The sequence below is a fragment of the Juglans microcarpa x Juglans regia genome, chromosome 4S, assembly GCF_004785595.1.
Source record: "Juglans microcarpa x Juglans regia isolate MS1-56 chromosome 4S, Jm3101_v1.0, whole genome shotgun sequence".
Lineage (NCBI taxonomy): Eukaryota > Viridiplantae > Streptophyta > Magnoliopsida > Fagales > Juglandaceae > Juglans > Juglans microcarpa x Juglans regia.
The window spans coordinates 22,359,688-22,423,397 of NC_054601.1; the positions used below are offsets into that span (position 1 = coordinate 22,359,688).

The 63,710-nt window shown below is 36.3% G+C and overlaps 2 protein-coding genes across 2 annotated transcripts; one reads left to right on the forward strand and one right to left on the reverse strand.

Moving 5' to 3' along the window:
- Positions 1 to 41,435: 41,435 nt before the first annotated feature.
- On the forward strand, positions 41,436 to 47,275 carry LOC121262141 (metal transporter Nramp5-like). The gene is made up of 12 exons (XM_041164553.1): positions 41,436 to 41,538; positions 41,677 to 41,717; positions 41,833 to 41,911; positions 42,335 to 42,439; positions 43,643 to 43,752; positions 43,862 to 44,043; positions 45,420 to 45,489; positions 45,604 to 45,777; positions 46,099 to 46,203; positions 46,317 to 46,448; positions 46,743 to 46,838; positions 46,946 to 47,275. The coding sequence occupies exons 1-12, from the start codon at positions 41,436 to 41,438 to the stop codon at positions 47,273 to 47,275; spliced, it is 1,527 nt and encodes a 508-aa protein (XP_041020487.1).
- Positions 47,276 to 48,340: 1,065 nt separating this feature from the next.
- LOC121263271 (probable glycosyltransferase At5g03795) lies at positions 48,341 to 53,904 on the reverse strand. The gene is made up of 5 exons (XM_041166070.1): positions 53,344 to 53,904; positions 52,039 to 52,325; positions 50,082 to 50,314; positions 49,007 to 49,164; positions 48,341 to 48,601 (listed from the first exon to the last, which is right to left on the reverse strand). The coding sequence occupies exons 1-5, from the start codon at positions 53,824 to 53,826 to the stop codon at positions 48,500 to 48,502; spliced, it is 1,263 nt and encodes a 420-aa protein (XP_041022004.1). The 5' UTR covers positions 53,827 to 53,904; the 3' UTR covers positions 48,341 to 48,499.
- Between the last annotated feature and the right edge of the window lie 9,806 nt (positions 53,905 to 63,710).

A 63,710-nucleotide genomic window follows, 5' to 3' on the forward strand; every position in this document is an offset into this window, starting at 1 on the left:
GGGAAGTAACTCAATACAACAGTATGAAAAATACTTGGGACTGCCTCCTGTTGTGGGAAAATCAAAGATAGTAGCTTTTGCTAAAATTAGAGGGAGAGTTTGGAAGAAATTGCAGGGATGGAAAGAGAAGTTTCTATCTATAGGAGGAAGGGAAATTTTAATTAAAGAAGTTGCTCTATCAATTCCCTTTTATACTATGAGTTGCTTCAAATTACCAACCAGTTTGTGTAAAGAATTGGAGAGATTAATGGCTCAATTTTGGTGGGGCCAGAAGGCTGAGGAGAGGAAAGTTCACTGGTGCAAATGGAGCAAGCTTTGTGTACCAAAAGCTAGGTGGGATGGGGTTTCGAGATCTGAAATTGTTTAACTCTGCTCTACTAGCAAAATAGGCCTAGGGGTATTAAAGATTGAAGAGTCTCTTCTACACAAAGTATACAAAGCTAAGTACTTTCCTCACAGTTCATTGTTTGAAGCTAAACTGGGATTTAATCCATCTTTTGCATGGAAAGGGATATGGGAGGCTAGCAAGATTCTGTTGAAAGGTTGTCAAATGAGAATTGGAAATGGATCTACTGCTAGAATTTGGGAGGATATATGGGTCCCAGGACACCAAGCTTTAAAGTCTGAAATAGTACTTAATGAGGGGACTGATATGTCAGCAACTGTTGGAAGTCTTATTGATAGTCATTCGAGGTGGTGGGATGTTTAACAAGTAAGAGCCCTCTTCAATCCAAATATTGCTACTGATGTCCTTAAGATTGTGTTAAGCCCTAGGCATCATGAGGATACATGGATTTGGAGGCATGAGAAAAGTGGAAGTTTTAGTGTAAAAAGTGCCTATAGATTCCTGACAACTGTGGAAAACCAGGATTCACCAGAGAATTCTTCAGCTTATGATGATAAAAAGTTATGGAAAGCATTGTGGAAAATGAAAATTCCCCAAAAAATCAAGATTTTTGCATGGAGGGCTTGTAAAGATGGACTACCTACAAAATATAATCTGTTTAAAAGAAAGATTGTGGATTCCGTTCAGTGTGACTTCTGTGGATACACTAGGGAAGATCTCTCTCATACAATTATTAACTACCCTGATGTTACTACTGTGTGGAAATTGCATATGTCCAACATGGGATTCCCCACTCCAACTGCTTCTGTAAAAGATATAGCTAGACAAATTTTGGAAATAAGTGACTTATCACAGTTGAAAAGGTTCTTTCTCATTGCCTGGGCTTTATGGTACAGACAAAACAAGATGATGTATGAGCAATTAAGGCTGGCGCCTGAAGCTGTAATCAAACATGCATTGAGCTTGCAGGTCTCATTTTCATCCATTCCTAAAGCAACTGGTTTAAGACCAACTTCTTGCTGGCAGGCTCCTCCCATAGGTTTTTATAAATTAAATGTGGATGGGACAATGTTTTTTTATCACCAAAAGGCAGGTATATGAGTTGTGGTAAGGGATGAGCATGGTGAGGTTATCATGGCAGTATGTAAATCAGAACCTGAAGTTTTGGAAGCTGAATCAGTGGAGTTATTAGCAATGTTTAGAGGCTTGCAATTTAGCTCTCAACTGGGAATTTCGAAAATCATTTTAGATAGTGACAGTATGATTCTAGTTGAGGCATTACAAACTGCTGGGGAATCATTATCAATATTGGGAAGCCTTATATCTGAGATGAAGAGGATGTTGAACCAGTTTCAAGACTTCAGGGTATACCATGTCCCACGAATGGGGAATCAAGTTGCTCATTTCTTAGCAAGACATGCATGGAGAATACAGGAGGTGGAAATGTGGATGCATTATGTCCCTTCTTTTATTGCTCAATATGTTTGGTTGGACACCTCTAATGTGTAAGTTAAGGTTTATATGAATGAAAATATTTTATCAAAAAAAAAAAGTATTGTTAATATATTGAAAAAGTATAATTAACGACTAATATATTATAAAGTAATAATATAGCTATACTAATAACACTATGTACTAGTATTGTGCCCAGTGCTCCTCAACAGCACTGGATATTGCCAATAGGTTCACACCTCTTGGTAAAATTGCGCAACCGTCGACCTTCGCGTCTACGGTTTCTACCCCTTTTGATCCATATGCGAAAGTATAATTAACGACTAATATATTATAAAGTAATAATATAGCTATACTAATAACACTATGTACTATGTACTGAAGAAGAAAAGAAGGAAGGGAATGGAAGAACAGAGTATATTGCACAATAATTAAATTATGCAAGCACAAAATAAACAGGCGGTTAAACCGACCATATGCATGTATGCGTATGCAAAGATAATTGTAATAAACATATAAGCTTTATTAAAATTAACAAGCTTAAAGTAATTACAGGCAATTGGTAGTGCAGATTTGCACTTATAGAAATCAGGGTAAATAAGGAGAGTCAAGAACAGGGTAGAGAGGATTAGAGGTTTTCTCTCGAGTGAGTTCTGGAATGAGCTCTAGGATTTAAATTCGTTTTTAAAAGACGATAATAAATCCTGTAAATCAAAGTGAGAGGTTTACTCCCTTCAAGCATATCATAACCAGAAGTCAAAATATTTAAAGTTAAACATTTTGAAATATGATTGTCATCAATAGCAAGAGTTAAATCAGGATAACAATTAAAATGGACTGGTCCGTTCGTTAAAGACAAATCTGCACTACCAATTGCCTGTAATTACTTTAAGCTTGTTAATTTTAATAAAGCTTATATGTTTATTACAATTATCTTTGCATACGCATACATGCATATGGTCGGTTTAACCGCCTGTTTATTTTGTGCTTGCATAATTTAATTATTGTGCAATATACTCTGTTCTTCCATTCCCTTCCTTCTCTTCTTCTTCAGTCAGGCTCCGCCCTTTCCTTCTTCTCGCTGTCTTGGTATCAGAGCCAATCTGGTATCTAATTGTTGTGAATTACTTCTTTCCTGTTGAACTTATTTTGTTTTCAGACAACCCCCACCCAGAGTTTCTACTTTGGTTGGTTCAGGATCATCTTTCGTCATGTAGGTAAGGTACCTGGTAAGTCCCGTGTTAAGCCGAGGTTGGCGTTTAGGGCAGATATAGGTGCAAACCCGAGGGCCGAGAGTGGTAAGTTCGCAGACCCCTGAGATGCGACGGTCGGTGTTGTCCTAGGACAAAATGAGTTGGATAGGTAGATCCAATTCAACAATTAGTTCCAGGTCGGCTATGCTGCCTGACATAGTGAATGAGGAAGACTGTGCTTTTGAAGCAGTTGAGTCTTCTGCTTTGGAATCATGGAAGATTCCAAATCTAGATGTTAATAAGCTCTATCGGACCAACTGGTTTGAAAGAACTTTGCACACACGGAACTGCGTGCGTACTGTTGAACAAACTTATGCTATATCTAAATCCCAAGAAAAATGTTACCTGTTCCCAAAAGAACAGATGGCAAAGTTTTTCCAGGAATGATTCAGATATATACACATTGGATCTGTCCAAATTGCTGCCAAACCTTTAACAAGGAGAGGCATCGATGCATCCGTTCTTTTCTGCCTAAGGGATGCCAGATTCAATCAATTTGAAACAAGTATTCTCGGAATGATCCAATCGTCTTTAACGAACGGACCAGTCCATTTTAATTGTTATCCTGATTTAACTCTTGCTATTGATGACAATCATATTTCAAAATGTTTAACTTTAAATATTTTGACTTCTGGTTATGATATGCTTGAAGGGAGTAAACCTCTCACTTTGATTTACAGGATTTATTATCGTCTTTTAAAAACGAATTTAAATCCTAGAGCTATTGCAAAACCCATCCAGGGAAAAACTCTACTGATCCAGAGTTCAACTCCAGATGCGGAAGTTTCCACTCCAAGAATGATTTTTTGGAAAGATATATCTCTTCCCAAAGAATGGATCTTGGAAGAAGAAGTTCCTCCTCTTGCTATCCCTCGAAACCCTGTTGATAGTTATCCAAGTAACATTCAACAGTATTTGGATGGAACCATTAAAATTAGTTTTGATCAGAATAGATCTCCAGGGCTAAGAAGAAATTCTTATGCTGGATCTAGTTCTTCTTTTGAAGGGTCAGAAATTCCAGTAAGAAGAGACCAAAATCTCAAACAATTTCTGGAAGATTCTGTTAAAACTACCCAACCTGTTAATCCTGCTTTAAAACTGAAAGGACTCTCTACGTCCTCTCAAGTTACTTCTGCTTTTTACTCAGCACAGGGTGCTGGTTCTTCTAAAAACCAGCCTATTCATAATGAAGCTGATAAGGAAGAGGAATCTTCTGAATCACCCACAGCTTCAGAGATGGTAGCTCCAGTTGCTCCTCAGATTCATCACAGTCTAACTGTGTTGAATAAACCATTTGCGTTTGATCTTGTTTATCTTTTTGAAGAATACAAACTTTCAAAAAATAGTGCTAGGCGAAAAGCCTATCATGCAAAGTATTCTGAAAAAGAAAAACAACGTGTTAAACGGAAATGGAAAGAAGAAATGAATAAGCAACAACAGCATATTCTTTTCTTTGATTTTGTTGAAAATACTTATGTTTCTAACAGCACTTTAAACGTTGTTAAAACTGATTTTGTCCAGGAAGAAGGTAAGATGGTAGTTTAGTCAAGCCATCCACCTTTGGAGACTGTTCTCATCACCCACAAGGGAGTTGAGATTTATGCTTCACCTTTCAAAATCTCGGAAACTGTTTCCAGAGATCCTGAGAAGGACAAGATTCTCAAAGAAACAAAAAAGGTTATTTCTCAAAATAACTTTGTGAATCTTGCTCTTCATACGATCGGACAACAGTTAGATCGGATTGAAGAAAAGGTTGAAAAACCTGATCCTATTCCTTCGGTTTTAAATACAGATCAACCAAAGAAAATAATTGAAAAACCTTTGATTATCTTACCCGAAAGTCGAGCCAAAATTGATTTTAAAATACCTCAGGCACAGACTTTAGATAAGATTGATCAAATGCTTAAAGATCTGAAAAAAGAACAGCCTTCTACTAGTACTTTGTCTAACAAAGAAATAGAAGAAGAAGTTCTAATTGAAACTACAGAAGAGTCTTCTAACGATCACTCCTCTGAAGAAAAGGATCTTGATCTACTTGAAAACAATTTTCAAGATATTGTTTTAAAACCTGAAATCGCCACATTTTCTTCAAAAGGACCCAAACCAATGAGTCTGACGAAGAATTGGTATTCCAGGCCTACTCCTCCTGATTTACAGTTTGAAGAAAAAGTTTTTCAAAGCCAATCTTCTTACTCTGCTGACAAGGTTTACGAATGGAATATTGATGGTTTCTCTGAACAAGAGATCATGAATACCATGAGTAAAATGTCCCTTGTAGCAAATGCTTATGTGAATAATAATATCAGACAGCCTGATATTGTTAAGATTTTAACACAAGATTTTTCCGGTGTTTTAAGAAACTGGTGGGATAAACACCTAACCAGAGATGCCAAGGAAACCATTCAGAATGCTGTCAAGCGTAATGATGAAGGGTTCCCTATTTTTGATGAAACCATTGGATCTGCTCAATCTGATGGAGTTAATACTTTGATTTATACAATTTTAAAGCATTTTATTGGCACACCATCTGACATAACCAGTCGTATCAACGACCAGTTAAATAATCTTAAATGTCATCAGATGTCTGATTATAGATGGTACCAAGATGTTTTTATTTCCAAAGTAATGCTTCGTGATGATAGCCAGAAGCATTACTGGAAGGAGAAATTTATTGATGGTTTACCTCGCTTATTTGCTTATAAAGTGAAGGATGAACTTATTGTTGCTGGGTCTCTTAATTATGATACATACACCTATGGTGATATATGTGCTGTAATAAAGAAACTTGGTATTAGTATGTGTAATGATCAAAGAATGCTCCGAGAGCAGATGAGAAATAGCAAGAAAGCCAAATACGAAATGGGAACATTTTGTGAACAATTTGGACTTCCTGCTATAGCTCCCTCTAAAAGGAGACACAAGTTTTCTAAACCTCATGGTGGTATCAGGAGAAAACCCCATGATGAATTTTATAAGAAAACTTATAAAAAACCATTTTCTAAGCCATTTTCTAAGAAAAAGAAATCTAAAGATTCTTCTCAAGGAAAATGTTATATCTGTGGCAATCCAGGGCATTTCGCTAATAAATGTCCCCAGAAAGCCAAAAAAGATAAAAAATTTAAAAAGAAGCTTAATCAGTTGAATATTGATAACAATGATAAAGAAGAACTATTTCGACTCCTAGAAATAGCTTCGTCCTCATCATCTGATATCCTCGAGTTCAGTTCAAGTGATTCAGAATATCACTCAGAAACTGAATTTCCAGATTCTACTGGTTCTAAGCTAGGTTGCAATTGTAATGATACTTGTTGCCAGACTAAAGGAAAAACAATTCATGTTTTAACTAAGTCTGAAGAACAGGAGAATTTATTGCTAACCTTGATTTCCCAAATTACAAATCCTGAGCTCAAAGAAGAATATCTTCTTAAGCTAAAGAGACTTCTGGGTCGTCAGGAACCAGAACCCTCAAAACACAGGATTAGTTTTCAAGAAACCTTGGAAAGATTTCAAAAGAAAAAACCCAAGGATATTTCCACTAATGATTTGCAACACGAAATAAATCTTGTTAAAAAAGAAATCGTTGAACTCAGATCTGAGGTTAACAACCTTAAGTCTGAAAATGAGATTTTAAAACAAGAATTTTTAGTGTTCAAAATTGATAAACAACTTGATCAGGACATCCCTTCCCTTCTGATAATGAGCAAACAAACGACTCTGGTTCTAGCCAACATGAGTTAGCTGCTGATAATCAGATTTGTTTAATCCATCATACCATTCCTCCAAAATGGTTTTCAAGGGTTACCATTGTGGTTGCCCATGATTTTCAATTTTCTGTTGTTGCTATGATTGATTCCGGATCAGACCTGAATTGTATTCAGGAAGGACTCATTCCCAGCAAATATTTTGAAAAATCTTCTGAGAGATTGTTTTCTGCAAATGGATCTCAGATGAAAATTACTTTTGAGCTTAATAACGCTCATGTTTGCCAAAATAATGTTTGCTTTAAAATCCCTTCTGTTTTAGTCAAAAACATGTCTGACAAAGTGATTTTAGGCATTCCTTTTATCTCTGCTTTATATCCTTTTTTGACTGAAAAAGATGGTATTACTACCGACCCTTTTGGTCAAAAGGTCAAATTCAAATTTGCATCTCGTCAAGAGATTGATCAAGATAAAGGTTTGAAATCTTTACTTTTTGCAAAACAAAAGTACCTGAATTTCCTCAAACAGGAAATAAGATACAAAAAGATTTCTGAACATTTATCTTCTCCAATTTTAATTTCAAAAATTGATGATTTTAACAAGCGTCTTGTTTTTTATGTTTGTTCTGATTTACCAAATGCTTTTTGGCATAGGAAGAAACACATCGTTTCTCTACCCTATATCAAAAATTTTGATGAACGCACAATCTCCACTAAGGCCAGACCAATTCAAATGAATAGTCAGACTTTAGAATTTTGCAAACAGGAGATTATTGATCTAATGAAAAAAGGCATAATTAGAGAGAGTAAGTCCCCCTGGTCTTGCCCAGCTTTTTATGTCCGAAAAAAGGCCGAACTAGAGAGAGGTACCCCTCGTCTAGTCATTAATTACAAACCCCTGAACAAAGTCTTGCAGTGGATTAGGTATCCTATTCCCAACAAAAATGACTTAATTCATAGGTTGAATGATGCTGTAGTCTTTTCCAAATTTGACCTCAAGTCTGGGTTTTGGCAAATCCAGATAGCCGAGTCAGATAGGTATAAGACAGCCTTTGTTACACCCTTTGGTCATTACGAATGGAATGTGATGCCATTCGGTCTCAAAAATGCCCATAGTGAGTTCCAACATATCATGAACGACATTTTCAATTCGTTCACTGCTTTTACCATCGTCTACATAGATGATGTTCTTGTTTTTTCAAAATCTATTGATGAACACTGGAAACATTTAAATTCGTTTCTAGACATCATTAGACTCAATGGTCTTGTCGTTTCTGCGAAGAAGATCAAATTGTTCCAAACCAATATCAGATTCCTTGGTTATGATATTTCTGAAGGAAAAATCAGGCCCATCCAAAGAGCCATTGATTTTGCCGACAAATTCCCTGATGTCATCCTTGACAAAAACCAGTTACAGAGATTTCTAGGATCTCTTAACTATGTTGCTGATTTTTACAAGGATATGAGGAAACAATGTCGTCCTTTGTTCAAAAGACTTCTTTCCGATCCTTCTCCTTGGACAGAAATCCATACTAAAATAGTGAGGAAGATCAAAGCACATGTCAAAACTACACATGTCAAAACTATGCCGTGCCTTGGTATCCCCACTTCTGATTCATTCAAAATAGTTGAGACAGATGCCTCAAACATTGGTTATGGTGGCATTCTGAAACAATCTGTTTCACCAGGTTCTTCTGAACAAATCGTTCGATTCCATTCTGGAACCTGGAACCCTGCACAAGAAAAATATAGTACTATTAAACAAGAGATATTATCTACAGTACTATGTATTTCTAAATTTCAATCTGATTTGTTAAACAAGAAGTTTTTACTTCGCATTGATTGCATGAGTGCTAAATTTGTTTTAGAACAAGATGTTCAAAACATTGCATCAAAACATATTTTTGCACGATGGCAAAGTATTTTAAGTGTTTTTGATTTTGATATTGAATACATCAAAGGCACTGATAATTCTATCCCTGATTTTCTTACCAGAGAATTCTTGCAGACACCCAACCATGAGCGTCAGCAAAAAGAAAGGAAAAGAAAAACAGAGAGCAAATCCACCACCTCCAATACCCAGTATAAAACTCATCAAAGAATGAGTCTGGATCATCCATTGTGCCCAGTGCTCCCTCAACAGCACTGGATATTGCCAATAGGTTCACACCTCTTGGTAAAATTGCGCAACCGTCGACCTTCGCGTCTACGGTTTCTACCCCTTTTGATCCATATGCGAAAGCAATTGCATCAAAAGGACCTACTTTGATTACTCCACAGTTTTTCCTCCCAAAAGGAAATTCTATGTATATGAAGAAGCCATTTCTTACCCATCTGTTCCATATAGAACCTTGCCGTTCTAATTTTACAGATCCGTTCAAAATAGCCTCTTCCTATTTTCCCCCTAATTTCCACTGGATACCTGAAGATTCCTCCAAAAATCTCCAGTATTACTCCAGTATTTTGATTCTCACCAACTCTCTTGTCATAAAACCCATTTATGATAAGAATGATTCCACCAAATTAATTTATCACAGTGCTTATATCCTCCGAGTCATCACAGAAGATGAATGGGGTACCAACCCATCCACTCTTAAAAGGCTCCAAGACTCTGCACTGAGTTATAATTATTTTGATTACATAACTTCCTGGAGACGTTTTATGTTCTTTCAGGTACCTGATATGAGCCATTCATGGTTCATCAATTTTGATAAGAGATTCAAATGAACTTTCCCTTACTGGTTTCTCCAATGGTGGGACCTATTTGGTTTAATTCCCCAGAATCTCCCTGAGCAGCTCGCCAGAGCTTTTACATTTTATCAACAATTTGCTGGTACAAAATTAAACCGGCATTCCCAGATGTTTCCTTATGAGCTCCATTTTTGTAAGACCTACAAACTACCGTGGATCTTCAAATGGACTTATGAGAAAAATGCTAATATAATGGACCGAGCTTATTTCACAAAATGGTGGGATAGGTATGGTTATACTGAAAAAGTGATCAGCCAGATGATTAAGGATTTTCCTCAAGTCGCTCCTGATTTAGAAGACAAGAAGGAATTCCCTGCAATTAAATCTGGTTCAGCAATACCTGAATACCCTTTGGTAATTCAGGCCCCTGATTCCCCAACAGTTTCATCTAGAGGAAAAGCCACCAGCTCATCCTCGAAGAAATCTTCCAAGTCTGCCAAAGATAACATCCTCCGCAAACTTGGTAAAAAAGATCTGATAAAATTGTTGGAACAACAACTATCTAAGTCTACGAGTGATAATTCTGAAGAAGATTTGGAAGCATCCTCTGAGGCTTCATACAGCAATATGTTCGGTCATGATTCAGAAGGCATTCCAAAGCTGGAAGATGATTGACTACTACTTGAGTTCAAAGAAGACCGACCATAGTCCTCTTTGAGTTAATTGACACTCTGAGCCTAAAACAGCTGCCCACAGAGACAGCTGGAAGACACAGAGTGGACCGAATCCTAATTTGTCGTCTTGCGCCAAAGTAACCGTTCAAAAGACAGCTAGAAGACACAATGATGACACCATGTGCTCCGTGCTTAAACAGTTCCTCTACTGTTCACTCACGGATTGATTTACTATTTCACTTTAATGATTGTAAACAGGAACTCCTTATTCTATAAAAGGAGAACCTCGTTCTTGTGCTAAGGCAGAGCTCATTCCAGAACTCACTCGAGAGAAAACCTCTAATTCTCTCTACCCTGTTCTTGACTCTCCTTATTTACCCTGATTTCTATAAGTGCAAATCTGCACTACCAATTGCCTGTAATTACTTTAAGCTTGTTAATTTTAATAAAGCTTATATGTTTATTACAATTATCTTTGCATACGCATACATGCATATGGTCGGTTTAACCGCCTGTTTATTTTGTGCTTGCATAATTTAATTATTGTGCAATATACTCTGTTCTTCCATTCCCTTCCTTCTCTTCTTCTTCATTCAGGCTCCGCCCTTTCCTTCTTCTCGCTGTCTTGGTATCAGATTGGTACCTCTCTCTAGTTCGGCCTTTTTTCGGACATAAAAAGCTGGGCAAGATCAGGGGGACTTACTCTCTCTAATTATGCCTTTTTTCATTAGATCAATAATCTCCTGTTTGCAAAATTCTAAAGTCTGACTATTCATTTGAATTGGTCTGGCCTTAGTGGAGATTGTGCGTTCATCAAAATTTTTGATATAGGGTAGAGAAACGATGTGTTTCTTCCTATGCCAAAAAGCATTTGGTAAATCAGAACAAACATAAAAAACAAGACGCTTGTTAAAATCATCAATTTTTGAAATTAAAATTGGAGAAGATAAATGTTCAGAAATCTTTTTGTATCTTATTTCCTGTTTGAGGAAATTCAGATGCTTTTGTTTTGCAAAAAGTAAAGATTTCAAACCTTTATCTTGATCAATCTCTTGACGAGATGCAAATTTGAATTTGACCTTTTGACCAAAAGGGTCGGTAGTAATACCATCTTTTTCAGTCAAAAAAAGATATAAAGCAGAGATAAAAGGAATGCCTAAAATCACTTTGTCAGACATGTTTTTTACTAAATCAGAAGGGATTTTAAAGCAAACATTATTTTGGCAAACATGAGCGTTATTAAGCTCAAAAGTAATTTTCATCTGAGATCCATTTGCAGAAAACAATCTCTCAGAAGATTTTTCAAAATATTTGCTGGGAATGAGTCCTTCCTGAATACAATTCAGGTCTGATCCCGAATCAATCATAGCAACAACAGAAAATTGAAAATCATGGGCAACCACAATGGTAACCTTTGAAAACCATTTTGGAGGAATGGTATGATGAATTAAACAAATCTGGTTATCAGCAGCTAACTCATGTTGGCTAGAACCAGAGTCGTTTGTTTGCTCATTATCAGAAGGGATGTCCTAATCAAGTTGTTTATCAATTTTGAACACTAAAAATTCTTGTTTTAAAATCTCATTTTCAGACTTAAGGTTGTTAACCTCAGATCTGAGTTCAACGATTTCTTTTTTAACAAGATTTATTTCGTGTTGCAAATCATTAGTAGAAATATCCTTGGGTTTTTTCTTTTGAAATCTTTCCAAGGTTTCTTGAAAACTAATCCTGTGTTTTGAGGGTTCTGGTTCCTGACAACCCAGAAGTCTCTTTAGCTTAAGAAGATATTCTTCTTTGAGCTCAGGATTTGTAATTTGGGAAATCAAGGTTAGCAATAAATTCTCCTGTTCTTCAGACTTAGTTAAAACATGAATTGTTTTTCCTTTAGTCTGGCAACAAGTATCATTACAATTGCAACCTAGCTTAGGACCAGTAGAATCTGGAAATTCAGTTTCTGAGTGATATTCTGAATCACTTGAACTGAACTCGAGGATATCAGATGATGAGGACGAAGCTATTTCTAGGAGTCGAAATAGTTCTTCTTTATCATTGTTATCAATATTCAACTGATTAAGCTTCTTTTTAAATTTTTTATCTTTTTTGGCTTTCTGGGGACATTTATTAGCGAAATGCCCTGGATTGCCACAGATATAACATTTTCCTTGAGAAGAATATTTAGATTTCTTTTTCTTAGAAAATGGCTTAGAAAATGGTTTTTTATAAGTTTTCTTATAAAATTCATCATGGGGTTTTCTCCTGATACCACCATGAGGTTTAGAAAACTTGTGTCTCCTTTTAGAGGGAGCTATAGCAGGAAGTCCAAATTGTTCACAAAATGTTCCCATTTCGTATTTGGCTTTCTTGCTATTTCTCATCTGCTCTCGGAGCATTCTTTGATCATTACACATACTAATACCAAGTTTCTTTATTACAGCACATATATCACCATAGGTGTATGTATCATAATTAAGAGACCCAGCAACAGTAAGTTCATCCTTCACTTTATAAGCAAATAAGCAAGGTAAACCATCAATAAATTTCTCCTTCCAGTAAGGCTTCTGGCTATCATCACGAAAGTCGAGCCAACCCCCACAATTTGCTTCAGAAATATCATAACCAAGGAATCTGATCTTGGTTTGGAACAATTTGATCTTCTTCGCAGAAACGACAAGACCATTGAGTCTAATGATGTCTAGAAACGAATTTAAATGTTTCCAGTGTTCATCAATAGATTTTGAAAAAATTTATTGTACTAGTATATAGTACATAGTGTACTAGTATACTAATATTATACTAGTGTTATTATTATATTGTTGGGGTATATATAATAAACTACTATTATATGTACTAATATATTATGAGCTACTAACTTATAATATACCATACATTACTACATTATATACTATACATTACTATATATGCTAGTAAATAATATATATTACATACCCTATACTATAGAATATATACAATAATATTTTAGATAATTATGTTACATATTGTGTGTAATTAGAATATTATATAAACCACTATTGTTTAAAAAATATATAAATATGTTATTCAAATTCGAACAATACAAATGTACTTCCGCATGTGTTGAAGTGACGTGCGAACGTGAAAATTCCCATTCGAACGTGTTTAAAATTTGGCAGGACATTTTCCGATTTAATTGTTAGACAATATATGTGGAACCTAATTCCATTCACATTAGAACGTGTACAACTTCACGTTCTAACATCACACCTTAATGTTCAAACGTTAAATTGTATGTGCAAACGTGAATGAAAAAATTGGCGGGATCTTTCCCAAGTGAATTATAGGAAACCAGGCTTGGCAACGTCATCAACATAACGTCAAAAGTTTTTAGTGGATGTTCAAACTTAATCCGCGTGATCTGGGCTTGTTGTGGGGATTATTAATGTTCACACGTCAACATTTGTACGTGCGAACGTTCACAATTGTTAAAAATTATACGGTTATTTCAGTGGAATCCCAAAATTTCACGTATAGTGTGACATTCGAACGGACCACTTTTTTGATGCAGCGACTTTTCATTTAAAATGTTGTTGCATTAACTTGTATGATGACTTAATACACTATCGTTCTTGTTAAGTAGACATATTGCAGTGACCAAAGTTGCTGCAATAAGACAAAAAAATTATAAATAAAAAAATGCCCTAGAGAAGTCTAGGGTGAGGACACATGAGTTGAAGGTAATTCATCCCATTTGCCTTCAACCCGTGCCGTATAGAGAGAGAGAGAGTTAGAGTGAGAGAGAGCTTGTATGATTTTTCTTTGTTCTTGAAGAGACGTTAGCATTGAGTTTTTTTTGTTTATTTAGATTTATTTTGTTGTAACTATGTATTATTTAGTTTGAACTAACTAATATTGTGTTTTTGTTTTAAGGATTATTTATTGGGGCTTGTTGAAACTTGTCATTTGTAAAAGGATATTGTTGGGTTAGGTAAATTTTTAAACTTTATTGGGAATATGTTGTGATTTTTTGTGAATTGAATGTGAATATGATGTCATTGTTTTGTGAATTGATTGTGAATATGTCGTGATTTTTTGTGAATTGATTGTGTTCTTATTCATCCTTTAATAAGAATTGATTGTGAATATGCTGTGAATATATTAGTAATTTATTGTGAATATATTGGTAATTAATTGTGAATATGTTGTGAATTTTAAAAAAGATAAATAAGAATATGTTATGATTAAACATAATAGTGGAATGATTTGTGCAGATTTTGTGTGATTTGTGATAATATTGTGATTTGGGCATATATTATGAATAAAAAAATATTGTGAATGTAGGAGATACAATTAGGAGATAGAAAATATAGGAAAAGTAAGGAATTCATAATTTACTAATAAGTAATTAAACACTATTAAACAACAATTAATATATATTAAAAAAAGTAATTAAACACTATTAATAAGATATACTATTGAACACTATTAAACAATTAATATATATTAAACACTATTAAAAAAACAATTCATATATATTAAACAATTTAACACTATTAAAATATATTAAACAATATTAAAAACTATTAAATCTTAATAAGTAATTAAACACTATTAAAAAAATATTAATATATATTTATAACATATACTAGGTTTGAAACAAATAGCTAATTAATAAGATATTATACAAAAAGCTAATTAAACAAATACCATATATTAATAAGATGCTAGATTATACTATAAAACTAATAAACTAATATGATATTAAACATAGAAAGTAATTCATGATAACATAGTAAATAAAATAAATAAGATAAAAAAATACTAATTAATTCATAACATACCTAGTAAATAACTAAGTATAAACAAATAACTAATAAATAAAAAATAATTTTAACTTTAATTTATTATACTAATATAATTAATTTCTAAGTAATTCAAACAACATACTCCACATACGTTACTTAGAACAAAGCCTCCAAACTCTCGACATAGCTTATGTGTAGTATATATCTATATGTTATTTGTGTTATTTGTTAGATTTTGTGTGATATTGTATGAATAACCTTAGACCCGTTTGAAAATTAGTGTACACTCAGGTGTTCACTAATTTTTGAATTGTCTAGTGTGGATAGTTTGGAATTATATTATCTATATTGCACATTTTCGTTACTCCTACTGTACACGTTTAGTATGAAGATTCAGTGTTTTCCTCATTTGTTCTTCGTATATACTATCCGTAGGGTAACAATCCCTCTCTGTGAACATGTATACTTGGAGAACTATGGGAAAGTGCTGCCAAAATTTCTACTAACTTGGAAAGTAGAAGAGTGATGAACTTTGTACAATATGGATGATATAATCTCGAATGAGATAGAATCAACTACCTTTATCTAATGAGCAATGGAAATTAGAGCATGTGATGCTTGTGAAATTAGTTTGCATTATACTAATCAATAGGGTTTTTTAGAAATGGATAAAAGTTGGATTCGTCTTGGTGATAGACTTGGAAATGACTATGTATAGTATGCACATGGAGTTAGAGCATTTATTGATTTTGCTCGGGCCTTTACTGATTGTCGCAGTTACATTAAGTGTACATGTCAAGAGTGCAAAAATCTGTGCGCTATAAGATTGGATCAAGTAGAAAGTCATATATTTGTGACTGGTATGGATTTAGGGTATACCCGATGGGTTTTGCATGGTGAGCCATATGAACAATCAATCAAGATTATGTTCAGTCATAGTATTAATATGCGACACATGGATGAAGATACTGAGCATATGACCTTAATGAACGGGATGAGATGGAGAAGATGTTAGATGAAATTGAAGCCGGGATGTTTATGGATGAAATAGATGAGGACGCCTCAAGTGGCCGAAGGACTGAAGTGGAGAATTTCTTTACAATGTGGGAAAATGCAAAGCTTGAGCTTTATTCTAGATATACAAAATATAGCAAAATGTTGTTTATTGTGCGATTGCTTAACATTAAGTAGTTGTATGGGATGTTGACAAAAGCAATCAACATGGTCTTGAACTTATTTAATGAGGTGCTTCCTAAATGTTCTGCATTGTCGAAGAATTTTTATGAAGCGAAACAGTTGAGAGAAGGGGTTAGGGTTTGAGTACAAGTCCTTACATGCATGCAAGAATGATTATATTTTGTTTTGGAATGAGAATGAGAAAAAAAAAAGCATGTCCGGTATGCAAAGAGTCAAGGTAGAAGGGTAAGAAAAACATTCTGGTAAAAATTTTGCGTTGTTTCCGCTAAAACCCAGATTGCAAAGGCTATATATGTATAAAAAAATAGCTCAAGATATGAGGTGGTACTAGGAGAAAAGAGTTAAGGATGACGAATATATGAGGCACCCAGCTGACTTACTTGCATGGCAATCCTTTAACGATCAAAACCTAGAGTTCGGCAACGAAGCTCGTAATATGCATCTAGGACTAACAACCGATGGATTCAATTCCTTTAGCAATATGAATACAAGTTACAGATCCTGACCCGTAGAGTTGATTCTGTATAATCTTCCACCATGGAGGTGCATGAAGGCGTGCCAAAAGTTTTGTTAACTTTACTTATCCCAGCCTAAGATCACCTAGGAATGATATTGATGTATTCATGCGTTAATTGAAGAGCTGAAAGATCTATGGGAAACAAGAGTCAGAACTTTTGATGCATACACGTCGACATATTTTCATATGCATGCTACAGTAATGTGGACGATAAATGATTTTTCAACATATAGAAATCTTTTCGATTGGAGTACTAAAGGGAAGTTAGCGTGTCCCACGTGTAATAAAAAAACTGTAATTGAGTAGCTAAGATACTCGCAGAAGATGTGTTTTATGGGCCATTGATGGTATATGTTAGCAAATCATACATGACGAATGGAATGCGCTAAATTTTATGGGAAAGTTGAGGAAAAAACTGCACCAAACGAGTTGACTAGGGACGAGATAGTGGAACAGTAACTAAAAGTTAGTGCGAACAATTTTGGCAAAAGTTTGGGAAAGATCAAGAGAAAATGAGGCACTGTAGAATTGAATTGGATAAAGTGTAGCATTTTCTTTGACTTGTCGTATTGGCCATCATCAATGTTGCAACATAGTTTGAATGTAATGCACATAGAGAAGAATATTTGTGATAATATTCTAGAGACATTTATGAGCATTACCAAAAAGAAGAAGGACATGATTAAGATGAGAAAAGATTTTGAGAGAATGGGAATTAAACATAATCTGCATTTGAATATGGAATGCAACAGGGTGGTTATGTCGCATGCATGCTTTATGATGACAAGGGATGAGAGGATGGATTTTTTTCAAATAGTTGCAAGGTTTGAAGTTGCCAGATGGTTATGCCTTCAATCTTGGTAGATGCCTGAGTCCTGATGACTAGAAAATAAGTGAATTGAAAAGTCATGATAATCATGTATTTTTGCAGAAATTGTTACCGGTGAGAATTCATGGAAAACTGACTTCTAATGTATGTGTCACCATAACTGAACTTTGCATGTTTTTCAAAGATTTGTGCTCTCGGGTAGTAAACTGAGATATGTTACTACATTGTGTACATTCGAGCAGATCTTTCTACCATCATTTGATGTAATAGTCCATTTAGCAATACATTTATCTCAGGAGGTATTATTAGGTGGCCCTCTGCAGTTCCATTGGATGTATCTAGTTAAATGATATTTAGGTAGATTGAAGCGCACTATTGGAAATAAAGCCTGAGTTGAGAGTTCAATAGCAGAGGCTTATATACACAATGAATGGTTGACATTTTGCTATCTATATCTTCATGGTGTTGAGACACGATTTAGTCGTAAAGGGCAGAATGTTGATCTTGCTACTCTTTCCCCCCCGTGAGCTATCAGTGTTTTTCCAAAATGTACGGTCCTTGGGTAGACAAACGAGATATGACTTAATTGATAAAGAGTTCAGAAAAGCTCGGTGGTATGTGTTGAATAATTGTTGGAAGATTGATGACTATCTCAGGTATGTCGCTGCGTACTTAGAATAATTGTAATTAAAAAAAAATTAACTATAATGATTGTGTTCAAATATCCTATTCTTTTATACAGTAAGCACATGAACAAACTTAGGACAGAAGGTGTAGAGAATATAGAGGCGAGACACGAAGAAGAATTTTTTGGATGGTTTGAACAACACATATACATTTAAATGTCCCATCACTTAAAATCAGTTTGAACCATTTTAATTTTTAACTTTTAATAATTTTGTTAGTATTTCAATTGTTAGATTTTGGAACGACGTGCTAATTAATTATCCTGCATCAGTTTCTCCTAAATTGCATGCATTGGCCCGTGGTCCCTCACACGGAGCACTTCAATACACTGCATGCACGGCTCGAGGTTATAGATTCTATACTATGGACTGTGAACGTAATCGAAAGATGCAAAATTATGGTGTGTTGGTCAACGGAAGTCATGGAATAGATGATATTGACTACTATGGTATCATACGTGAGATTATCAAATTAAAATACCTGGGTGGAAATGTGACATATGTTTTTAAATGTGATTGGTGAGATATAGGCGGTGGTCAGGTTTCGATACATAGGGATAGTCACTTTACGAGTATCGATACTGAATGTAAATGGTATAAAGATGATCTATTCATATTGGCTTGTCAAGCTACCTAAGTCTATTAATTACTTGGTTGATCCAATGAAAAGGGTCGATGAAGATAGTGAAGAGATAACTTGATGAGTCATTTAAAAATTTGTTCCTCGGAATATCTATGATGCAAGAATGGTAGCGGATCACGATCATAGTGGAGATGAATATGGCACTCCAATTATAGAGGCCTACCAGGAAGATGGAGAGAGTATTATTTATTTGTTGACCTCGGTTCGCTTGAACTAATCCCCTTATGTAGAGATGACATCCCACCCATACATCTCGACCCATCCATAGTAAATGATGATTTTGTTCATGAAGTAAGTGAAAAAAGAAGAAGAAGAAGAGTCCGAAGAGGAAGTTGATGAAGAAGACAAAGAAGAAGATGATGATGACGAAGATGTTATTGAAGTCGATTCTGAAACAAGCTTGGAAAATATATCTAGAGATGAAGAATAAAAGTATTAAATATTTTATTTACATAGGTGATAGTACAATACATTTTTTATAAATTATTCTATACTAATTTCTTTTTTAAATATTACTCATTTTCAAGGATCCCACCAAAACGACAACAAAGAAATGTGCCTCCTCACCTAAGTCCCAACCCGGTTCACGACTCCCCAACTGAGAACTTCGCTCCTGAACAAGTTGATACACAGGAGACAGACAACCAGTCGACACTTATCAGTAAGTAAATTTTGTTGATAATTAAGTATATTTCAATACTTTGGGAATTGTATTTAATAGTTTTAAAAATATTAGCCGATTTGTTGTCACATCATGGATGTGGCTTAACACGTGCTGATAACTTCACTAGAGAAGTGGATGATAGTGCAATATCGCTTTCCTCCTATGTCGGCACACTAGTCTGAGTTTATGCCCTATTTTATGTGCAATCATGGAGAGATGTTCTGAATAAGGTTAAGGATCACATTCAGAGTCATGTACAGGTAAGTTTATATACGAGCATAAATTTTTTTTGAGATGTTTTGATTTCATATTTTTTATGAATTCAATTTTTAGGATGAATTCGACCTCAATTTTGGCAGTAGTAAGGATGTGCGAATTGTGAATGAGTTGATGACTACATTATTTTGACTTCACAAGGGACGATGTCATGACCACTTCAAGAAATTTGAGACGTTAGAATAGGTTGTTCAGTCCCCTTTTCAAAAAATAAAATTAGATGATTGGAGGAAGTGTTGTAATCAAGTTCAGATTATCAAGTATTTTAAATTTATTCCCTATCACTTATTTACATTTATAGTGGTTTCATAAATTATATTTAAAATTGTTAATTTTGCCTGCAGCACTTAAGTTCTATCAATGTACATAATAGAATGACTTTAACAATCCACCATCACGCCGGTTTAAAAAATTCACTCATTTTTATCATATTCTTTTATTTAAGTATTAACATTATTTTTTAAAATTAAAAATGTGGCTTTGTTAGAAATACGATGATTCTGAAAATTTCTTACTCATTCATGTCTATACTACTACTCACACTGATGAGCACAACGAGTGGGTTGATCCTGTCACTAAAAATAATTATGTAAGTGAGGTTATTTTCTATGAATAAATTATGCAACATGTGAATTCATATAATGTTTGATTCCTCATTTCTTTTAATATGTTACTTATTGTGTGTTTTCGTTGTAATTGCAGGAAAAAAATGTTTGAGATCCAGTCAACCTCTGAGGAATTCTCTCCTAGTGACATGAAAATATTCACGCAAGTGCTCAGAAGTAAGTCTGGTTTGGTAAGAGGTTTGTGATGTTCTTTCAAACGTGTCAGTTCATCTTCCAAGACCCGACTTTAGAAGTTAATAATCTTACTAAAAATTTAGATGCAGCACGCCAAGAAATTGAGTAGGTGAAGTCGAGACAGCAGGAGTTGGAGTCGCTCTTATTGCGATAGCCTGATTTAGAGATGCGTTTGCAGGACCGACAAAGAGACCAAGAGAAGAGAATACGCATTGAAGTTCAAGAGCAAGTACAGAGGGAGGTGCTGGTCCAGATGGAACGTGTTATGTCATTTCAACAGGAGCACAGTGGGTGAGGAAATAAGAATAAATGAATATATCATTATCATTATTAGAAACTTTTATTATCTATTTTTGCAACTCTATGAGACATTATTAGTTGTTTTATTTAAGGTGTAATATAATATAATTCGTATGCTTTTTAATTTTATGAAATTACTGTTTCTAATCATAATGTTTGAATGTAAAGAACAAATGTTTGAACATGGCTTCACTTTTGAACCAACGTTCTAACATAATACCACCAAATTTCAACAAAACGTTCAAACGTAAGTCACTCTATTTGAATGTTTTCATGCACAAACAATCTAAACGTTTAAATGATTAGAATAGATACATTCGAATGACAACCCACCATCCGAACGTTAAAAATTGTACATTCGAATGCTTCTCCATTAAGATCCGAATGCTACATTCAAACGTCTCTAAACAAACGTTTGGATGTTGTTACATTCGAACATAAATATTAATTGTGCGAAACAAAAACATCGAATGTTTAACTTTTAACATTTGAATATTAATCGGTCGGGTTAACGTTTGAACGTCAGTTTTTACGTACAAACATAACTTTCTGTGACTGATTTTAACTGTCACAAAAACTATCACGTTCGAACATTACATCTCACGGAAGACTTCCAACCGTTACAAAAAAAAAGTTTTGTGACGGTTGAACAGTAAATTGTCACAAAAAAACTTTTTATGATGCCTTTGAGGTGACGTCATGGTGACGGTCTCAAACCATCACAAAAAAGTATTTGTGACGGTCAAAAACCAAAATCTGTAGTAGTGAGTGATGGTTACCTTCAATTTCTGTAGAGATGTACAGGGAAGTGTAACTTGCTGATCTAAAATCCTTCAGATAAATGAGAGAGTTTAGCAAATTTTCCTGCTGAAAGTTAGTCACAGCTTAACTAAGGGAGGTACGGGAGAGTGTGTGTGGAGGAGGTTTCCATGCGCGCATAGTGTTCTTTTTTTTTAACTTCCCCAAATGGGCTGAGTAAGCATGTTACAGCTAGCAAGTCCAGAGTGAGACCGCAAATAATGGTCCTTTACATGATCAACTAGCTATAGTACTAGCAAAGGAAGCTTTAAAGTGTCAATTGAATAATTAAAGTAGAATTAGAAGAAGTTTTAATTTCCTTGTATTCACCCTATATATATAATATGCTTTCAAAATTATATTTGAAATTCCAATTGGGAATATAATATATGTTTGTTAAAATATGAACGTCCATGATCATCTTAAGCCTTTTGAAGTATTTTTATATACTTTCGAAAAAACTTTAGAGAATCAAAGTCTGGGACCAAACATAGAAATTATATATGTTTTGTTTCTTGAAACGTAGAACAAACAATACAAATCTTTATTCCTGGGACCGAAAGATGATCATGAAGAAACAAAATCTGTCAAACCAAAGGATGTCAACTCTTCGGTCGGTCCAGTCGACTCCAAATGATGCTCGCTCACAAAAGATGGCTTGTTTCTTTGATGCATGCAGTTAAAGAAGAATGATGGAAGGAGTAGATCAGATAGGCCGCCTAAACTTTGTCTTTAAAGCATTATTTTTCCCCATTTTTGATCCCTGATCATGACAATTATCCAATTAAGTATATGAGCGAAGATCATGATCATGAAGCTGGCAAGTTTTATGGTTAATTTCCACTACTTTGTCACAATAACTGATAAGTGAATCATATCAGCAAGTTGCATGCTTGGGTCACCCTCAATGCACGATTGCACATGTTTAGTTACGGTCCTTCATGTCTGGAAGCCCATATATATATATATATATATATATATATATATATATATATGTATATACGAGCAGTCTGCAGTGGTGTCTGAAAGCTCATATCAATAATGCTCATATTTATATATATATGAGCATTGATTATTCCCCAGTGGTGTGGAATAATCAATGCAGTCTGAAGGAATGAAGCTTTCTTTATATTTAGCTGTATGTCAAGTATATATTTATCGATCATGATCGTATATCTTTTAAATGTGTCGTTTCAATCAGGTATTTATTCCTGGCATCCAATACCACTGCTACGGAAAAAGACTAATGGAAAGTATATTGATTCACGCACCAAAATTTCTGGCCTCTTTTTTTTTTTCTTCAATTAATTTGCATCTTAGGCAATTCAAGTTTTCAATTTGTAAATCAAATGACCACGATTTTTAGGCATTTATCTTTCACCATTAAAGCGATGCAACATCTGCTATTTTCTATGAACTTGACCCAAATCTACATTGATGGCGCGATCACTACAACAGAAGCCCTCTCTTTTGGGACGTAATTTCTAAAAGAGTGGGATTTCGTTCTAGGAGATAATTAGGGATAAAAAAATCTCATCCCAAAAGGTCTATCACAAAAGTCATTCTGGGATGAGAAAAAAATATTGTCCCAGAAAATAACTTTTGGGATGAAATTTTCCCAACCCAACCAAAGTTTGTTCGAACAGAAAAAAATTCCATCCCTAAAAAGCATTCGAATGTCCAACTTTCATTCCAGCATGTTCAAACTTTTACGATATGAGGCTACTATTCAAACAGTTTAGTCACATTTGAATGGGTTGAGAAACGTTCGAACGGGATGTGAGGTCGTTCAAATATTGAAGGCATGCCCGTTCGAATAAGATTGACTTATGTTCAAATGTCGAGACTGTATATTGTTCGAAGGTGTGTAGTTATAGTTCGAACAATAAATCGAATTTTTCCAATAAGAAAATTCCTAATTCAAGCGACGTTCAAATAAGGGTTATAATCGTTCGAATATTGAACCATATGCAGTTCGAACAATTTATGTTACGGTTCGAACTTTATTTTGGTCAAAATATTTATGTTCGAATATAAGTGTGTTCGTCTTAATAAAAAAGGCACGCGTTCGAATGGAATGACGACTTGTAGTTCGAACTGATATCGTAACCATTCGAACATCCTATGTTAATGCTATACCGTTCGAATAGTGATTAGACCGTTTCGAACTTAAAATATCGTACGCATTCAAACAAATGAAGTTTCGTTCAAATAGTAGGATGTAAAAGTGAAATTTAAACATAATATATAATCCAACAATTGTTCGTGAAAATGTTACGAGGCTACAATCAAACTCTAAGTTAGGGTCATGGTACAAAGTATTAAAAAAAATTATAAAATGTTTGAAATGGAAGTGGAGACATAAAATGTTGGAACCTCATCAACTACATCTCTTGAAATATTTCTTTGCATTGAATTTGTAATCACATTTTGTTGACAAGACTCCTACAATAAGGAGCAAAATTAGATTGATGGTGTAGCAGATTAGAAAAATGAATGGAATTAATATAATGTAATAATGCATTACATGGTATACCAACTCTTCGATATTGTGAAGAAAGTTGTGTTCTATACGATAGGATTTTACTTATTCTTAAATGATGTTTCTATTTCCACCCGAGTAATTTAAAAAATTGATCTAAATATCCATATGCCAAAATTGTCAGGCAATCACTTCTCAAACTTTAGATATTGTCCACTCATTGTTATCACATTTGTCGAGGTCCGAGAGACTGCATAGTAAAGTAACAATGAAAGTCACACATATCTTCAAGATAATTCTCCGTTCGAAAGTCTGCAAGACATGAAGCCGATATAGACTTATTATTAGCCGTCTTGTTAAGTTGTAAGACGAATAATAATAAGTTTATACAAGATTCTAGCCTTGGAGAGAATGAAATGAGAATTACCTTGAAGAAATGTGTAGCTTTCATTGTTACTTCACTTGTCGAGGTCTGAGAAACTATGTAATGAAGTCATAATGAAAGCAAGACATTTCTTCAAGATCATCCTTCAATATAACCTATGCAAGACAGGAAGCCAATATAAACTTATTATTAGTCATCTTGTAACCTTGTAAGACGGATAACAATAAGTTTATACAAGCTTTCAGTCTTGTGGAGGTCTTATGGGGAGTGATCCTGAGAAATACCCAGCTTTCATTGTTACTTCACTTGTCAAGGTCGAAGAGACTATGCAATGCAGTAACAATGAAAGCCAGATCACTTCTTCAAGATAATTCTCCTTATATTCTTTACAAGACCGAAAGCCTGTCTAGACTTATTATCAGCCATCTTGTAAGCCTATAAGACAGATGATAATAAGTCTATACAAGCTTCCCGTCGTGCAGAAACTAAAATGGGAATGATCTTGAAGAAGTGATCGAGATTTCATTGTTACTGTACTGCACGGTCTTTCAATGATCGAGAAGTGATTGGGAATTTTGGAAAATATCTGTTTTGTTTGATTCTTTAAGTGAATCATGAAAAGAATCATCGTTTAAGAGTTATAATTGAAATCATACGAAACTAAACTTTCATCTGACATCATTATGTGTGCAGAGCGATTCATTGTCTTGTCAAACCGTTCCCTAGACATCGTTGTTGTTGGTTAGAGATAGCTTATGTGTGTTGAAAACGACAAAAATTTCATTACTCAGAACAGTTGAATTAGATACAAGTTCAAACCTATATTACATAACACTTACTTGACTAGGGTTTTTTATTTATTATCAACTATATAATACTTGTATTGTTTTTATCTTATTTGAATTATAATTTTAATCAATGGTATTTTATTTGCTTGAGTAATTAAAACTATTGTGTTTATCTTATTAAATAATTAGAACTAATAATTTAATTGTAACGCCCCGCACTCGGAAGGGTCGGAGAATTACTACCTGACACTTACAAACCTGTCTCTCCAAGCACTTAAAACTCCAAGGACTTCATGATTAGCACACAAACTCATATTTTCCAAATAACCATAATACAAACTCCATAAGTCATCATTACAAAAACATAAACCAAATGGGGGTCCACAATCTCCCAATAACCTCAACAAAATTAAACAATACATCTTTAGGTCTCAATAGGTCCAAACAACATAAAGTACTTCAAATACTCAAGTTAAATCCATCTACTAACAATGGTACTCTTAGGTACCCAACCTTCCATCCATATCTAGCCAACTTCAATTCTATTCCTGACCCCAGCTGGGTATTCAATGTCATCTGAAAATATATGAAGATAAAGGAGTGAGTTATCCACAACTCAGTAAGCAGAGAACGTATGCTAGCGTGCAAACATGAGCATTTACAGAGTACAGTATGCAGAACAAAATATTTTCCAGAGTTATCATGTAGAACAAAACATGTTTTCAAAAGTAATAGAGTGATGGTTTTAAGTCAAGTAAAAACCCAGAGTACTTTGGCATAACATAACCTGAGCATCATCATCATATCAAAACAAAGCATCTTACAGAGCAGAGACCATGTTTCACCCCCTTGGTAGGGTTGTGCTATCCCCGGTGGCCAAACCGGGCAGAGACAGAGGTAAAATCTTTCCCTTATTCTTCTCGGATCCCCGAGTGTGCACACAAGAAATACCACAATAAAACCACTTTGTTTCCAAAATGGGTGCACTCAAAGACAGAGAAGTTGGTACCAACCCAAACAGAGCAAGGCATAACAAAGCAGAGACAGAGTCAGATACAAAATCAGTACACCATGCCAAAGGTTTTCAGGTGCCATATCAGAACAAAACAGAGTACCAAAACATATTCAGATAGTTTACACGCTGAAAACAAGAGCCAGAACATCTTTCTAAAATAAATACACAATTTTTCAGATCCTCAATATCGCTCATTTGTTTTAGATTTCAGAAACCACATGACAGAATTTAGCTCATGTCTACACAATGCATGTTAGAACATATTTTTCCTTTTTCACACAGATTTCATGAATAATGCAAATAAGCGACCGAAGTTGGTTTTTTCCAAGTTCTCATTTCATCACAAAATATGCAAAGTTTTCAGAAAGTGAACCTCAGTCTCAATAATTCATATAAAACCTAGCATAGGAATTTCGCTTACCTGGAATTCTTAGTTTTTCAGAAATTTCCTCAACAATGCCGAACCAAATTAAACGTCACCTATAAGATAGTCACGTAAATTTTCATAAATTTCTAATTAATCTCGTATTTCGATATTCAAGCCTACAACTTCTAAAATAATCCATTTTTAATTCCTCAAACCCAAGATTCTCATTATTCCTGAAATATCAACATTACTTTCTAAACTCATCAATATCCAACATAATAATTCCGACTAAAACGTTAAATTCCAACTTATTTACAATTGAGATCTTATTAAAACTTATAAAACTAAAATAACATAACCATATAGGGATCATCATAAGTAGAAAATCATACTTTTGTTTAAATCAAAAAATAATTCTTTTAAAAAGATTCAAAACATTATTTTTGCACTTATTGATCATTCCAAAATTTAACAGTATTTACTTAATAATTATTTCGATAAAAATATCAGTCTAAAAAAAATACCAATATAACAAAATAAGCCAATGTGTGCCTAAGTCCAAATAAATAAATAAAACACATGCATCCCACGTTCCACACACAAAAATACACAGTCCGAAGGTGTATTCAGACAGAAAAAGGGTAAAAGGGTAATACCACCCTTCATAAACTTGATTGCCTGAGACCCACATTTCCTTTTTAAGCAACTGCTATCAACAACCAAATAAAACCAGTAGAAGCAAAACGTGAGCGACGACAGGGACTCACCCACGGAAAACCGAACAGGCGTGGAGGGTAAGGCGCGACCTGGCTGGCTGGCGGGACAGTGGAAGCGCGGCTAACGAGCAGGAGTGCGGCACAGATGCTACCTACGCTGGGCTGGGCACTAGAGAAGGAGAGGGGGAGGTGAGCGTGAGAGAGGGCGAAGAGAAAAGAGGGAGTAACCGAGAGAGGTACTCACCGTGAGGGGTTGCTACGGCTGAGGCGGCTTGTGGGTGTCTAGCACCCTTTTCCAAGCGAGTGGCAATGGCTTGGAGTGGCTGGTGCAATGCAGTGCAATGCAGTGGTTCGGTGGGTAGGTCCTCTGTTTCAGGTAGTTAAAAACAGGGGAGTTTCGTGGGTGGTGTTTCTGTGCGTGTGGGTGGCTCTTCCGAGGTGTGGAGGTGGCAGGTTCAAGATGTGGGATTTTTTTGTTTTCGGAGAAGCATAATAAAGTGTTTCCGTTGGTGGTTTTTCAGTGGCTAGCGTCGGTTGTGCTTGGTACAAGGTGACAACGTTTTCGTGTGAGCTGGGTTGGTAATGAAGATGCAAAGAGAGCTGCCTCCAAGGTGGCTGGGTTGTGGTTCGACGGGGAGGAAAACGGGTGCTCTGATTTGAGCTACAGGAACCGGGTGATTTTCGGTTGATTGGATCTCAATTGAGGTGGTAGCCGTGGTTCACAGTGGAGGATGGATGCTCAAAGGAGCATTGGATGGCTGAGGGCATGAAAAAAGGGCAGCAGCACTTATTCTAGGGTTGAGAAACAGATAAAACCTAAAGAAGAATAAGGGAGGGACGTGCATGAAAAAGGAAACGGCTTGAAGCCGTGCGACGTGATGTCCAGACTCATTTTCACGGGCCTGGGCTGGGCCCAAAAGAAAAAAAAAAACACACTCTCAAACAGGCCCAATCCGATAACAAAAGAGTCCAACAAAAGAAAAAGACACAATAAAAAAATAAATAAAAACTAAATAAAAACACTACAACTCAATATTAATAAAATAAAATAATTAAAGTCCAACAATAAAATTATTCATTAAAGAAAAGAGCAATTTAAATGCAAACAATTATTACTATCAAGAAAGCACATCAAAATAAATTTCACAACTTAAAAATTTATAAAATAAAACCAACGATAAATTCAATAAATTCAAAACAAGAGAACCAATTTTTAAATCAATTAAAATAATCCTTCAATAAAAAAAAATACATTAAAATACAGGGTATCACATTAATTATAATGATCAAAATAGTATTTTATAGTATTTATATTTTTACCATGGACTAACAATTGCATCCTTTCGATTTTATTCTAATTACAATTCTTATAACTAGTTGTTACTTCCTTAACTAAGTATAACTAGTATTTATTGGATTAACTAATCATAATTAGCTAGTATTCTAAATTATGAGAAAATTAGGGAAATGGTGCATTTTTTTATGGAGTAACATTTATACTATGTTGAAACGTGCTAGGTCATCAAAGGGAACATCGTTGACTGCACTAAACCGACCGCCTGATACTTATCAAGAGGGTCTTTAAGCTCTGTGACTTCAATGACATCATCTGGAAGGGTAGGACCCTGGAGTCTATATTCATTGATAGGGGATGGGATCCCATCTGTGACCAGCCGGGGGTTGCTTATCCTAACTTGGTGTATGAGTTCTATCAGGGAGTCAGTGAGATGGGTGCCACAGATGAGGCATTCACCTTCACTGTACAGGGGGTGAGTATTATATTCTTAGCTAACAAAATAGCTGAGATTCTTCACATCCCTTGTGAACTCGGTGCATATCCTGCATTGAAAGTGGTTCAGTAAGAGGATGGAACCAAGGAGCTCATGGACCAAACTATTCCAGAGGACGAGCTTTCCGATGAGGTGGTACCGCGGTTGATGGTCAAGGATACAACTCCTCCTTATCATGGTAGCAAGGCCAATAAGCAGGTTGACTACACAACATTCTTTCAAATGTTCACGCTGATCATCTTAGATAACATAGACTTGAGGAAACATATGACAAATTTCATCATCAATTGGGCTAGATTCATATTGCGATTGGTGAGAGGCTATTCGATTGATCTACCCCTATATTACTTGTCCCGAATTAGATATGAGTCTAAGTACTTGTCCAGCTGTAGTCTGCCATTTGTGCTGACGATCTCTAAACTACTTCTGTCTACAAGAGTGGAGGTCATTTCGTCTGAGAGTCGGCAATCACAAATCAACTAGATAAATATCGTCACCTTGGGAAAAAGCGCGGGCCACCTCCGTACTAGGCAACAATCAGAGCCTGCTGAGGACACAATTGTTCCATCCTCAAGGAGACGTACTATTGCCACCGCATCAACTGAACGTATAGAGATTTGTGCGGCATTTACTGATATTGTGTACACAGAAATATGTGCTACCATTGATAATATTCTACCTACAGAGATCCGTGCAGTAATTTCTGAGCTGTGGACGAGCCTTGTTGATGATATTGAAAGGAGCATGATGCCTCTTATTGATCGACATATAAACAGAGTGGATGCTCATTTGAAAGAGATAGAGATGACTTTTAGGACTTTATGCATGGACTAAATTAATTACTAGACATTAACTTTTGTTTTATAACATGTTATATATTTTACTATAGTTTTGTTTTATCTAGTTAATCGTTTTACAAAAAGTGAATCACGTAAAAATGTTTATATATATTTAATGAAACAAAAATGTTGTAAGTTCAAACGGGCACTGTGAGTTTGAATAAAATATTTTCATTCGAACAACATTGTCTACGTTCGAGTGAAAGCTTTTCGGATTCCAATAGCGTCCAAGACTTCAAGCCCATGTGTTGCATCAGTTGACAAGTTTGTCGACTACAAATATACGTTCGAATAGAAAATTTATGTTAGTTCAGACGGTGTTCCATCAGTTCAAACAATAAATTGGTTTGGGGATGATATATTTTCATCCCAAATTATTCCACTCGAACATCTTGTTTCTTATTCAAACGATAATCAGACTATTGGGACTTTCTAAGAAGAACAAAATATTTCATCCCTAAATAGTAACTTCTTTTTCGTCCTAACTTTTTTTGGTCCCAAAAGATCATATTTGTTGCTGCAGATTCGTAAAAGGTGGTTATTTAGAGTAGTAGTGTAAGTTGACAGGTTTGTCATTTGTAGTGTAAATTAATTAAAAAACAATGCACTGCAATAGATTTTGACTTTTGTGACAGAGGAAACGTCACAAAAAATAAGCAAACCGTCACAAATATTTTTTTGTGACGATTTGAGACCATCACCATGACCGTCACCTAAAAGGCATCACAGATACTTTTTTGTGATGGTCTACTATTCAAATGTCAAAAAAAAAATTTTGTGACGGTTGGAAGTCTTCCGTGAGATGTAACGTTCGAATGTGATATTTTTTGTGACAATTAAAATCCATCACAGAAAGTAATGTTCGCACATAAAAATTGATGTTCAAACGTTAACCCGACCGATTAACATTCGAAAGTAAAAAATTAGACGTTCATTGTTTTTGCTTCGCACCAATGATATTTTCGTTCGAACGTTTGCTTAAAGACTTTTGAATGTAGCATTCAGATGTTAATGGAGAAGTGTTCTAATGTACAATTTTTAACGTTTGGATGTTGGGTTGTCGTTCGAACGTATCTATTCTAATCATTCGAATGATTAGATCGTTTGATCTTTACATGCAAACGTTCTGATCAGAAATTTATTCATATTACACCATAAATATAATAACTAATAATGTCTTATAGAGTTGTAAAAATAGACAATAAATTTTTCTAATAATGATAATGATATATTGATCATTTCTTCTTCTTTTATTGCCCACCGCGATCCTACTGAAGTGACGTAACACGTTCCATTTGGACCAATATCTCCCTCTGCATTTGCTTCTGAACTTCAATGTGTATTTTCTGCTCCTGGTCTCTTTGTCGCTCCTACAAATGCGTCTCTAAATCAAACTGTCGCATTAAGAGAGACTGCACCTCCTGCTGTCTTGACCTCATTTGCTCAATTTCTTGGTGTGCTGCGTCTAAATCTTTAAGAAGACTGTTAACTTTTGAATTCGAGGTTGTGGAAGATGAATCGACACACTTGAAAAAATGTCCCAAACCTCTTACCAAACTAGACTTGATCCCGAGCACTTGTGTGAATATGTCTATGTGATTAGGAGAGGATTCCTTAGATGCTAATTGGATCTCAATCATTTTCTCCTGCAATTACAATGAAAACACACAATAAGTAACATATTAAAAGAAATGAGGAATCAAACATAATATGAATGCAGATGTTGCATAATCTATTCATAGAAAATAACCTCACTTACATAATTATATTTAACGACAGGATTAGCCCGCTCACTGTGCTCATCAGTGCGAGTAGCACCATAGACATGAATGACAGAGAAATTTTTAGAATCATCATGTTTTTAACAAAGCCACATTAGTAATTTTAAAAAATAATGTTAGTACATAAATAAAAGAATATGATAAAAATGCGTGAATTTTAATAAGTTATTACTTACCATTTTATCGGCAAGACATCGGAATGACCTTGAACCGGTGCGATGGTAGATTGTCAAAGCCGTTTTATTCTGTACATTGATAGAACTTAAGTGTTGCAGGAAAAATTAACAATGTTAAATATAATATATAAAACCAATATAGACGTAAATAAGTTATAGGGAATAAATCTAGAAATTTAAATACAAATATCCAAAATAAATTACCTTTAAAAAGTTATACAGTTATCCCAAAATATATTACAAAAGGCAAATACATAAATAAGTGATAAAACGAATCTCGATACACGAGAGCAACCCCAGATCACTCCTCCAACAGAGCTAAAGCCTAAGGCTCGTCATCCCCATCTGCATCAAAATCTGCGATACCATAAAACGGTACTACAGATAAGTAATAATCCAAACAACTCTCGAGATAAAAACGCATTAATGCAACCAACTAACAGGTCCCAAAACCTCATTTGACCATAAACACGCCATGAATAATATCCATTATTTTTCCAGAAAATGTGCTCGTAACCATTAAATAATAAACCGACAACAAAATCATTTATCGGACACTGTAGGAGGGAATCGCAGGCAGGATTCTACCACCATCTCTGCTTACCACCATCCCTAAAGTTCCTTTTTATACAAGAGGTACTTATCAGAGCACTGTAGGCAGGAATCACAGGCGGGACTCTACCACCATCCCTGCTTACCACCATCCCTACAGTCTCTTTTCTTTTCTCTCCAACCAGTAAATCCAATCATTTCAAACATACTCAAAATCATTTCTCATATGAAAACCCAGTTTTCAAATAAACACATGAGCATGTATGCAATCATGCGAAAACTTAGTTTTCAGTTGCAAACATGAACATGCGTGCAAATGCAATGTACATGAAACGACGCATTATCCAACAACTAACAAATCACAACACAAACCAATCACACAAACAACTCCATCTTCCAATCCATCCGACCCCCTACTCCTCAGACTCAGTCCGGCATAACCTACCAGTTCACAGTAAAATGAGTTAGTGCAAAAATACATTTAAATCACGAAAGTTCTTTGGAAAAATACTTACAACGCTTTATTATAATTTTTGAAGGATCACGGAGCTGCAAGAAGTGGCAATGTCACAGTTCGATAATATAAAGGGAGATCCGACCGTATGGCCATGGGCCACTATGTGATTGGGTTATTTTCATTACTTGTTGGGTTGGGGTTATATCAATTTAGACTTTAGTTGTAGCTTGCTAATGGGCTTATGCCATTTAATACCTTTTTATTACCGTTGTCATTTTAATGTTTTTCTTTAGTCGAGGCCCATGCAAGGGATAACTAGTATATGTACTGAGTCAAGGGACTCTAGGAGGATATCGAGAATGATTAATGAAATTTTTTTCTTATTCTCTTTTATCTCTTTCTCTTGGAGGCTAGGTCAACCTTGAATCTGACCATTTTCTCTACATTTTCTCTCACACTTTCTAGTTATTCAAACACTATCTATCAGGTGTGTTACAAGTGGTATCCAGAGCCAGTCTTTCCTTGGATTGGCTTCATCAATCTATGGAAATAGAAGAAATTATTTCATCCTTGCTCAACATCAGAGAGCAAGTCAAACAATCACAACAACGTTTGGATGTTATTTTGCAGACATTCAAAGATGTCAAGAACAACATTGAAAATTTTCAAAACAACTTCAACGAAGAGTTATCAAATCTAGAAAACCAACTCTATTGTCTGCAAGAAGAGGAAAAATATACAGCAACAATGGAAAAATATGAGGTAGTGATCCCCACTAGGCTTACTCTTCCTCATGTTTCCATAAATCCTGTTAGAAACCAGAAATCATTTCCTCCATTCTCTGATTTCTCCCTCTAAATCTCGTGTCCTTCCCTTCCTCTTATAAATTATTGTCTATTTTCTTCATTTCTTTCGGTTGTCCCTGGCAACAAAGACTCATTAACAGTAAGAAGAGAAAGCCTTGCCATCAGATGGAAATTTGATCCCGGTGGCGTCGAGTTTCAGATTCCCGTCTCCTCACCATCAACCCGTAAACCCACGCCATTTTCATTTTATCTATTCACTCTTTTTTCCCATCTCCTAGGGCTAAGGTTTCACACTCTCTCTCTCTCTCTGAGATTTGGTTCTTATTTTCGGTCTCTCCGGGATTTAATCACTCTTCTCTCGTTTATTTCATCTCTTCCTCGTGTCTTTCTTGGTTTCAATGGGATTCCATCTCGTGTCTTTCTCTCTGATGATAATGGCCGAAGGTTCATTAGAGTGAGGGATGCATGTATGGTGTTTGATAAAATGCCAAATAAGAGTGGGGTTGGCTACGGGACTTCGTTGTCGGTTGGCTTTGATCAGTCAGGCCAGACTCAAGGGATTTTACTATTTTACGTTATGATGGATCAGTTTAACTTGCAACCAGAAACTAATACAAGACTCACAAAAGCTACGAAAGCTGGACTTGATCTGGAATGCAACTCGGCCACCAACACTAAAATCGATAACGCTACAAAAGTCAAAACAATCAACAAGAACTCTCTTCACAATTTCAACCCAAACTTTATTGTCCCACAATCTATTTCTTTTTCTTGTGTCTTGTGGTTTTGGCATTTGGGTATAGGAGAGCCTTTAGGTGTTGGGTGTTATGCTAACAAGATTTATGAAATTCCTCTTGGTGGAGCAATAGTCAAGCAGCCATTAACAGTTGGAGTGTTCGACTCTAGTGACTTGTGTGGATTTTTTTATGGAGGATGGGCAGAAGGTATGGTACCTCAGTTGTTTGAGGTAATCTTGATAATGGAACTGACATATAATGTAGGCACTATATGGTGGCTTTTGATTTCTATAAACATTCCTCTATTGGTGGAAACTGATTGTGCAATTAGTGCTGCCATATTTTCTGTCTTGGCCTCATGGGCTACACACCCTCCAACTAAGGAATTTAAGGTTGTTGGTGTTGGAACTCTTTTAAATTTCATAGCATGTTTTTACAATATTGGCTCTTGGGGAGGGTACACCTTTATCATTAACCTTATTCTGATGCATGTTTCTCTATATATAGCCACGGGTCACTACCTTTCCCAACGGCACATTGCATATGCCTCTCTTGTTGTCTTGGGAACATTGCTAGCTTCATTAGTGTCTGTGGTGGGATTTAAAACAGTGATGACGTCAGAACCTTTTGCATCATTCTTGGTTTTCATTATGACCCATGTGGTGGCTCCTGTGTATTACATCAAAGGGATTCTCTCCCCAATGATATTCAAAGTTGTTGTCATCTTTGTTGTCTCTATTGGCCTGGTGGCGTGTGGTGCTATGATAGTTGTACTTATAGCTTTGGGGTGGCCTACTTTAAGTCCAGGAGACTTTGATCTGTGGTGATCGAAGCTTCTATGTAATTCATGTGTGCTTTGTAGGCCACTTGTGGGATTTTTCATCATTGGAAGTGCTTCTGATGGGGGGAACTAGGCATCAGAATTTCTTGAACTTGAAGCCTTATCTAGGCTTGACTTTGTAGTTGCAATGAAAGACTTCCTGGCAAGGCAACTAGTGTGTGAGTTTACACAGGTGATGACAAATGCAAGGGAGAGTTCTGTCGTCATTAATGAAAGGAATAGGGCGGCGGTGGAGGCTATGGGGAGAGTCATTGCTGAGGAGTCTCTTATTAATGGTGTTGGAACTTCAGAGTTTCATTTTGTTCATTGGCACTATAAATTGGCATCTATGGATGCTTTACATGCTGGTGGGCGTAAGCAATGGATTTCAGAGTCACCAAATGATTGTGCATCAACTTCTAATACAAATACTTATGCTTCAAGTGCTTCCTTGTCAAGAAGCAGCACACCTGGCCTTTAACTTGTGACAAGGGCACCAAGTCCTCGCACTACACCTGTTGAAGGATGGAGGTTCCTGTTGCTAAACTCTTGTGATCATACCCTACAGTGGAAATTATTGTGATCATGCTGGAATTGAACTCAAGGTTCGTAACAACGATGGGGTTGGAAGCATCTACCATTGCTATTCTCTTGTTTGTGTTGCTGGCCATTTTTATATGGTAGATTTCATCAATGAGTATGATGTGGGTCAGCTCAAAGAAATTGAACGCAAAAAGCTTGTCTCAGCTATAAAGAACGGGTTAAAGTAAAACCGCACCTTGTGGACAAGGTGCTTTGAAGGGGAAGGACTTGTCACAGTTCGATAGTATAAAGGGAGATCTGACCGTATGGCCATGGGCCACTATGTGATTGGGTTATTTTCATTACTTGTTGGGTTAGGGTTATATCAATTTAGACTTTAGTTGTAGCTGGCTAATGGGCTTAGGCCATTTAATAAATTTTTATTACCGTTGTCATTTTAACGTTTTTCTTTAGCCGAGGTCCATGCGAGGGATAACTAGTATATGTACTGAGTCAAGGGACTCTAGGAGGATATCGAGAATGATTAATGAAAATGTTTTCTTATTCTCTTTTATCTCTTTCTCTTGGAGGCTAGGTCAATCTCGAATCTGACCATTTTCTCTACATTTTCTCTCACACTTTCTAGTTATTCAAACACTATCTATCAGGTGTGTTACAAGCAACACAGCAACAGAATAGTGCAAAATGCACTGTGGACGTGGGTCTCAAAAACTCACTTTTGAACGAGGATAAACCAAGACCCGAGATTGATAGGGAATGGCTTAGGAATGTCGGTGAAGCTAGTGGTGGTGGTGGTTGGCCGTGGGTGGCGGCGTAGAGGGCGGTTGAAGGCTAAAATGCCCAAAACAAAAATGTTGATGAATGTGCTTCACCGGTGGCAGATCGGGGCTAAGGATGAGTGTATTTAGTTGCTAGGAGTTCAAGGATGATGTGGTGAGGAAATGGTGGCCGGAGTTGGCGCGACGGTGGAGCTAGAGCAAATGGTGGTCTCGGCTTCAAGTCGTGCGTGGGGGCTCATGACGGCGTGAGAGGGGCTGGGATTGAAGAAGGGTGGTGGCCGGCCGGTGGGGAAGGGAAGGAGAGGGGCGGTGTCGTCGGACGGTGGCGCATGGCGGTGAGCTGAAGGAAGAAGAAAACGCACGGGGAAAGGGAGTGAGGGACGTCGCGCGCGGGAGGAAGTAGGGGAGAAAAAGAAAAAGAAGAAAAAGAAAGAAGAAAAAGAGGAAAGAGAAAAAGAAAAAGAAATGAGGAAAAGAAAAATGGAGGGAAAGAAATGAGATCCAATCCTCACATCTTGGGTCACAAAAATGATCCAACAAAAAATATTTCAAAACAGAAAATTAAATAAAGTAATTTAAACATAGTGATTAAATGAAAATAAAATAATTAAATCTAACAATAAACTAATTTAAAATAAAAAGTAATTTAAATAATGAACAATAATTAATAACAAGAAAACACATTGAATTAACAATTAAAAATCTTAAAATAATATAATGTAAATCATCTAAAATTTAAAACAAGAAAGCTCATAATCTTAATAAATATAATAATTTACTTAGTCAAAATACGCGTAAATACAGGGTATCACAATTTCTTTCCAAAGCAAGACCACGTGCTAAGTCATGTCCGCAACGTTCATGGTCCATGGTATGGAATCTATAACCTCAAATCGTACATGCAGTGTATTGAAATGCTCTATGTGATGGACCACGAGCCAATGCATGTAATTCAAAAGAAACTGATGTGGGATCATTAGCACATTGTTCCAAAATCTAACAATTGAAATAGTAACAAAATTATTAAAAGTTAACAAGAATTAAAATGGTTCAAAATGATTTTAAATCATAGAACATTTATATGCATTCACGTTGTTCAAACCATCTGAGAAATTCTTCTTCTTGTCTCGCCTCTATATTCTCTACGCCTTATCTCCTAAGTTTGTCCATGAGCTCACTGTATAGAAGTACAAAAGAATAGAATATTTGAATACAGGAATTATATAATAATTTTTTTTTAATTAGAATTATTCTAAGTATGCAGCAACATATCTGAGATAATCATTAATCTCAAGATATATACTAGTACATAGTATATAAGTATAGTATATTAAGTATATTACATATAGTATAGTAATAATATTCATGATCGATAATCACATATTCACACTATATAACAATTATATTATCAATAATAATATTATTAGATTATATACTATAGAACAACTATTATACATTATATTATAAATAATATATTATTTAGTATAAATTATAAAAAAAAATTATTCTAGAGACTTTTGAACGTTAAAATAGTAACGTTTGGATGGCTTTCTCGCTCATTAAGTGACGTTCGTACATTAACATTATAACATTTAAACGTTACATGTATATAAGCTTTCGTCCAAATGTGAAACGGCACTTCAAAAGAATCCTAACATATTTTCCTCTCATCGCCTCCATCGTAAACTGCCACCAAATTTGTCGTTGTTGCCATCAAACAACACTACAAACGTCATAAAAGAGATAAGCATCATTCTTTAAACTTTGGGTAGCTTTTTTTTTTTTTTTTTAATGTTTAATGGAGGTGGCGGAGGTTTTCGAGACACATTGATGGCTGGACTTACATCTTGATTTTCTGGCCACCACGGGTTACCAATGGTCAAACGACCACCATAGAAAGTTTTCTTGAAGTGTATACTTCATTTCTACGATGATTTTTGGCCACTTTCATTATGTTCAAGGTGTTAGGGAATGGCTGAGCCGACTCAGCCATTTCTGTCTCGTAATGTTCAAACATTACATCCTCACGTTCAAATGTTATACCTTCCAAATGAGGAGGACGACATACACGTTCGCACATTAAGCAAATAATGTGTGAACATTCTACAGTACGTGCGAATGTAATGAAAGTACATGCGAATGCGTATTTTACATTCGAATGTACGTTTGTAACATTCGCATGTATGATCATTCATATTATTGAGCAACACATACGCTCGAATGGTAGTCTTACGTGCGAACGTTATTTCACATTTGTTCGAATGTAAAACCTTTCATCTTCCAGAAATATCAGAAACATTCGAACTAATAGTTAATGTATGTTCAAACGTCTTAATAAATACGTTCAAGAGCTTGCTCACGTGCGAACGTATTTATTTTATACGTTCGAATGTAATAATTTTCTATTTATTTTGTTAATACCGTTCGAATGTATACTTGGTTTAATTTGAACGTGTGTTTGCCAGCATCATGTTCAAACGGAACTTATCTTACATTGGAATGCTTATCCTAGAGGAAATTAATGTGCGAACATAAAGCCCAAAACGTTCACACGTATAGGGTTAACGTTCGAATGTGTTTCTGAAATAATTTAGATTACAGTACATTAGATGCATCATAGTACTAATATTGCTCAATTTTTCTCTTTCTTTCAGGATATGACTCATCTTCTGATGACTAGGAAAATGGGGAGGGAATGAACAAGCCAGGACACGTCTCGAATCGGGCTCGAACATTGATGTCCGAGCGAGAAGTCCTGATCAATCAGTTCGACGAACTAAGATGAGAGCATAAGGGCCTTAGAGACGTGTTCACTACGAGAGGCTGGATGAGTATCTACACATTGAGAGGTAGCATATACCCTCAATGGTTCGGGAGTTTTGTATGAGGATGTGCTCCATGCCTCAGGATGCATCCTCTCACATCGTGACAGTATGCGATGTTCAATTCGAGGTCTCGGCAGATGTCATCTCCAAGCTTCTGGGGACCCATCTTGTAGCTGTGATATCGACTGTAAGAGATGCTCAACCTAGGCATCGATCCCGAGTAGATACAGATTTAGGCACTTCTGCATTATTTATTGGCCTAGTTGACTGGTCGGAGGCTGAGGGTACTGATAAGGAGGATGAAGACTAAGATGAGGATTTCTACATCCTCCCTGGGGAAAGACCAAGAGCAGCTCGGTAGGAAGAACTCCTTCAGCCTAGTACAACTTCTCCATTTTTCCGCATGTTTCATCTTATTGTTGGAACAAATGTAGATCCTGTGGCACATAAAGCCACATTTAGCCGGACTCACGCACAGTTCCTTATATAAATGGCACATAGAGAGCCCATCGACTCGTCACTTCATATTTTTCAGAGGATCTGTGACTAGGGAGCATTGTCTCCATGAACTACCTCCCATATGGAGTCCTCATTACCTCGTTAATACTAGCCTGGAGTGTGCAACCCCAGGCAGAGGAGTAGTTGACAGAGCAAATCAACCACATTGATATGACCACACATAGTCGAAGCATTGGACAGGGGAGAGGGCATGCTTGACGTCAGCCTAGTCCTGTGCCAGATCTTGTTCCTCCAACCTAGTCCCGGCCCGGTGTTGCCCCATATTGGGAGTACTAGTTAACCACCAATGGGTACATATATGGGAGATGCGCGGCCTCATGGCTCGATGTGTGGCCTGCTTGGGTTGATGCGATGGTCTTAGGTCTTAGATATTACTGCGCACATTGACCGAGAGATCGCATCAGTACAACAGAGTGTTGCCCAGATTGGCTGTCGGTTAGATATCCTAAACAATAAGGTCAACACATTGACTGACGAATTTAATACATATGTAAACAACTCGTACTGAGTCTTTTTCACTTTTATCATGTTGTTTATAAAATTTTATCATATTTTGTACTTTATTTTTATCATATGTAATAAACAATATTATTTAATATATCTATTGTTTTTTAATTTCAATTCTCAATCTTTTTTAATATTAGTTTATCTAACTTTAATATTGAATTACTGCACTTCAATTTTCAATCTTTTTTAATATGAAATATCCAACTTTAATATTAAATCAATTAACATTCGAACGTGAATCACTAACGTTCGAACATTGACACCAAAAATTTTTACGTTCACACGTAAATAACCTCAACATTCGAATGTCCAGGGCACGTTCTAACATGAATATTAATACATTCGAACGTAACGCAATATCTCGGCTGCCTTTAGTTTGGAAACCGTTACAGAAAATATTTTTTTGTGATGGTTTGGGCACTATCACAATTGTCAAAACGTCACAAAAACTCATTTACGTTGTAATGATGGTAACTTGGGAATGTAAATTTTGTTCGGATCTCCTGTTATTTGTGGATGAAGCATATCATTTCATGTGTTGCAGTGTGATTATCATGTAGATCAGTACGTACTCTTGGACAGAAACTGATCTATCGGAAATTTGCAGCAGCATTGAATACCCATGAAAATAACAAGAGCTAATAACAACCCAAGTTAGCTACGTATTTAATGTTCGTCTTAAAGGTTTTCTTATTAACTTGTTAAGAAGGAAACCTATGTGTGATCTATTTTGGTGAAAATGATTATTTTTTATTAAAATTAGTATATTTTCGTCGTAAACAATTACTTCCGTTGCAAATAATGATCATAAATGCTCTTTTTTTCTTGTATTAATTATCGTACGTACCCAATATTGTAGTCTCCCTCAACGATCGGCTTTATAAATTGGAAAATATATAAGCATTTTGAAAACACTCCGGTTTCGTAGAAGACAACTAGAGTGAAACATGTCTCTGGTTCAGATACAAGAGACCCCTAAATGGAAGAAGCTTTTGGGTTATGTAGGACCTGGTATTCTCGTTTCTGTAGGCTATCTTGATCCCGGAAACTGTAAGCTAAATTTCTCTCTCTCTCTCTCTCTCTCTGATTTTCGTTTTGCTTGTTTGTTTCCTCTTCCTCATGAAACGAGAAAGAACGTTTTGTTGTACTTCCTGAGTTCGTACTTTGTTTGTTACGTAAATTATGCAGTGGAAACAGACCTACAAGCTGGTGCAGATCACAAATACGAGGTCTCTATTTTCCTTCTTATTTTCGGATGATACCAACACTTGTTCTTGTTCTGTGGGTTATTCTCTATCTGTGCGTCTCATGCATATATGAATTCTCTCTGTAATGTATAAGCAGTTGCTATGGATCGTGCTTGTCGGGCTGACCTTCGCTTTCATAATCCAGTGTTGTTCTGCAAGATTAGGGGTGGCAACAGGTTTTCCCAATGTGCTATATATGCTCAATCACGTGCATGTTTAGTTATTCTAAACAATTCCATGCAAACACATGCAAGAATATTCATACATATATTAATTGTAGCCGTTCTAATTACTCGATCTAAGCCAGAAGCTGGCCTGCCCAGAAACATCTGCATGCAGTACTTCAGTACTGTTTTTGGCGTGTGGAAATATCATTTATAAAGTTGGGCTACGAATTAGGTTACGAGTAAAATATATAAATATATATATATATATGCATTGATATTGCAATGAATCGATGCACAATAAATTATTTATACCAAAATTGAGCCTTGGCTTATATCAGAAGCAAGTGCATGAACAAACCCATGCATGATTTCTCAGTTGTCTTTTATTTCTTCCAATCTTAAATAAACTTAGTACCAACAACTTGATTGCAGGAAAGCATCTCGCTGAGCATTGCAAGGCAGAGTACCCAAGTCCACTCAAATACTGTCTGTGGATACTTGCTGAGGTGGCCGTTATAGCTGCTGACATCCCAGAAGGTATAATGTGTAGACAATGTTAAATTGTAATTAATCACTAGCGCATGATGATGTCATGAATAGTCTAGGACTGGGCAAACCCTACGCTGCTCCTACTCCGGCCGATGTACACTTTCATTTCGACTCCAACGGAGTAAATGAAATTAAAATTTGGAGACGAAATTGAATTTTTTTTAGAAAATATTATCGGAATCGGAGTCGACTTCTGAACTCTGAACTCTGACTGCTATTATTTGTTCGCTATTCTGATTCAATTTTATCTAATTTACTAATTGCTTTACACGAGGTTGCTTTTTAACAACATTATTTTACATTGCTTTGTCGACAATTTTTTGTCTTTTTCGAGATTTTCAATGTAAAGATATTCATTTATTTCACTTTTCTCCCTAGATATTCGATAAGCATAACTTTCCCTTTCGGACTCCGGAGGAAAGGAAAGGACATTGGGTTCAAATCTCGAGCCTTTGGGGGTTCAATAAAGTTTTGTTTTTTATTCACTTGAGTCTATAGTCTTTAGGTTCAAATCTTGAGCCTTTGTGTTCTTGGTAGCAGTGTCAATTTCGAGATGAAAAATGAAAAATATATAATATTTTAATAATAATATTTTAAAGAATGGATATTTTTATAAAATATTTTATAAAACTAACATCATTTTATAAAAATATTTTTATTTTATAACATGTGTTGTAAAATATATTATAAAATATATTGTATAAATATTACTACTCAAAAATTAGATTTTAAAAAGACTTGATAAAATCAGAAAGGAAAATGAGAGAGACTTCATGTTGGAGCAATCGATAGTCAATTAGAGTCAAGATGCTCTCTCCCTCTCTCTTGACAAGGTTCGACGGCCGAGTTGGGATTACCACCTTTTGACGGCGTTACAAACGGGATCGGCCGACCCATCGCGCTCTCTCTCTCTCTCCCCCGATGTTCTGCCACTCTAACTCTGATTCCGAAAACTCCAATTAGAGTTGAAGCCCAACTCGACGTTGGAGTACGGAGTCGGACTTTCCAACTCCGTCGGAGTCAAACTTCGCCCCTAAATACCATTGATCGTCGTTGTGTATTTGCATGGAACAATGTTTTACAATAACTTCCAAGTACAGTACTTCTAAAAGGACAGATCACAAAGTTCATAAACAGATCGATAATGTAAATTGTAATATTTGAGATTTGTGCTTTAATTAATTTATGCAGTACTAGGAACGGCATTTGCTCTGAACATACTCTTCAAAATACCCATGTGGAGTGGGGTCCTGCTGGCTGGATTGAATACTCTCCTTCTCCTTGGGATGCAACGATATGGTGTTAGTATATTATAGCACCATATGCAAATTAAGGATTTTTTTTTTCAATTAATGAGTGATAATATAATACTAATAATATTAATATTTCTCATATATATATGATTGATAGATAAGGAAGCTGGAGGTGGCGATTGGTCTGCTAGTAATGGTGGTGGGTGGCTGCTTCTTTGCTGTAATGATAAAGGCCAGACCGAGTGCAAAGGAGATGGTGACCGGAATGTTCGTTCCCAAATTGAATGCGAAAGGAGCCACCAAAGACGCCATTGCTCTTTTAGGAGCTCTGATCATGCCGTACGTAAATTAATTAATTTCAAACATTAAAATTGCAATATTAATTATTAATAATTGCTAGCTATATATCTAGCTATACTAGTTTTCTAACTTCAAATTAAAGGCTTTGAACTCATGAGGGGATCGAGCATAAATACACAGTACTCACGCACACATGTATAAATTAATGATCGGGTATAAATTCTTCGATCGGCCAGAGTTTTTCCTCCAATCCATATAATAAAAAATGACAAAGTGCCCGTTAAGCATGTGAAAAGCACATGTTTTATTTAAGCATCCAAGTTAAAAGATTTTCATTTATCTCTTCGTTTAAAAAATATCTACTTTCTCACATGCTATTGGCATTTCAACTGGGTTGGATTTGAAGGAAAACTTTGTCCAAATTCCTCATTTATTTTGGCATTTCAACTGCTAGCTACCGGCTGCAACCATATGGGCTGCTTTGGCCTAACTTCTTAGCCGAACATGGAGTCCTTAATTATGATAACATGGAGTTCTAACCCAACTGTTATGTACGTTTAGGTAGTAATTTGATCTCAGATATTCTATAAAGAGTCATGCTATAGCCTCCGCTGGAGGCTCCCGCTGGGATGTAGTATTATTTATGTGTTTTTTAAGTTATTTTTTATATAGATTTTTTAATATTTTTAAATATTTTAAAAAGATAAAATAAATTTAGAATATCATTAAGAAAATACTTTCTTAATCAGAAAGCAAAATAAAAAAATCATTAAAAAATACTTACTTAATCACGAAGTAAAATAAAAAATTATAAAAAATATTATTTTATGACTTTTTATTTTACTTCGTTATTAAGAAAATACTTTTTAATAATATTATGATTTTTTTTATTTTTTTAAAATATTAAAAATTATTAAAAAAAATTATATAAACTTAAAAAAACACATCAAACTACATTACTAGTCTCCAGCGGGAGCCCCCAGTAGGAGATATAGCATTTTCCTTCTATAAATAGTAGTGAAAAAATAATAAAAAATTAAGTAATGAAAAAATATTAAATAGTAGTAAAAAATAATGAAAAATGGTTGAAATTAATAATAAATAGTATGAGTTTTTCAGAATACTCCACTACCCAAACGGATGTATGCTGGGGAGGTTTGAAGTACTTTATAGTTTCAACCACATTCCTATCCAATTTTTTCAACAAATGATACTCTTAAATTTTTTCAACCACATTACTAGTAATTTATATGTTTTCAAAGAGCTGTCTCTTTGATCAATAGATGAATATTGTGTAGGAATTATATATATGTTGTCGTAGAGCCATAAAAGATCATAACTGAGAAAATCTATTCATAAACCTTATCTCAAGTCTCGACTCTCATCTCACCGTTGATTTAAAAATCAAACTGCAGGCACAATCTTTTTCTTCACTCAGCATTGGTTATATCGAGAAAGTTCCCTCACTCCTTTGATGGCATCAATGTAAGTTATAACTATATAGTCTTCAACCATCTTCCTTTCACTAATCAATGACAATTAAGCTGGTTCGATTAAACGAATTAAACATGATCTGATCATCTCTCCTCTTTCTTTCAGAGTGCAAGCAAGTTTTTCTTCATAGAAAGTGGGATATCACTAGTCCTAGCGTTCCTCATCAATGTGGTTGTCGTATCTGTTAGTGCCAGCGTGTGCTCCAATCCAAATATCTCTGTAGAGAGCAAGGCTCATTGCAAGAATATCACTCTCGAGTCTGCGGCTTTCTTGTTTAAGGTCTTATATGTCTCAGTACTTCTTCCTTAATTTGCAACTAACATTAAACAAGAACAAGCATGAAAGCTGCATGCATGGGAAAGAAAAGTGTTTGGTCTATAAAAAGACTTAATACGTTTAAACTCTGATATAGTTTAGTGTAATACGTCATATCTATATAGGTCAGTTTGTAAAGTAATTCTTTTGTAATTATTTTTGTAAGTACAACAAACATTTTTCTATGTGATCAGTACTTCTCAGTAACCTGCAGAGAAAGCATTATTATAGGGTCAATGCTTTATTTTCCTGATAGTTTGATCACGTGTTAATGTGATCGATTAGAATGACCTTGGAAAGTGGAGTGCAAAGCTATATGCCATATCCGTGCTTGCTTCTGGTCAGAGCTCAACTGTTGCAGGAACCTACGCAGGCCAGTACATTATGCAGGTACTGCTTGCTTATTCATATACCAATACCTTAATTTCCCAGAGATGCGTAAAAAGCTTTAACTGAGAGAGCCTAATGAAGCATTAAGCATGCATGGAATGTTAATTTTGCAGGGTTTTTTGGATTTGAAGATGGAACTCTGGTTGAGAAACTTAATAACCAGGTGCATAGCCATTGGTCCAAGTTTGGTGGCGTGCATTATAGGCGGACCTCATGGAGCTGGAAGGCTTATCATTATTGCTTCTGTAAGTCCAACCAAAACACTTACAATTATTGCTTCTAATTCATGTTATCCATATATAATCTACATCACACTCCCGTTCCTTGTTAGGGCTCGTTTGAATAGTGAGATGAGATGAGATAAGGTGGAGATGGTTTCTGTATCCTAACGAGCCCTAAGATGGGATATAGCATAGTCACGGCCAAAATTGATCTGTGTTGAATTAAGTATTAATTATATATTAACCATTTAACTTTTTATCTTAAAAACGAGGGGTTCAATTACTTATTTATTTGTGTATTAATTGCCTTATGTGCAGATGATCTTGGCATTTGTACTTCCATTTGTATTGGTTCCTCTCCTCCGGTTCACCAGCAGTGAAGCCAAGATGGGTCGGCATAAGAATCCCTTTCTGGTAAGACTTATTGATACCTACCTAGAGTGTTTTTCTTTTTCATTATTTAGTACCACGAGTACAATTACATACTGAAGATTTTCTCTTGGTTTTTGCTTCCACCTTAGGTAAGCCTCGTCTCATGGCTATTGGGGTTTTGCTCAATTGGGATCAACATGTATTTCTTAAGCACCACTCTGATTGGAAGGATAACGGGTAACGAGATGACTAAAACCGGATCAATCCTCACAGGAGTAATAGCATTGCCAATGATGGTACTCTACGTGTCGTTGTTGACATACATGACACTGAAAAGAGAGAATCCTGCAACTAGTTCTGATAACTTGGAGATAAGCACCACTAGCACCGATGGAACAGGGAACAAAAATGGCTCAGAATCGAGCAGCAACCAGAGATCAACTGATGACATTGAGATGGATGATACTATTCATGCATGAAGAGTGTCTCTGGTTCTAAGATTGCATTTTGGCAGTGAGATATTCTCGGGTATTTTATGAATATTAGTAAAAACGAAATGATAAAATATTGAATAGTAGTGAATAATAGTAAGATATTCTACCTCAGTACCCAAACTTTGTAATAATGTACAAGGCTTTCTGAACATCTATTTTGAAGTAAATAAGGGGATGCAGGCAAGGTTAAAACTTTAAGCAGGTTGCCACAGGTGGTTTGGTTTAAGGAGTCGATACAGGAGGGAACAACATGTCAATTGAAGGGGGAACTGACTTAAAAGGATTGTTAAATAATCTTACAAGCCGAGATGTATACACATCGCTTTCTATGGGACCACATCAGTCATAAAATATATATATATATATATATATATATATATATTGAAAAAGAAATAATCCGATATGCTAACTTATGTAAAAAACTTGCGCATTAATGATATATATAGGCTTGCTCAACCAGAGTTTGTTATGTACTTCCTTTAGGATAGATGATCAAGAAAAAAAAATTCACTCTCAATACGCAAGCGTGTTTTCCATGTTCTATTTGGCCTCTTTTAACTGGAATCCAAAACACCAGCATGAGAAGCAGAAGAGTAGGAAGGAAAAATGTTTTGGCAAAGAACAGGCAACCCAAAGGTGATACTGAGACCAATACACGAGAGCTCGTTCCTCTTTTCTTTTTCTTTTTCTTTTTCTTTTTCTTTTTTTTTTTTTTTTTTTTCTTTTGAAAAAAGAGAAATTCTGCATTTCCAACAAATTACAATCGTTTTTTAAGGGTAAAAATATTAAGACAGAGCACGAAACATGTCACCTGATTCGACCTCTGGCACCTTCGGCATAAAAGAAAATTCTTCGGAGCTGATACCCAAACCAAATCTTCAAAAGCTTGAACCCCAGTCAGGATCATGACATCTTTGCTTCAATTTACCCAAGCTGCAGCTCGGAAGCATCCGTTGTAGCAACCATATAGTGAGAGACATCCCTCAGAAAACCGAAAAAAAAAAACACAACAAAAAAGACTTGTGTCTTGTATCCAAAGAGAAGTTAAATACCAAAAGAACATGTAATGACCTGTTGGGGAACTAGTAACTTTACTTCCCTTCATCATAAGCTAACTATGAAAGATGAGAGAACTGTGTATGACAATTTACAAGCTTTTGGGTTACTAGCCAGTAAATGTACAGAAAGCTAGCTGGAATTATAAACAAATCAGTATTTGATGACATGGTGGCGCAGCCAAAGCTCATACATGACCATATGGAATGCATCATATTTGATGGGTGGAGAGTTCCACTGGAAGTGTCTCTGGACCTGATTGATAAAAATCCAAAAAGAAAAATTTCATCAGTTAAGGCTGACATTCTTCTTCTCTTGGATTGATTGAGAACATCAGAATAAGTAGGAGTCAGTATGGAAGTAAGTTATTCCGTAGACTTTCTATTTCGGGCATGCCTTTTGTGTTATTTAATAAATCTTTGATTCCTTCAAAAAAAGTTATTCACAGTACGTTCTTTGTCAATGGAAGCGGGCAACATAGACAGAAAACTCACATACATGAACTAAACAAAATATATTACGGGCAGGACTATCGGAGTATATTTGAGTACACTATATCCTATTTTAAATTAGAGCTGTTGCATAATATGAAAAATGAAAAGATAGCATAAATCAAATATGCTATTTAAAATAATCAAGTTGAAACAGTAAGGCATCTACCTTAACTAGGTTCTTATGCAGTGCAACAAACTCGGCATCAGATTTGTCCTTGAGAATTTGCTTAAGCTGGTATACATCATTCTCCTTAAGCACGACAGCAAATTTATGCCAATCAAGAATATCATTGAATGGCAGGTCATAATAATTTGACAATATCACTGCACGAAATCAAATACATAAAGAACTTGAGTGGGGAAAAAACTTAGATGAGAAATCCTAACAAAATATGTGAAAGCACAAAAGCGAAAAACCCAAACATCAAACTGAGACAGGCAGCAGCAATTTAATTTAGAAAATTAATGAGATCAAATTCTAAGACACCCAACAACCTGTAGACATTCTTCACACAGTATCTATAAAGAAATTTTATAATTCAATCACCATGCTAACATATTAGTCAAAACCTGCATGAGTTGTTTAAGAGTACGAATAATTAGGGTTTGAAGTCTAAGTCATGAAGCAAAGTTTTCTCTAGTTATATATGCAAAATCACAAGGACATCTTCAATTGAATCTAAACTGAAATGGAATTCAGGTATTTGTGCTAAAATGGGAGAGGGGGACGAATACAATGGAATCTCTCTTTTTGTTCTTTCTTTCATCATCACACAACTCATGCACACCAGAAGGTAACAAAGAGATGAATATACTTGATTCACCTCATTAGAATGTTATTTACATCACGTGAGACATCACACAAGAAACCTAATTACCTAACCAATGGGCACTTCACGTTTCATCAAGTGTTGCAACCCAAATATCACACGAAGGTTAAATATCTCATACCCTGCATTCCATGGGCAAAAGGCCATAGCGATATTGATCTGTTCAGGTCTTCTGTTTCCAGTTTATTAGGCCAGTAAATAAAGAAAATATTTTGGAATGGCACATGAATCTTTAACCCATCACTACTTACCCAATAATCCAGGCGTATGGTTCCAATATTATATTTGCCATGCGTGTAATGAGAGAAATTGGAACAACTTATCCACTACCATTCTCATATGAACACCCAAGAAGCACTGAATTGTTATTATTATTTTGTTTTATATAAGTAATAAGCACTGAAATTTTACCAGGTACACATCCATAATGGATTGAGTCGGTTATGCGAGCACTGTTAACCTGGGAACCACCAGGGCATATGCAGAACTTAGTTGTATAAAATCTCTTTTGATATAGCAGTGGTCCCATAGCCCTATTTATTCTGTTATTGGAAATATCAAGTTCTGTGTCATTCTCCCAAACTCGTGCTAGTATAACTCTGATTTTGGAGTTCCGATGTCCAGCCCAAAAACCAAGTGTTGTCCTGCAAGGCAAATTTTTTATATTTATAAGAAATGAACTGCCTTGCTGGGTTGTACAAGTCAATAAAGTCAAATAATACATGTTCAGCTAACCATTAAGGCATGCCTTAACCTACACCAAGTTGACATCTCTCAGCAGGTAATAAGTTGCCCACCACAAGACATTCTTGTGAAATGAAAACAATGTACTATTCAATACAAGGATAGTGTCAATATACATTTTCTCTTTTTCAAATAATGCTAGTATGTATGAAGGCATAGCTATGATAGACAATAACCTCTAAAACTAACATTTTTATTAGGGAAAAAACAGCTAAAATGAAATATGACTGTTACCATACAAAATCACACAGAGGAAAGTAAAAACAATGCCGGTCCCTGAAAAATCTAATAGTGTTCAGCATGCATGAAATATCCTTTTTTTTCATGTTTCACTTTACCCAGAGGTGCTTGACAAAGCTATTGGACATGTTTGGGTTGGAAGTTGACCTATTTCAATGAAGTGAACTCAGCTTCTAAATTATGCACCCCACACTGGATAGACAGCTATGCACAATCTAGGTTTACACTCAATTCTAGCGGCTAGAGTAAAATATAGAAGCTGCATTCTGCTCCCTCTAACTCAAGAGACATTAACATATATAATGACTTAACAAGTCTTCCCTTATAAAGAGATATACTTTAGAAAAAATAGATCAGATGACTATTTTTTCTTTAGTATTTTTTCATTTTCCCGACAAAGATTATAGATGGGAACCCCAAATCCTACAATGTCCCACCTTAATGAGTTGAAACCATGACCTGACTTCCACCTGAAGAAAGAGTACACTAAGCTACTAAGGCCAGTGTCTGAACTAAAATAGGTTCAAGTTTCACAAATTTTGAAAAAGCTAAAAAATTAATGTATTTTCAGAGTAACAGAAGTTCCGTACAAGTTCAAAATGTTTTTCAAGAAGTGAACATAATCAATGTTAAGTAGAACATACATCTGAACAAATAGTGTGGTTTAACTTTCATAAAAGTTGTCACTGACCATCAAAAATGATACTTCAAATATATTGCAGCATTTATAACCTCATTTTTACCATGTGCACGACAATTTCCTGTACAGTTTTTGCCAAACATTGTTAATATTAGAAGAGTACTGCTACTCCCACAGAAAATTCGGTACCGAATGGTGTAAATTGTTTTTTCTTTTTTCTTTCTTTTTTTTCAACCATTTTTTAAACACTTTTAAATATTTTTAAAAATTTTAAAAAAATACAAAATCATTAAAAAACACTTCTTTAACTATTAAGTAAAAAAAAAAAATTTAAAAATTTGGTACAAAATATGTGTACAATTTTTCGGTGGCTCTATCATTTCTCATATTAGAATATATATATATATATATATATATATATATATACACACACACACACACACATGAATGTATCTTTGCTCATATGGTTTTAGTGAATCATTATACCACAATATAAAGCAGTAATCACTTCACCTCAGAGATAACAGTCACATTAAAATCCTGGAAAATTTTTAAGATTGGAGGGGCACAGAAATTTCAAATATGGACTTTTACAAGAAATAGGAAAGCAAAAGATTGATTTTAAGGAATAGCCTAATGAAAGAATAACAAACAATTGGCCATGTGTCATCTACTTGTAAATAAGATCAACAAATAGAGGTTTGCCAATTAGGCAATAAAAAAATTCATATACTACAATTTTACCTGTTTTCAAGATCGTTTCCACCAGCTGGAAGAGCAAATGGCTGCAGTACTTGAGGAAGGGCAACATCTTTGTGTGGAATGAATCCAACATCATAACTTGGGGAGCACACAGCCCGAATTGAGTTCTTTACAAGAAGCGGAACACCTTCTGTAGCCCTAACACCAACATCATGACAAGTGACAAAAAAATGATCTGCTCCTAAGGTTCGATTCCAGTAAGGATACTTGGAAATTAAGCTTTGCACATAATTCTGGACAATTACAGTCATATTCTCGTAAGAAGTTCCCTGCATACAATCAAGCAAGCGTCACATACCAACATATAGGGGATCCAATTCTAGAAAGGGGGGAACTGTCTATCAGAACTGACAACAGCACAGTTCGTGCGTGTGTGTGTGCTGTATAAATCTGGAAACATGTCCAGCATCTGAAAATATAGCACTAGTTCTGAGTGTTTAAAGTTGCACTCGCTGTATAGTCGGCAAGATTGAATCTTCAATCATGTATAACCATCTGCATATGCAATTGTTGTAGTCGTGCATCCTCCAAATGAAATCATAGTAGTGTATCTGTTATAGTGAGACAAAGGCTGATGCCCTGCGTTTGATACTATAAAGACACTCACTCAACTTTTATCTAGGCATAAATGGTAAGGCAGGTGAGTTGCAGTCTATGGCATTCATTTAAAAAACACCACCAAGTGTCTTGGAAAATAAACCCAAAAAATTTCATGCAGGAAGATATTTCCATAACATGCTTATGAGTGCATTATGTGTCTGGAGCCGTTTCTATACTTTCCTTTTTTTGATCAGTAAATAAGAATTTTAGTGATGATATTAGGCATAGCCCAAGTACATGGAACATATACATTTCTATGTTTTCACCAGCGTGGTATATGAAATCTTCCACATCACACAGATCGGAACCATTTCACTTATAGTTTCAAAGTGATTATTCTTCGTAGATGACTAGAAACGCAGAAGAAATTTCAGATTTCACATCTCTGCAAGCATCGTATATTATAATTTAGAACATCTAGAACAAGAAATTTTGTTTTGGTTTATTTTCCCTCCATGTGAGTCAATTAAGACAATAAAGATCGGTAAAAAGAATCTATATGAGAGAACTAAGTGGAAGCTAGTATTTCCTAAGATCCCCAATCGCGAAAATTCACAAAAATTCCACTTTTTTTCTCGCATCTTCCCAGCAGCCAAACACAGGATTAGCGTATATCCCGAAATAAACGAACCCCAATGGCATAAAACTCCTCAATACGATACAAATTTTCGCAATAGAAAGCCGTACCTTGCCTCGCATCTTGTGGCAGGAGATGGGAATGAAGAAGAGGTGAGCCTGATTGGGATCATCGGTGCGGAAGGGACTCTCGCGAATGTTCTGGAAGAAATAGCCCTCGCTGGCGTACTTCCCTGTGAGCTTCCTGGGCGTCTGGTAGAACGTATCGGGATCCCCGTCCGGGTATATGTACACCTTAAATTTGCGCTCCATCTCGGCATAATTGAACCGGAAAACGTCAGGGGAATGGTAAACCGAAAGCCGCTCTGCCTGCCTGTAATGCCTCTCCACCATATGATCTCCAGGAACCATTTTAGCAACAGAAAGCTGAGTGGTTGAAGAAGAAGAGGAGGTGGAAGAGAGAGGGGAGCGGAGAGAATTGAAGGAGAAATAGGTGAAGGAGAAGAGGGTTAGGATGGCGAGGGTGAGGAGAGAACCTTGGACTGTGCAGAGCGGCAAGGAGGACACCGCCGGGGATGTTTTCCAGGCTGACATTGCTCGCTTGCGTTGGCGGTGCCGGCGATGGTGCTGCTGTGTTGTGATTCACTAGCAAGTGGAGTAGTAGATGACTAGATGCAAGGCTACTGTTATTTTTATCATTATTTAAAATAATAATAATAATAATAAATTTACAATTATTAAAATAAGTAATATGATTTTTTATCGTGGTCTTTCGATGTGATTCATATTTAAGTGCTCGTTTGGATAGTGAAATGTAATGAGATTATTTTACATAAATTAAATAAAATATTATTTTTAATATTTTAAAATTTGAAAAAATGGATTTATTTATTATATTTTATATAAAAATTTAAAAAAATTATAATAATGAGATGAGATAGGTTAAGATAGGTTAAATGTTTATGTATCCAAACGGGATACATATTTAGGCTCCATTTGTATTTAGGCTGAGCTGAAATCAATTCAATTCAATCTAATTTTAAATTGAGTTTAATATTCAAATACTTCATTCTCAAATCATTAAATTTATCTCAACTCAAAATCTTTTTACGAGTGGGATCCACAATCTTTTTCAACTCAACACTTTTTTACACACGAGACTCACAATCATTTTCAACTTCTCATAAATACATATAAACTCATCTTAATATCTAAATACATTTAAACTCATCTTAAGTAGGCCTCACAAAATTCACTCGATCATCTCATCTCACTATTATTCATAAAGAATTCAATTCATTTCAACTCAGCTCAACATCCAGATGAAACCTTAGACTCATAATTATTATTGATGTAGTTCATTTTAATTCATTTTATAGGTCAGTTATTAAAATAAAAGTTATAATAAAGCAATTTTGTTAAAAGTACTTAAATTTAAAATAAAGAATAATATCTTTTTAATTGAAATATCATGTATCTTCATTTTAATTTCATCATTCCTAGTGAGTGAAGTATTCTAAGGCTTAGTTTGAGCAGTGAGAATACTTGAGAAGTATGGAGAATGTTTGTGAATAGTAGTAAAAAAGTAATGAAAAAGTAATAGTAAAATATTGAATAGTAATAAAAAGTAAGTGAAAAGTAATAAATAATAGAAAAATAGATGAAAAATAATAATAAAATAAAGAATAGTAGTGAGAGTACCAAACACACCCTAACTAACTGTCTTAAATCATTTAAATAAATTAAGTATTTAAAATTCGAGGGATATGATTGAATGACAAAGTTTAAAATGAGAAAAAATATTTTAATAAGATTTTTTGTATTATTATTATTTCACAAGATCAGTTTTAAGTTTTTTTTTCTTATTTACTTTTAAGTTTTTGGGAGGTGAGAATGACAACTGTGAACAAAAAAGGTAAGGATAGAGATTAGGATAAATGGATTTTGGGCTTTTGGGTGATCCATGCATATAGGTTTGTACCCGGTTTACTTTGGTCTAGTTTTAGATATATTTTAAAACTGAATCAATATTCACTAGTTTTGAGATTTGAAGAACCGATATCACACTAATTACACTCCTAAACCAGTACTTTCTATTTTACTAGTTCCGGTCCGATTCAATCTGATGTTTTCGGTATATATATATATATTAATATATATAATATGCTATATATATTACAATATATAATAATATAGTTGTAAAGAGATTTTTCCCTCACTCATAAGTCTACTAGGCGATCGGTTGAGAGTAATGGGTTTCGCCACGATACCTAGCCCCAGGACTCAAAGTTGCCCATGAAGCAACTCACCTGCAATGGAAAGTACGCAATGATGGCTGATGGGAGGGACAAGACTGACATCAATGGGTCGCATCCCGCTCATGGATACTCGTATAAGGCAGAATGGAAAAGACGAGGAACCTTTGATCTACTGACAAAGGAACATCGACAGATAGCTAACAGGGCCTGTAGAATAAAGCGATCAAAAAGTCATGCCGTATTAATGATTTTGAATACCTGAGTTGCTGGAACTTGTCCCAAAGGCGTATAAAACACGATGTTAATAGTAGTGTCGTCTGTGAGGGATCCTTCGTAGATCTTGCATGTACTTCATTTGCATGCGACAGCCCATTCTAGACAACTAGGGAGGGACACAGAAGAAGTTGCCATGGAGGTAAGACTGAAAGTTATGGAGGATTGGGTAACAAAGTTAGCCAGAGAAGTGAAAAAGTTTCGCAAGGAGAATGAGGAGCTCAGGAAATCTTAGCAAGGACAAAAAATTGAGGTGGAGCCCAATAATAGCAAGCACGTGGAGTTCCAAAATGCAGGAGCTGGAGTGAACGTGGATGAGGAGAGGAAGAATATGCAAGACAAGCTACGCAATCTCAAAGGGAAATACAAAGAGATTGAAAAGAAAATAGGCACATCATTATCAGTGGAACAACTGCTCACAAGCACTGGGTCTACCCTACACGGAAGAAGTGATGGTTGGGCCCTTGACACCGAAGTTCAGGCCTCACCATGGAGTGGGAGAAATCCGAGGCAAACAAATCCTGACAAGGAAATGTTATGTCCAAGAACTGAAGTAGAAAAATGGTGGGGTCACCCCAAGCGGCACCTCTAATGGCACCTCCAGGAGAGAGTAGGGCATGCACTACTTAAGGAGCCCTGGCAGGCCTTAGTCTATGACTCACCTTGCCAGGCTCTCGAGGGAGAGGGAGGTTGCATGGTCCTAGAGGCAAAGACAGAGCAAGCGAAAGCTCCTCAACTGAAGGCTCCATCTCCCCTTATTTCGTAATTTGCTACTTGAATACTGTAAATTCTTGTTATTTATTGAAAGACATGATTTTTCAGGATAGTGCACCACACCTACTTCGAACTTTTGTGTCTTCGACAAGACACCGATTGGGAAAACTCCTTTCACCCTCACTTACAGCCACGAGGCGATGCCGCCTGTGGAAATTGGGGCCCCCACTTACGGAGTTCAGCACTTCAAGCAAGACTCCAACGACAGATGGCTAGAAGAACAATTTGATTTGTTGGAAGAAGTCAGACTACATGTAGAGGAAAGAACCGCTGTCAGCAAAAGAAGGGTCGAGCGATGTTTCAATAAACGAGTGCATCCGAAAGCATTCAAAGTCAGAAACCTCATACTCAAATAAACAAGAACAACAACGCAAGACAAGTGAAAGTTGGGGGGCACCCCTGGAATTCCGAACACGTACGAAAATTTTATTGCTAAAAGCTAGCTTAATTATTGTAAATTTATATTTTCATGCATGCACTACAAATCTTAATGGAATAGGTGTTGTGTTTCAATGTCGAGTTTCAAGAACATAAAGTAATCTCCATCAACAGAACCTCCATCAACAGAATCTCCATTAGCAAAGTCTTCATCAATTGTTTACCTCTCCGCCGGACACCAAAGGGATGAGTAATGCCAGAGACTGCTTTGTCTCTCCTGCGGAGGAGTGCAGGTCGGTCATCGGCCACCCGAAAATAAAAATTGATCTTCCTCATAAGTATCAACAGGCGGGAGTGAGTCCAGTTACATACTACCTGAACAACGTACCTCCCATGGGGCCAAAGGGGCGGTTGAGCCAAAGGCCACCTTGTCTCTCCCGTTGCGGAGAATGGGTCCAGCCCCAAGGCTATCCGAGAAACTTCTGCCAACTTCCACAACGAGGAAGTGTGGGATCAGCACTAGCATGACCCAAACTTACATTTTCCTGCGATGTCATAGGACGGAACGAGTCTAGTCTCAAACTGCCCGAACAGCCTACCTCCCAACGAAGGATGATAGGTGAGTAGGAGGCTCAACCTCCTCGTCCAGGAGAGCAGGACTAGCCCCCCCCCCCCCCCCCCCGGCGGTTTGAAAAGCTTACCCCACCCCCATCGCAATGAAGGAGCGAACTAGTCACATCGCTGTCTAAATTACTTCCTCGTGGGGTACCAAATGGATGAGTGTAATGCCCAAGGGTGCTTTATCACTCTCACAGCAGAGTGTAGGCTAGTCATTAGCTATGTGAAAGGAAAGACTTACCTTCCTCGTAGGCCTCAACAGGCGGGAGCAGGTCCAGTAGCAGACTGTTCAAACAACTTACCTCCCCGCGGACCGAGGAGACGGGTCAAGCTAGAGGCCGCCTTATCTCCCCGCAGTGGAGAGTAGGGCCAGGCCCACGGCTACCCAAATAACTTACCCCAACCTCCGCTATGACGAAGAGTGGGATCAGCACCAGCCTGACAGAAAACTTACCCTTCCTTGCAGTGTCAAAGGGCTAAAGCTGGTCCAATAGCAGACTAACCGAACAACCTACCTCCTGCGGGGAACAAAGGGGCGGGTTGAGCTAGAGGCCACCTTGTCCCTCCCACTATGGAAAGCGGGTCCAGTCTTAAAGCTGTCCAAATACTTACTCCGACCCTCATCACAGCGAAGGAGCGGACTAGTCACATCGCTGTCTGAATAACCTCTTCAGGGGGCAAAAGGGCGATTTGGCTTGAGGCATTCCGACCCCTCCCTAGCGGAGTGGAGTAGTCCTCAGCTACTCGAAGACGAAGACTTACCTTCCTTGTAAACCTCTATAGGCATAAGTGAGTCTAGTAGCAGACTTTCCAAACAACTTACCTCCCTGTAAACTAAGGAGATGGGTCAAGCCAGAAGCCACCTTGTCTCCTCGTGGTGAAGAGTAGGACCAGCCCCACGGCTACCCAAATAACTTACCCCGACTTTCGCTACGACGATGTGTGGGAACAACGCCAGCCTGACCCAAAACTTACCCTTCCCTGCACTATCAACGGGCGGAAGCAAGTCCAGTAGTAGACTGCCCGAACAACCTACCTATCGTAGGGAACAAATGGATGGGTTGAGCCAGAGGCCACCTTGTCCTTTACTCGATAGAGAGAGGCTCCAGCCCCGAGGCTGCTAAAAAACTTGCCCCGACCCCATCGCGGCGAAGGAGCAGACCAACCACATCGCTATCCAAATTACTTTCTCGTGAGGCAAAGGGGCGGTTTGGCTTGAGGCATTCTGACCCCTCCCCGACAGAGTACGAGTAGTCCTCAGCTACACAAAGACGAAAACTTACCTACCTCGTAAGCGTTAACAAGCGAAAGCGGGTCCAATAGCAAACTGCCTGAACGACCTACCTCCTCGCAGACCAATGAGACAGATCGAGCCAAAGGCCACCTCATCTCCCCGCGATATATAGCGAGACCAGCCCCACGACTACCAGAATAACTTACCCCAACCTCCGCTATGATAAAGTGTGGGATCAGTGCCAGTCTGACCCAAACTTACCCTTCTCTACGATGTCAAAGGACGAGAGCAGGTCTAATAATAGACTACCCAAACAACCTACCTCCTACTGGGAACAAAGAAGCGGGTTGAGACAAAGGTCACCTTGTCCCTCCTGCAATGGAGAGCGAGTCCAGCCCCAAGGCTGCCAAAAAACTTACCCCTACCCCCATAGCGGTGAAAGAGCGGACTAGCCACATCATTGTCTGAATTACCTCCTCACAGGGCAAAGGGGTGGTTTGGCTTGAAGCATTCCGACCCCTCCTTAATGGAGTGCTGGCCGAGTCCTTCGACCACCCGAAAGTTATACCAAAGAACGTGGACATCAACAACATGATAAAAAGTGGCAAGCAAATCACGTCATAGGCCAAAAGGCCCAAGTTTGCGAAATCTAACTCCTACGAAGCTATGGATAAAGTTATGATAACCTGCTTATTTATTTCAACCAAAAATTAAATACACAATGTCAACGGGTAGGAGTGGGTCCAGTCCCAAACTGCCTAAACAAACCTACCTCCTGCAGGGCCAAAAGGGACAGGTCGTGCCAGAGGCCATCTTGTCCCTCCTGCAACGAAGAGCGAGTCCGGCCTCCCGGTCACCCGAATGCTTATCCCAACCCCCATTGCAGTGAAGGAGTAGACCAGCTACATCGCTGTCTAAATTACCTTCTTTAAGGGGGGGATAAAAGGGTGGTTTGACTTGAGGCATTTAGACCCCTCCCCAATAGAGTGCTGGCCAGGTCTTTCGATTGCCCGAATGCTGCACCAAGGAACGCGGATATCAACAACATGGTAAAAAGTAGCAAGCACATCGGTCATAGGCTAAAGGGCTTAGGTTTGCGAAGTCTAACTTCTATGAAGTTAAGGATAAAGTTATGAGAACCTACTTCTTTTTTTCAACCAAAAATTAAATATGCAATGTCAATGGGTCAGAGCAGGTCCAGTCCCAAACTGGCTGAACAAACCTACCTCATGCGAGGACAAAATGGATGAGTTGTGCCAAAGGCCGCTTTGTTTCTCCTATGATGCGCCGCGGGTCCGGCCTCCTGGTGATCGGAATACTTACTTCAGCCCCCATTGTAGCAAAGAGAAGCCCAAATTATTTAATTCAACTCCACGGCCACAATACTACTCAGAGAGACATAAAGGAGGGTTAGCACAGCACTTCCCAGCCTCCCCCCCCCCCGGGCCCCGAGGAGAGGCGGATTTCCATCCCCTCCAAGCCGATGACAGTGGACGAGGGCCAACATACGCTGATGACATTTCTTTTTCCAGTTGCATATAAAAATAAAGCACGCCAGCGCAGAATGGAAGAACTAAAAGACTAGGCAAGGTAAAGCGCATCTCAGAGACAGACAACAAAAAAGAAAAATTGGCTCAAAGAAAAAGTAGAGAGACATCGACCTCGTCAACGATATCGCTAAAGGCACCAAGAGGATAACTAACTAATGAAGGCAAACGAGGATATTATAAGCGGGAAGTCGTCGGTCGGTGGGGTCATCGGGGATGGGTTCGGTGCTAGCGGGGTTAACTATAAGGCTCTGGATGATGAAAATCACCCTGCCCGACGTGAACCCCATAATTTCCTACTTCAAAACCCCCAGGCCTGCCGTAAAAAAAGAAAAGAAAGAAAGGGGAGACCCCAAAAGCAAATGGCCACAGAAGATAAAGATAAAGCAAAAAATGATAATGTTATTGAAGACATAAAGCTGCAAGTTTACAATGGACAAGTTACAACGTGAAGCGACAAGTTACAACATGAAGCCGCAAGCTTACAATGGATAAGTTACAATGTGAAGCAATAAGTTACAACATGAAGTTGCAAGCTTACAATGAACAAATTACAACGTGAATCGGCAAGTTACCACATAAGGCCGCATAGCCACAAGGCCTCATAGACGAAAAGGCCACTCAGATATGGCTGGAAAGCATAAGTGCAACATGTGAGCACCAAGAAACCCACAACTCCAAGTCCCGGAAAAGAAAAGGCCACATAGTTGTAGTTGCAAAAATTGATTCATCAAGGAAGGAAAGGAAGAGTTCCCTTCGATTCTATCCGATAGAAATTGGCAGGGTAATTGTAAGAGGATTTCCCCCTCACTAATAAGCCCACTAGACGCTCAATTGAGAGTAATGGGCTTCGCCCTGATACCCAGCCCCAAGGCCCAAACTTGCCCATGAAGCAACTCGCCTGCAAAGGAAAGTAAGCAATGATGACTAATGGGACGAACAAGACTGATGCCACTCGGACGCATCCTGCTCATGGGGACTTGTACAGGGCAGAATAGAAGATACGGGTAAACTTTGATCTTCTAACAATGGAACAAAGACGGACAGCCAATAGTGCCTGCAGAATAAAGCGATCAGGAAGCCAGTCGCATTAATGGCACCACTACGTGAGCAACATGTCACATTAATGACACTATCATAGAGGCACGCCACATTAAAGGACCCCGACAAAGGGAACAATAGTAAGGACGTAGGTCTCACGGGAGGAGGCACAATCTGCCCCCCAAACTCCGAGTATAAATAGCAATTTCCAAGTACGAAAAAACTCTCTCGCTCTCTCTGATTATTTACAAACTTTCAAAATACTCTACTGACTTTGAAATCGGAGACTTCTCGGCCCTAAGGCCGCCCACTCCCAGCTACTTTCTTCTTCGTTTTCGCAGGCCCAATTTTGAAGACTTGAGTTACTGGAACCTGGCCCAAAAGCATATGAAACACAACGTTAACAATAGTGGTAATATATTTTAGTATATTATAATATATATTGATGATATATTATAATATATAATATAGTGATATATTATAATATATAATAATATATAGTGATATTGTATTAAACTACTAATACTATAGATTATTGTGATAATATATAATTATTTATACAAGATTTTAAAATTTAATGTTATTTTAATTAGTAATTTAACATATAATACAAGATTATTTTATATATAATTATATATATTAGATATAAAAATGATATATAATATTAAAAACCATATAAAAATATTTTTATATAATATAAAAAAATTAAAATATATATTTATATGAACCGGTCAGGTCTGATTCAGTTTGGGTCTAGTGTTAGAAAAAGGAAAATCGAAACCAGACCAATTTTGAAAAAAATAGAATCGGTACCAGACCAAACCAATTTAGAATAGGACCGAACTCACCGGTTGAGTCCAGTTGGGTCTGGTTTACTAATTCATCCTTTTTTTGTTTTTTTTTTTACCCCTACATGCATATGCACATGGGCAAATGGAAGGCAAAACTCTCGACATAAAAGACCAACCATGTATTGGCCAATCAAACTTCAACACGTAGAGGTCACACAATCATTATCTTAATCGAAAGTTGTTTAAATTTGAGGAGTTATGGACAAAAAAAAAGATTAAGATTGTGTTTGGATGTTGAGGTGATCTTAAATTATCTGAGTTTAAATGTGAGAGTAGTAACGTTTTGTAGGCCTCATTAAAATGTGTTTAAATATAAATAAGTTAATATATGTATTTAAATGTATGAAATAGATTAAAATAGATTTAAACTTTTTATGAGAAGTTAAAAAAGTAATGGGTCTTATCAATGATTGGTTTGAAATAGATTGAGGTGATCTTGATATTCAAATATAGTCTAACTGTACATTGGTAATTGTATCAGATCCGATAAAGACAACATAACTCTGAGAGCACTCTAGATGGTTTTTGTTGTTTAAAATATATCACCAAAATCTAATTTTCTATTTTAGCTAATGACTTTTACAATATACCATATATCAATTTATCTATTCTTTTTCTATATTATTTAAATATTATTTATTTCTCCTTTCTTCTTTGATTTTAAATACTTTTCTAAATACAATTAAATTTGTAATATTCTCGTATCTTTGAATATTTCTCATATATTAATGTGAACACAATATCTGTCCGTTGAAAAAATGACATCAATAGCCCAATAAAAAATTAAAAAGGACTTCAAATTCATCCTTTCTTTTTTTTTTTACTTTTTACTTTTTATCATATTTTGAGAAATTTTTAACATGATTATTTTTCTTTTTATTAAAATAATATGTTCTAATAATATTATAATTTTTTTATGCTTTATAAATAAGTGTAAATGTGATAAATATAAAGAAATATTAGGAAAAACAATCTAGGGCATATTTGGGAACACAATCGTTTTTAGGTATTCTCAAACTATTTCACTAATATTCACAGAGATATTCTAAGATAATTAAGGTTGCGTTTGGATACTGAGTTGATCTTAGATAATCTGAGTTGATATGTGAATAATAATATTTTGTAGGTCCCATTGATATGTGTTTGAATGTAAATAGATTGATATATACGCTTGAATGTATAAAGTAGGTTGAAATGAGTTTAATTTTTTTATAAAAAATTGAAAAAGTAGTATATCCCATCAATAAACTCACTCCAACAATCAAACACAGCCTAATATCCAAACGAGCCCTAAGCCTAAACAAGTAGAAGCCCAACAAATGAACTCAATGAGGAGCAAAAGTGTCATTAACTGTGAAACAAAGATAAAGTCTAGGTATGGATAAAGTAATATTAAGGGTGACTCATTGGTTGTCATAATGATTATAAATAATAACCACCTCACTCTTTTTTCTTTTTTTTTTTTTCTTTTTTTTGATATATTAGGGGGAGGGGAGTCGAATCC

Coding starts and splice junctions, on each gene's coding strand:
- LOC121263271 (XM_041166070.1), bottom strand. CDS start 53,826: ATGTCAGCCTGGAAAACATCCCCGGCGGTGTCCTCCTTGCCGCTCTGC. Junction 50,315..52,038: donor GGAAACGATCTTGAAAACAG/GTAAAATTGTAG, acceptor TTTGCCTTGCAG/GACAACACTTGGTTTTTGGG. Junction 48,602..49,006: donor TGCATAAGAACCTAGTTAAG/GTAGATGCCTTA, acceptor TTTATCAATCAG/GTCCAGAGACACTTCCAGTG.
- LOC121262141 (XM_041164553.1), top strand. CDS start 41,436: ATGTCTCTGGTTCAGATACAAGAGACCCCTAAATGGAAGAAGCTTTTG. Junction 41,718..41,832: donor GTGCAGATCACAAATACGAG/GTCTCTATTTTC, acceptor ATGTATAAGCAG/TTGCTATGGATCGTGCTTGT. Junction 43,753..43,861: donor TTGGGATGCAACGATATGGT/GTTAGTATATTA, acceptor TATGATTGATAG/ATAAGGAAGCTGGAGGTGGC.